We start from the raw sequence: 72,089 nt of genomic DNA, 5'->3' as shown, positions 1-72,089 counted from the left end.
GATTAAATGTCCACTACAGTTCCTGCAACTTGTTAGACTGGATATGTCTATAATGTATAAGCATGCATGTATATATTAGGGGGGGAGCCATGGAAAGAAAACAGGAAAGATGAGGGGGGGGCCATAGATTTTTTCTATAATTTACTAGGGGGGCCATGGAAAAAATCACCGAGAAAATAGAAAATCCTCCACCCTCCCCCTGGAAGTAAATTCTGAATCGTCCCTAAATAAACAAATTTTGTTCTTTTTTTTACAATTCTGCGTCACCACAGGTTATCGTAAAGTTGCTTGGATAGTCGTTCCGAGGCGGGCGGCCGCAGGTCGCCGTTTTCTTTTTTTTCCAAGTAAACGGCGACCTGCGGCCGCCCGCCTCGGAACGACTATCCAAGCAACTTTACGATAACCTCAACATGTGCATCACGGACTCTGAATAAACCTGGCCAAAGCCTTTGCCTCACAGGCGCGTCATAGCTGGGTAATCTCGATCTATCGATCCCGTAGTCGATATGCCCGCCACTGCAACCTAGTGAGTATTTAGGTTACAGTGGCGGGCATATCGACTGCGGGATAGATAGATCGAGCCGAAAATCGATCTACTTAGCAGACTACCCAGCTAGAGCTACGGAGCGCCTGTGCTTTGCCTGTACGAACTTTGACCTAATCAAGTGAGCGACACTCATGTTATCGTTAGTTCATCAGTAGCGGTTTGGAAAGCCTGTGGCGTGTACATGCACCATAGGAGATACACAAAGGACGGAGGAAGTTCACACTGGTCTGTATAGATCTGAATGTGGAAGTTTGCACAGAATAGACGTGTGCTACGATAAATCCTAAACCCTGCAGTGAAAGAGAGTAGGAAAGCAAGTGAGTAGACGAAATCTAAACCACTTCGTAAAGTAAAGTAAAGTAAGCCTTTATTGAAATCGTATCCCAGTTGGGATCTTGATCATAAAGTACAATAAAGGTTTTGCAAAAACAACAATGAAAGAGTATACTCAGCTAGCCGTTAGCGCGATCCGATCGTCGCTTTGTCTAGTCCTCTTGCCCCTATTATACAGCAAGCAAAAGTGGCTTTGCGAAGTCATAATTGAAGCCGAAAGCGATAGTTTTATCATAGAGGTACGAGCGTACTGCCTCCTATCATGGATGATCTTTTTTACCTCCATGCGCTCATTGACAGTGTGTTGTGGAGGTCACCATCCTCCCATGGTGTTTCGTAACTTCTGACCTTCTGTGGGAGGGCATCGCCCTCCCGCACGGGTCGTTAGACTACACATTCTGATTTAGGGTAGCATTCAGCTACCCGGACAAGAGACCTTTGCGAAGATGATGTACCTTTTGAAGTGTAAAGTTTGTTGGATTCCATGGGCCGGGAGGGGTACAATTGCTACAGTTTTTACAATGCCAGTGATTAAGATCTTGGGCCAAATGCTGGTTTATCGGATACATTATCAGTAATAATCTGGCTCGATGACGTCACAAAACTCACTGGTATTGAAAAGCTATAACATAATACCAAATATAGCATTGCACACAACGAGGCCTCCTGATAAATATTAAAGTTAAGGTAGTATGGGCCTCGAAATTGAAAGACAAAAAAAACTTTTGCTCAAACTTTCCTCAAGGACTAATTCAAGCATTCTCTTTCAATCAGGGGTCACAGTGCAAATTTTTGCACTGGAGAAACAAATTACCGAAGATTTACAGATATAAAATTCAAATTGACCACCATCCCAGTGTTAACTCTATGGAGAAAAAATAAATATTAGATTTTCAAAAATCTTAGAGTGTGAAAGATTTTCTTTCTCCTAAGGCTTCAACGTGATTCCCTAGAAGTGGTAGATCGGGAAAGAGTTGGAAAATTTTAAAAGTCAAAATATGTCCCCAAGGCACATTCTACCATAAAGCACTGATAGTTTTGGCCTCGAAAAGAAAGACTACAACTTTTGCTTAAACTTTTCTCTGGGAAACTTTTGACCATTGTCTTTAATTAAAAATCAATAAAAAATATCTAGGGTCACCATGCAAATTTGGTACTAGAAGGACAAATTACCCCATATTTACTGATATTTGAAATTTAAAATCACTGTCAATTTCTAGTGTTATCGCAGATATCTCTATGGGTAAATATATAATTTATGATTGTCACAAAACTGAGCTGGTGAAAACTTTACTTAAAGATTCAAAATGAGCACCCTAAAGGATACTGTAAAAGCCTGAGAGTCAGAATATCTGCTACTTTTGCCTCACATCATGTTGATTGACCTGAACAAAATATGGTTTCTGAACTGGGCAATTGCTGAAGGTCCATTCCGAGGTCCACAGTGATATGTGGTTAGATAAACAAAGGCCCCTGAAACCAATTGGATTCATTTTTTCATGGTTTATACACTGGCTTTGACTGGAGTAATTAAACCACAAGCAGTGCTAGATCCCGTCAAAATTTGGGATAGAGTATATACTCGTATTATTGTAGAATTGAGACGCAATTTACTATCAACCCACTTTCTGAAGTACTTGAGTCATCAACATGGCTGAAAATTAACGGTATACTTCCTGGTTCAAGGAGGAAACCACTGGTCGTTTCGGCACCAAGTCGTTTCGGCCCAAGTCGTTTCGGCCTCGCAATTTCCGGCCCAAAGTCGTTTCGGCACCGCAACCCGAGACGTTTCGGCATCCCTGTTTCGATTTGTTTTCAAACTATTTAGTAATTGACTGACCGTCATATTCGCAAGCGTGACCTTTGCGTTCTGACCAGTACTTTTCTGTGCATTTGTGTGACATTTGCCGTGCTGTTTTGGCACTGCTTTCAAACATTTGCCGTGTCGGCGGCTATTGCTATCGATAAACTTGTGTCACAGATTTGAAAATGATATGAAGTTTTTTTCTACGGTCTCTTACTATTTTCTCACAAAGTGAAGCATGATGTACATGAATGTTATTTGACACTACTTTTTTAGTGCTTGGATGTGCAACATTACGCTCCAGCACTTGTTCCCTCAGATAGCCCTGAGCAGTGCCGAAACGTCTTGGGTCGCAGTACCGAAACGACTTGGGGCCTGAAATCGAGAGGCCGAAACGTCTTGGGCCGAAACGACTTGGTGCCGAAACGTCTAGAAACCGTTCAAGGACAACCAAACCTTGCCTTAGGATCATCAATTTCTGGAAATGGTTGTCCCTTATGGGACTACCACTTTTTAACATTTGTCATGGAATGAAACCTCAGCCTACAACCATGAATGTAAAACTAAAAAGAATGTTTGCTCCAACATATGGTTTGCAGACATTTTATCGTTTCGAAACCTAATGAAATTTTAAAAATAGTGAACAATGGGTAATCAGCTGCAATTTATTCATGCTAAATCTTCTCTTAAGTGCCATTGTGCATGATAAAAAATTGAGGGTATGTAGTGTAGTCAGGGCTCGAAATTAACTTTTTTCTGTGGTAGTCCCATTGGGCTACCATTTTCTATAGTTGATAGCCCAGTGACAAGGTCTGGTAGCCCATGCCTGAATGAAGTTTTTTGTAAAGGATATTTTTATTTATATCTAGACAATGAAAGATTTATTTTGCATGATTCTATCCAGGAAGTGAATTTTGTAGTCATTTGACATCAATACCTGCAGATCATAGCCTTAGGAGAACGGTATAGTGGACAACGGTGATGCCTCATAGTTAGACGACCTATTCACACATTTTGATGTTCGCCATGACGACTTTTCACTCAGCACATGTAAACATAACATGGCTAAAAATAGATGGGCTATGAATTTCATGATGGCAACTTGGTACAGTCATGTTCCAAATTATACTTTCGTGGCAATTGGCTATATTTCTCCACCATAGTACCAGTACACTATCATGCGATGATCTCGTACACTCTGGAAAGCGTAATTTGTGGATGGCCCAACAACTTTTACTTTGCAGTTTGAATAATTTTGTGTTTAATTGTGATTGATACATTGTGATTAAATAACTATGAAAATAAATTTCATTGGCCATCATTTCCCAAGCCTGTCATCTAGGTACATCAGTGAACATAATGACATTTTATTGAAAGTTTGTCCTAACAAATTCGACTGCACTGTCGCCTTTTAATTTTCATAACTGGGTTGACTGTATTAGCGTCAATCATCTCACAGCGATCAACATGTCGCTCACTGAGTAATTTATGTCCCAGACTTTGGTAGTACGTGTGGGCCACCATTTTATTGGTTTTGGTAGCCCCAGGAAAAAGTTGGTAGTCTGTGGACGCGGGACTACTGCTAATTTCGAGCCCTGGTAGTGTACCAATTTGTATCATTTCAATTTCTTTTGCACTGATTATCCAATTTACAAAGAAAATTTAATATTTTGTGGTTCATATTCATTCAAAATTTTGATTTAAAAGTGCTTTCATGCACTGGCACTGTTTCCTGGCTGACTGGATGAACTTTATACAGTGTAGATGCTGTTAGTGTGACACTGTTTATTTTTTGTCAGATTGTCAGAAACAGTAATCATATAATAAATCAATATTAACCCTTTGTCTTTGAGCACTGTAATCTTCCTCCCCCAAAATATCAGGGCAACATTTTACCAATTTTTATGAATTTTTCTGTAATTTTTTCCATGATTTTGGACTTAATGGACATAAATTTTCATGGGCTATACTTTTCGACCAAAATTTTGGGAAAAATCAGAAAAAAAATTGTCTACATCTGAAAGAAATTGTTGGCTTTATATTGTATAACGGCAACAAAAATCGACTTTGGCACTCAAAAGGTTAACCACATGGCTGGAGTGAAAGCGGACTTACAAATGTGTTCCTTGGATTGGTAACAGTTTTTGGAAATGGTTTTCTACTCATTGTGTAAAAAGGTTAATTTTGATACCTGATGTCAGTAGCATATTCTTAATGTGATGTACAATCATGGCATGACCAAATTATATAAAGCGATGATTATTTTCAAATCGTGTGAATATATTTCCATGATAATTTGGACAGTTATTGAATGTAAAGCCATGTTGGCAAAATGATGAGAGTGACCTTCTAGTATTGGAACAATGAGTAGAAAGTTTTGACCAGTACATAATAGTGTAACTACCAATACATCATTAACTATAATTTCAGCAACTTTGGTATTGGAGAAACAAGTGATCTAAAATTTACCTACATTTGAAGTTCAAGTTAACTGTCATACATGTACCTTGAGACCTTGGATAGATGCATAACTTAAACATTATTCAACTCATTATGTGTTCTTTAGGGTTTTTACTGTAACATGAGAAAAATCAGCAAACTTGAGGACAGATATGTCCATGGTAGATGCTTCCATTACACTGAAAGTCAAGGAAAAACTAAATGATACAATTATTTTCATGTGTTTCTGTACATGTATTGTTACTGTAGTTTTTGCAATTTTATTTTCAGTAAGTGATCGACATAAAATGGAGGGAGAAGCAAAGGAAGAACGTGAAGGCAACTATTGGCATAAGAAGTGGAAGGTCAACGACATTGGATTTCACAAAGATACTGTCAATGAGTTAGTATTGTGTGTACTCAGATAAGGTTGTTGTTCTTCAAATATAATGTTTTGAGTGTTCCGTCAAGAGAAGTTAATTTGCAATTCTGCTGGTTGGATGGACTTAGACCTGCAGAGTAGACTAGGACTAGCAAATGACTACAGGACCAACAAACTTATACTACAGGACTAGCTAAGACTTCCAGACTAGCAAACTAGACTGCAGGACTAGCAAACTAGAGTGCAAGACTAGCTAACTAGACTTCAAGACCAGCAAATGACTACAGGACCAGCAAACTTAGGCTAAAGGACTAGCAAACTAGATTGCAAAATCAATCATTTGTTGATAATTAAGTTTAGAATATCAAATATTTGATGAATTTTCTCACTCCGGGGACCATCACATGTTTTGCCATGAATTCATTTCATGTGTTTGAAGAATGTACTGGTATGCATAACAGGCTTACACTTGACATACACATACCCTAAATAAGGAACGTATTGGATGTTGAAGGCATTAAGTTATAGCCTACACACTGTAGATGATACTGACCCAGGGGTCACCAAATTTTTATGGATTTTCTACCCCTTGCATTTGATAGTGCCATGAAAGGGTAAAACTTTTTTCATTTTTCATAGGTGTCTGATCAATAACATGAACTTGCTCACCGGAGGAAGAAACAGGTCAAAATATTTGTGTCGCTGTGCGGGAAGTCTCCAGACCTTAAATGGTGAGTGGCTTTGCTTGCAAATTCATTCCTTGTGTTTTTGTTTGACAGGTGTGAACACGTTCAATGTACCTCAGCAATTAGAATTACTATTTTTTCCATGCTCTGTGATAGTCAGGTGCTTTTCCAAAATTGAATGCAAATTGTAGCATCATTTTCATAAATATTGGCAGAAGCAAATCAATAAAGGGGGCGTTGCACCCAACATGGCGTATTTTGCTCAAAAAAGATTTTTTTGCAAATACTCATTCAATTTTAATTAATTTGTTAACCCAAGATTAAATTATTGGTTGGGTTTAGCTGCTAGCTTGTCATGCAGTCAAAAGTTGTTTGATAAAGAAGTGTTAATTTATGCAAATGTATGCAAATCACCCGATTTCGTGGATTCTTTTTCCTCCCAATTTCAAATTTCCAAAGAATTAAGGTAGCTAAATACCTTTTAGACACTTTCAGATTTTTATTTTTTTCTCAATTGAACACGTCCCAAACCCCAATAAAGTATACATTTCCTGAAAGCCCTGATATAGAGCTATCTGACGAAGTACAGTACATGGTCATTATTTGCATAAGAGTCACGTGACAACGTTTGACCTTTCAAAAACTGGTTTTCCCGCCTTAAGCGAACACGCTGCAAGATTTCCGGTTGGAATTTCTTCATTGACAAGCCTTGACAATATTCTTAAAAACCGTGTCTGCGATTTTTTCTCGGAGGCTCCATTCAAATTATATGGCGTGATAATTAAAATTCTTTGAAAAGCACCTTCGTCCAACACCTTTAAGAGCACGGGCGTGTCCTAAATTCATATGTAAATACGCTTGTTTGTGTTCCCCAGATCACACTCCCCTCACACGCTATATAGACATTGCAGAACCGTAGATGATAGTGTTGATATTGAACTATCGCACTTATTGCAGAGTTAATTCTAGGACGCGCCACTGCGCAATTCGCGCAATAAAATCTCGAATGGCCCTCATTTCTTTGCGCCACTAAGGACGCAACATTATATGAATGGGTCGATCACGCAGAGTTCACGTAGTTCATAGTACATTCGAGTAGCTCCCCCGAAGGTCATTACCTCAGTCATAGTGTGACATGTAAAACGATTCAGTTACCCATGCATCAACCTTTGCAATTAAATACCCACTACAGCATATACGGTGGTACATAGGAAGCTGGGTAGAAAGGACTGATGTAGGGGCAACGGTGTATTGGAGCCGTAAGCATGTACGTGGCATGGCCGATGATATGAATGTATATAACGGCACTAGCCGCTGCGTAATGGTGGAAAGCTAGTCGCCACTCGGATTTTTAACGCCGGTATAGTTGATGAACCCAGGATGATCGGGCAGCGTTTGAGAAAAACGCTTGAAACGTTTGGCTTGAAACGTTTGATTGAAGCGTTTACCGTCTATACAAACGAAACGTTGAACACTGCAAGGAAAACATCCATGATCGTTTTGAAGAGCAACACATTTTAGGTCGGACACATCTCGTTTTCCAGAGTAGCCAGGTCTTTGCATAGAACAACACCGCTGTGTAAAACCCTTTGGCCAGAACCAATGATCGTAAATTTGCTAATAAGCAGGGATAGAAATACTTTTTTATTTCTCGTGGCAAAAGTTTGCCACCGGATATAAAATCAGGTGGCAATTATGAAAAATCTGGTGGCAGTTTAACACGTGATCGGTATAATAAAACATTTTCTCATTGCCACATACTCTATCTAATCTATAAATTCTTGAAAATATGGTGAGTGCACGTCACAAAAAATCAACCCATACTGCAGGCCTCGGAAAATTTTTTTCAAACTTACTAACCGTGGGACACGTGAATTTCATTTTTACTTGCCCAAGAGGAAAAATTACTTGCCCTAAATTTCTAATAACTGTACTAGTAATTTGTAACAGAGAGCAAGAGTTTGGCCATATGAAGTGAATTCAAAGAGGGAAAAAACAGATTCAAACATGAACTACATTCTTGTTAAAATGAAGGACTATTACCAAATCTGAAATGTCGCAGAAGAAATGTGAGAATACTTTAGTTTTTTTCTGAAGATTTGGCCATTTAGAAAACATCTTTGAATTTGGAATTTTTCCACAACCTCGTCCAAATTAAAATCTTTGCATAAGAGTAATAAGATTGTGTGATTTACAATGTGCATGGCTGGCTGCTGCTCTTTATTATCAAGCTGAGATCACAAACAACTGCTCTGCTAGTGTTTATCTGCCAATGCATATGCACATGTACCATGTGTACATCTGCAACCCTTTTACCTGTTTACATGTTTACTCACTGAGCACAGCCGTCTTTCAAAGTTTTATTTTGATAAATGTATTCGTCAAGAGAGCAGATTCAAGTTTCGTTTTCGTTATACTCTTCAGTACAGATTTGTTTTCTGTAAGTGAGAGCCGATCCCTAACAACCAAGGTCACGTAATTTGAAACTGTCTGCATCTCACGCACTACGTAGCTGCAATATGTGGCCTCCTTGGTCGACTGAGCCCGTTTCGACTATGATGTAAACTTGTACTTTTTCAACTGGGGTTGATTTACGTTGAACAGTAAGCATTGCCAAGATCCATGGCTTCGAATAAGTTTACATCCATTTACCAAGCACATGGTGCAATTACACTATCGCGTGAAGCCGATCGACTGTCATACGACTCATACACTAGCACAAAGAGAATGGCAACCACTGTCAAGAGCATACCACTTTACGGCACACATACAAAACAGTGAGTTCACTCCGTGTCGTCGGAGAGAACATGTCGCAAAAATCTATTTTTACGACTTTTTGTGTTTTACAACAGCAAGAACGATTATTTTGCGATGTCGGGCGGATTTTCAAGGGTTTTCAGAAAAAACTTCTGAGAGTTGAAGAACTTACAATGATTCTAGGCGTGTACAGACCTAATGAAATACTTTTTCAAGCTTGAATTGTCCAGAGCTTAGTTAATTCAACCGCTGGTGCACTTGCCCGTCGGACGGGAAGCATATTGATTTTACTTGCCCGAACGCAAAATTCACTAGCCACGGGCGTCGGGCGATAGGAATTTTTGAGCCCTGTACTGGCTAATGAATTGCAAGTATTTATTGTTATTTAATTCATGCAGGCTGCAGTTTGGCTTTGTTTTCAAAATGTCACAACATGCTTTTATCTTGTGCCGTATGACTGCATATGCGGCTATCACAGAGGACAACAGCATGTCAAGTGTACAAAAGCTGCTGTCATCGATATGGAGATTAGCCAATCACAAGTTTGGATTCACGCTGTGTTTTCATTCATGCCAAAATGTCGCAATTAGTTTGGGTTTTTTTTGGCTAATGAGTTTTTCCGCCGTCAGACAATGCGTGTTCCTTCAGTGTTCCTTCATTCAAGCCATAGGATCGATGACATGATGACCCAAAATTTAGTGGCAGAAAAAATACCACCAGAAAAAAATTTTGGTGGCAGATTGACAGTTTTTGGTGGCAAATGCCACCATTGCCACCGATTATTTCGATCACTGCTAATACATACGAGTTATGTTTAAAAGTTGATGTATCGATCACTTATTTAGGTCGTAGCCTACGGGTTACTCTCTCGTGCTGTATCAGTGCAAATCGAGGGCCACGGAGAAATCTTACCGGTGCGCTAAGCTTTGATCACGATCGTTTCCACAGTCAAAATCACAGTCCTTAGCAATTTGTACAGTTGTTCAAGTCCGACATATCAATAATTCATCACATAAGTTACGTAAACAATTGAATCAAACCAAACGGTTTGCTGTTGCCATTGTTGGGCCTGTTGCGTACGTACAAGGGACAACTTAGCAGTAGGCTTGGTTGGTTAACGGGGCGCCAGATCTCCAGTATTCTCCTTTTCTTGACTTGATAGACTATAATATTTTCTGCAGAAAATTCAAGGTTTTTACATGTGTGATGATGATGGCCCCCGATTTTCTAAAATGGCCCCGTTGGGACAGGAGTTGGGGCCCACAGTTTTTAAATCCTAGAATGAACACTGTAATTGTTTATTTAACATTGCGAAAAAGACGTCAACCACCGTAAAGCGGCGTGTGCAGGCTCCGACCAACCCTAAGCAAAGAGTGATAAAACTTCGCACTGCTGAGAAATCGTCGTTGACACGATGTCTTGACCACACTAAGAACCAGATATGAACTGTAAATGCTCACGTGTTTCATTATATATTGAAGTTATGTGTAAATTTGAACCTTTGCCACATGTTTGCAACTTCATTGAAATTATTATGATCAACATAATGAACAATAATCACCGCCGATTAATTCTAAAAGGTCATGAAGTATACAAATATGTAATTAGCTGAAATAAAAATATTAAAGTTATTTGACTGCTCTTATTGTATCACCACTTTATCTAGCAAGTGTAATTACCGTTGGCCAAGTCCTTCAAGCCATATATGCCGAGCTGTGAAAGCTCATTAGATATGCAAATTATAAATAAGCTGACATGAAAATGTGAAATGACTTTCGATATTGTTTTGATCTAGTACCTGGTATAATCATCAATGTACATAGCATGTTTTGCCAACTTTGATCAAGTAAATCCCGGTATATATCCCTAATAAGCAAAGTTAATTAAATATGTAAATTAGGAAGTGGCTTTAGTAAAAATGCTTAGTGATTGTCAGTAATGTTGTATAATGGCCCTTACCGAAATTTTAGGCCTCCCGCAAACTGTTACTGCAAATTTGCCGCAAGCTTTGCAGTAAATTTGCAGCAAACTATTTGCGGCAAATATGCGGGTGGTTCATTTTTCAGATGCAAATTAGGTTTCTTGTGAACTTGCTGCAAATATGCAGCAAACTCCCTGCCGCAACGTTGCTGCAAACTCTTTGCAGCAAATTTGCGGCACAATCCTTGCAGCAAACTTGCGGCAAATTAATTTGAATGTTACTGAAAATTTGCCGCAAACTCCATACAGCAAATTATTTTATTTGCGCTGACCATTGTTTCTCGTGAAACTGGTATTTCAGAGTTTAGTTGGATAAAACACATCTTGTGCTGTCCACAGTCCGCCAATATATAAATATTATTTATCCAACTAAACTCTGAAATACCAGTTTCACAAGAAACAATGGTCAGCGCAAATAAAGTTATTGTAAACAAAAAGATGACAGAGAAAAAAGGTTAAATTCAATTGTGGTACAATTTATTTTATATGCCATGTCCATTTCATGCCACATAAGTGTCATGATCATGTCAAGATTTTCTTTTGACTTGAGAAGTTTCATGTAACATTTACATTACTGTCAAAGGCTGCGATTTGGCTTTCTGTTCTCTGAATTTCTTGTCCCCTTTAGTGTACCAGCAATGGATTCTGAAAAATATAAATCGTTCAGGGAAGAGTGTAAGTCTTTACCGTTTGACCAAACATTGTAAATTTCATGAAAGAAATCGATAATTATTTGAAAATGAGACAAAATCAAGTTGAAAAATTGAAGCAGAAAATGCATAAATATTCATGATCGAAATTAAATTAATAATGATTAAAATGTCCGACAGCGGACAACTCGCCGTATGTTGTTTACATACACGACGGCGACAATCTGCAAAAATCTCAGCACTTACTGTAAGTGTTGTGAAACGAAAGTGAATTCAGTATGAATCAGTACTCAACGAAAATTTATCTTTAGGTAAAGATTGCAATACAACGATTACAGAACATAATTATAGCGATCGATGTACAGACGAACGGTACACTGACTTACATTTCTGAACGGCTCGCAGACGCTGGACGATTCCCGGTCCGGTTGCAGGTCTCACCGTGCTGTGTGTAAATACCGTACTCAGAAAATATAGTCGGCATCTTTACTGCCGCTCGCGTTCACAAATTTAGAACTCCGCCTGTCTCTGGTACTGTATACACGTTTTTGCAACTATGTGATATCATTTGGCTGGCGATTCCATAGAAAGATCACGAAATGTCCACTAGAAAACTCCCTGCTCACAAGTACGCAGCCGACACTGGCCGATCGCCGATCAAGCCTCATGACGATAACGGAAGTGCGATCTATAAATCATTACGCGATTGATAAAGTAGTCCCGTTTTTAAATGCTGGAATTGACTCTACATCTGCACCAATCCGTTATATTTTATACTTAATATAGCATTTAATTTATTAGTTTAATGAAATGGTTATTTTTATCATAGAAAGACTAAAAAGAGAGTAAAAATTCTTTCAGCACGAAGAATCAATATCAATGCGCGAACTGACCCTGATGAACCGTGACCGGAGAGTGTAAACATGTCGGCTGCTCGCAGCTGATACACAGGACGTGTTGGACGTTGGTGAAGCGGCGCTTTGAATTTTCGTACAGCGACTCGGGATGGAGTGTAATCCTAAACCTCAAATTTGTGCTCGGCAATATAACTCCAACGCTGAAAACACGGACAAAAGCCTTTTACCTCGACCCATGTTATCAGAAGGCGAGATTTTGTCAGCGGCATCGATGGGACAGACTGTAAGCTGCAGTGCATTGTACGTACCGTATACATGTACTATATTGATGGGATGAATAGCTTGGAGGTAGTAGCGGAAATATTACTGTACAGATTTGCAGTAACAAAAGTCTACGACGTGTCCTTACAGACCATCATCAAACGCACATTTCGTTCGAAACTGTTTGCATTTTGGTATCATTCGCAGAAAATACAGGGTGTAACTTGCAAGACAGACAAGTCCCTGTTTCAAAAATTTGTTTCCCTAAAAATTCAGTTTTCGATCCAACCATAATTTACCCAACCAGATTGTCAAACTTTCAAAGGGCACTTTTATTACATCATGTCACTACAGTATATACTATACCGGTAGATGCACTCTATATCCATGCAATGCTTTCACCAGCATAACTGAAGCTGTTCATTATCTAGCATTACCAGTTATTATAATTTAAAAAGTGGATTGTCTGTTATGAAATAAATGAACATAAAATATAAATGAAAGATCAATTTTATGTTGCTTACACATGACTGGTCACGAAGTGCAACAGTACTCAGTGTGTAGTGTGTACTCCCTGGTAATGAAATAGTGGGAAATATGTCAATCATGTGTTGCTGCATATTTGCAGCAATAATCTGGTTTGCCGCAAATTTGCAGCAACTTAGTCGTTTACCGCAAATTTGCTGCAAACTGACTTAAGGGTTTGCAGGAGGGTCACATCTACCTGCAAACTTCTGCAACTCCTTCCTGCAAGCTATATGCTTGCTGCATATTTGCAGCAAACTTACGGCAAATTTGCAGTAGAAATAATTTTCGGTAAGGGGGTAATTGCAATATGTGTAGCAAATTTTGTCAACTTTGGTCAAGTCAATTCAGACATATATCTCTAATTAGGAAAGTTCATTAAATATGCAAATTAGGAATTGGCTGAAGAGAAAATGCTTGATGACTTTCAATAATATTGAATTATAGAGTCTTTAATATACACCATAGTAAGTTTCATCAATTTTGATCAAGTCCATTAAGATAAATATACCTAATTATGAAAATTCATTTAATGTTAAAATTAGGTTTTGGCTGAAGTAAAAATGTCTTTTGACTTTCAATAATGTATATCACAGTATCTTTGATGTATATAGTAAGTTTCAACAACTACAATCAAGTTAATTCAGATTTATATCCCTAATTGGGAAGTTCATTAAATATGCAAATTCGGAATTGGCTGAAGTAAAAATGTTTAATGACTTTCAAAATGTTGTATCATAGTGGCTTCAATACATGTAGCAAGTTTCATCAACTTTGGTCCAGTCATTTCAAATATATATTCCTAATTAACAAAGTTCATGAAATATGCAAATTAGGAATTGGCTGAAATTAAAACGCTAAAAGACTTTCAATAATGTTAAATCATAGTATCTTTAATATACATACCAAGTTTGGTTAATTTTGATCAAGTCAAATCAGACATGTATATATCCCTAGTTAGGAAAGTTCATTAAATATGCAATTAGCATTTATCTTTCATGTCACCCTCAATGGTTCCCACTGCTGATATATCTTGGTGTGATCAACATTTGTAGCAAATCTCATCAAATTTTGTGTAGTTGTTTTTAATATATATCCATTTTTTCTAAAATCATTAATTATGCAAATGAGCAAAAAGTATGCAAGCCAGACCCACCAAAAACTAATCAGTTCTTGCCATTTGCTAACTGAATATATGTACCAGATTTGATTCTGATCTGATAAGCCGTTTTTGAGAAAATGGACCAACAGACAGACAGACAGACAGACACACAGACGGACAGACAGACAGACAGACAGACATCGCTGCGACATATGCCCACGTGTGTAAACACGTGAGCAAAAAATGACTTGCTCTCTGGTGTAGACTATGTCTGGAACTGTAAGAATACTTGTTTATTGGACTAGGCTTCGACAAACATTTAATTACGGTTTATTGTTTACAGACGGAAGTAATCCTGGTGTTTGGCGTAGTCACAGCACGTCATTATGTAAATTGGCTCGTGCCATGCACCGTTGCGTTGTGTCACTAAGCGAGATTATGCAAATAGCGATGCAAATATGTCCACAATGTTTACAAAAGCTCCCCGATTTAACCGGGATAGCCACGTGCATTTGTTTTGATTTTTAAAATTTGTGAATTACACGGAAACCATTCCTTATCTTGAACTGGCGACACATCTCAACTCTAGGTCTTACTTCAAGGCGTATTCTCAGAGAATTTTGAAAATTTGACAGAAAAATGAACGATTTGGTCTTTAGCTACCTTAACTCCACTCTGGCTTGGTCAAATTTCTGAAATTTTCACAGTATGTTTTTTAAATGCTATATAAAAAACGAGTATTTTGTTTGGCAATAAAGTTCTTAAATTTTGAATAAGAGGCATTTTAAATGTGCTTATCATGATTTTAATCACTTATTTTTATTGTCAGTCTTCAACCCATGCCATATTAGAATGAGGACAGATAATGCAAAATTAAATAGTTGTTTTTTTTTCTACGTATACTCTTCTTTCAAGTGAAATATTACATTTCACAAAATATTGTCAAGTTTTCTGACTTAAATTAATTTTTATTAATACCAAAATAGTGGGAGAATTTCAAAGTCTGTGGGAACCGGACCTAACTTTCCCTGATGTTCTGCATATTGGTTAATTTGCATAACAATACACTCACTGAGACAGTTTTCGGACGACCTCAGTTTTCAGACATTTAATGACATGCTGTTCGTTATACGCCCTTCGCTCCGTTTTGATAGCGTTTTACAAGTCATGCTACAGAATATTAAGTCAGGTGACGCTGCCGTCCCGTTTTGGATTTTTTTGGGGTAAAAGCTATTTCAGGCGCTACAAACTTGGTGAAGTTAGCCACACCGTACAATACGAGGTGTAACGCAACACACAGGGACAGCCCGTGTCCGATATCTAGAAGCGCTATACACGTTGAAATATACCGGTAGTTGCGTCGTCCATGGATTAACGTAACTAATTATCACAAAATATTTCCACATAGTTTTCTAAACACATCGAAATTGAAAATCGGGGTTCGAAGTTTCAAAATATCAATATTTAGCCCCTTATCACATTCAAAATACGACGTCCGATTGCTGCGATAGCAGTCCGATTACACGCGCTCAACATGGGGCAAAAATTTGGCAACTTTGACCCCCTAAATGCCACTTCTGTCGGTGTTAACAGTTTGAGGATAAACACAATAAAGTTTCGAAGGGTATGGTAATAAGATGTCGTTGTGCTCGTCATTTATGAAACGGCTTTGGGCGAAATTCACTACCCTGTCCGAAAACTGTCATTCTGAGTGTAGTTGTAATCGGAGGCGGTCGAATCCATACTTTCCAGTGCGGGAGTAACGGAAGTACAGTAGTCCAGAATAGTGCATTTCGTTTTTCTTCTTCGTACTGGACATGAATATTCCTTCGAAAGCGCCATTTTGAGCTACGACAACACACTGTACATCAGCAATGAACACTTGCTGTATCGACTCCAATGATTTGTCAATGAACGCAAAACTTCCTGTTGGCAACCAATCACAAACGCTGTTGAAACGGGTAACTCTGCAACAGCTTTTTTTCTCGCGTAATTATAGCGCTCGATCTCTACGGCGACACAATGAGTGGTTCTGTACTGAAAACCGGCCAAATGTTACCAATGAATTTAGATCGCGTAAAGGTATCACGTACGCGCCATTTGAATTATCGGCGCGACTTTTTCGCCCAATTGATTTTTCTGAATGCGATTTTTCTGATTTTTGAGTGTAAATATCGCGTTATCGCGCCCTAAAGTGATCCCTGGACTGTATTGATACCATTGGCAAAAAGACAACGTGACTTTACATATTGTATGCGTTTTACATCCAATGTTTTGAACTCTAAATAAGTGAGCCCTACACAGTGTGTAGAGGGTACGGCGTGAAAACTATTGCCGAGTTTGGTATATAGTCTGAGGGGGTTTTCTTGTCATCTTTGATGAGAAATATTGCTTTGAAAAAAACCGTGTTGGCAACATGCAGCTCCACCTTAAAAAACAATGTTTGGCCGATAAAAAGAAACATTATTTGTTAACAAGGATAGACCACTTAGAGAAAAGGATAAAGGTTACCAGCATGTGTATGTTTGTTTATGTTTATGTTTATGTTTATGTTTGTGTCTCAAAATTATGCACAGTGCTAGCTGGTGTATATTGACGTTGGTAGATAGCATTTTAAAATTTGTTGGGATAAATTCCAGAGGGGATATTAGGCAGAAACTTGCACCTAGGGATAAATTTTGCTTCAGAGCTAAAACTTTGGAAGCATTCAGAAATACAAATGAGGAGGACAAATAATAATGAAACAGGAATTGACATACTACTCTTTTGAACCTGAATTACGGTAAATATATTTGTTGCAAAAGACGGTAAAAATCAGAATATTAATTTCAAAAGATTTTTAATGTTTTTTAGTTATTCAGAGGTTAAAAATAGCAGGCAAGGGTACATGATGGTAGATGTAAGACCTCTCTGTGAAGGATGGTGATTATTTGCTGCCAATACTAGATTTCTTGGAATGTCAAAATCAGCAAGGGTTATGTACATGGTACACTATTGAGGCAGACATCTTTTCCATGGCCAATCGAATGCGTAGATTTTCAGTTTTAGTTTATTATTCATCATCTGGGTCTGAGTCTTGTTGAATCTTGTTTTTCATAATGTAAGCAGTGGTTTTACTAACTTAGCCTATCAGAGAATTAAATTTAGACCAATCTAATTAAAATCCGATGTAGATAATGGTTTGTCTTTTATGCTATCGTACTGTGATATTTATTTTTCTGCAGTGTCCCCTCGCTACAAACAGGGGAGGACCACAGAAAAATAAAGACTGTAATACAATAGCATAAAAGACCAACCCATCTCTACCATCAGATTTTAATCAGATTGGCATTTAGACAATGGGCATATTTGATTTGAAATAATCTTTCATCTCTGGTATGATAACTGTCAAATTAACCCTTTGAGTGCTGTAAATTTTCCCACCAGAATTTAAGTGCAACATTTTACTAATTTTGATGAATTGTTCTGTAATGTTTTGACAATTTTGGATCAAATCGATATCACATTTCATTGGCTACAGTTTTTAGCATAAATTTTGGCACAAATCAGAAACATTTGACTGGGTATATTTTATAAACTTTAGGTGACAAAAATTTACTTTTGCTCTCAAAGGGTTTTAATTGCATATTGTCTCTGTAGGTTAGCTGAACAGGGACATGATGTCATAGGCCTTGAATTTTCTGAATTGGCAACGAAGTCATTTTTTGAAGAGCAGCATTTGAATTATACAGTGTCCCCAGTGGAAACTATACAAGGAGCATCAGTTTTTAAAGTGAGTTTCTGAAAGTAATTTCTTATCAGGTGTAAGCAAAAAAATTGTGCTTTCATTATAAACAAGCCCTCTGGAAACAGGGTAGGTCTGTCGGGGACGTTGGAACATGAGATGCTGTAAACCTAACTGTCACAAATCCTGTAAACATGCTTGGAGTATGGTGGAGCTCAAAGATTTCACAATAGATTGACAGGCTTATGATACTCATAAATAAAGAGGTAAATCAATTTGATTTGGTAAATCAATTTGATTCCATCTTTAGTCCACACTTTTTAACCTCATTTATTGTACACACCAAGATTTGACCCTCCTATTACAGAAAGATAATTCTCATGAAAGCCATGACATTTACTTGCTGATGAAAAAAGTGCAATTTTTTTTGCAGGCCGATGACTGTCAAATTCAGATTTACTGTTGTGACTTCTTTGCTTTCACAAGGTAAGTAAACCACACCTGAAAACTTAGATTTACATCCAGTATTGGATTGTCAACAAAATTTGATCTGACAGTTGGAAGCTCAATCCCTTCAGAGAAAGATGATTTAAAACAATGATAAAATTTGCATTATTTGACAAAGATGTAGACATAAATTTCACAAGAGATATTGATAACCTAAGTTTAGACTTGCCATAATTTCCATTCAACTGCTATTTCTTGAAATTTATCAGGCTCATATTCTCAAAAATTTTCATTGAACTATAAAACACAATTATTTTGGTCAAGTAGAAACTAATTGCACCAAAACCGGATACCTTTGAGGAGACAATACCCATGACCTTTTATAATATTTTATGATGTTTTAAAATATTTTCATTATTTTCGTTCTATAAAAAAAATATGCAATGTTGATGTTGACAAATTAATTTTTGTGTGGACTGAAATTTTTTAAAAGTAACATTTGATACACTGTACACACCAGAGTACACACACAAGCTACTTTGCACTGGGCAGCTTTGACATGATTTTGAAGCAGCATAAGAATTGTATCTTACGGACTGTACAAACATAATACATTACAGGGTATTCAAAAAATACAAGAAACTCATGTCCAAGGACATTGTATAGCAAGGATTGTCTGAGATGTGTAGACTAGTTATACTCAGTTCCAAAGTAGCATATGTAATTTAAGGACATAAATCCCAGCATTTTGTGAATAACCATATTTTACACCTTCTTAAGTTCAATTTTACAAGGAGAATAGAAAGTAGAATGTTATAAGAATGCCTAGTCACATACTGCATTGCTCGATCACAAGAAACATGTTCAGCATGTCTGCTTAAGATATGGAATGAAAATTTGACCCATGCAGGGCAGTGCACATGAAGAAATTACAGTTCATCAAAATTAGTTTGCATGAAATTCATAGGTTTTGGCCTGGCTATTGGTTACTACCTGACTTTATAGTGATTGTCGGCAGTTTATTTTTATCGTGAACTCTTGTCCCGTTTGCGCTGTGTTTACATAAAATATTTGTTAGGTCAATGGTCAAACACTGTCTGAGAAAAATGTCATCAAACATTTGACATATTGCTTTAAATGATAATGTGTGCATTTGGCCAAAAAGGAATGGCTTTTATCTTCTCATTTTTGATCTAGACGAAGCCTCATCAAACCTTTCAAATTGATTTGATTTGAAAAATTTACACATAAAAAATTAACATTATGCTAGATATGGCAGGTAATGTTATGGTCTATGTGATCTCATAAACTTACACGATACAATTCTGATCAGGCCCATCTTAGTTCATGTCAAATACTTACTTAATAGTTGCCATCTTTCTTCAAGTAAGCTGCTAATTATAGCGTGTATCAGATAGCTACGAAAAATTAAAAAGATGAAAAATTTTAAAATAATTTCCCTTTTTCAAATATCATGCAGGCTTTCTATATGACAGTGTCCCTCCAGCATTATTTATATGAACTCATCACAGAAATTTGTGGGACTTTCCCAAGAATTTTGAACAAATTCCTATATTTGTACCATCATCATGTGGAGATCCCATGGCAATTGTACGGACCTCGTTTTGATTATTTGCAGGATTTGGTGATAATCTTTAACATAGACCCATAGGACTTGTCCTATTGTCATGAAGAAAGTCATGTGATTTTGTGATCTGGGAAAACGCAAAATATTAAAAGCCATGGAGCAAATCATTTTTGTGAGAAACTTAGGATGAAAAACAAACTTGTAATGTGTGCGAATTTACATTTTCTTTGGCAGACTGCTGTGTAGATCATGGGGTGAACACTCTAGATCAGCCAGTATCTGCTGCCAAAAAAAGCCCAGAGACTCTGGCCAGTCTAGTAGTCCTTCTACATGTGATGAATAGATTGTCTTAAAGTTTTACTGATAATTGGTCATTCTGTTACAGTGCCATTGCTGGTCAGTTTGATGCTGTTTGGGACAGACATGCATTTGGTGCAATGCTACCCAAGAGACGAACTCAGTAAGGAATTGCTACAATCCATTTTCAATCTTTATTTTACTTGTTGTGTTTGTGTAATGTTTGAAAAACCATATTCTTCATACTTTTCAACCAAAAAGATCAATGTTATCAGCAGAGGATAATTAAATCTTTCCAGCCATGATAAGTGTTTTGGTATCCTCAGTTGTGGAGCAGAACATCCCACCTTGCACTCAGGGCACTAAAATCCTAATCAGGGCCATCAACTTTTTATTGTAAAAGGTACCTTGTGGAACATTGCAGCATGATTGAAATCATATTTTGCACATTTTTGGATGCAACACTGATATTACGATTTCATTTGTTGATTGCGACATGATATCAATCAGTGCAGCTGATGGCTTTAGGATTGATAGTAATATGACATGTGTTTTATATTCAGCCTCGCTGATTTCATATACATGTACATTCAAAAAATACTGTTCCTATTACCATCACTGTGGAACAGTGTGCGACCTGTGTTCATTCCAGCCTGAGTATCAGTGTGAATACTTAGGATATATTCTGAATTGCTGTAATTTGAAATTTTGAAGTGCAAATGACAATATTCTTTTAACTAACACAGGTTTAAAATTTGTAAAACCTCAGATAGATTTATAATTTGTCATCCTTTTCCAAATATTGACATTTTGTCAAGGGATCTGAAATGTACATCATGGGATGTAAGAGTGCTTTCTTTCATGTATTGCATGATGAAGTAAATCAAGATATGTACGCTGAAAAACAGCCCACCAACATGGTTAATGTCAATCTTACAACCCTGTGTCCAGACATGCATCACTGAAGTGGGCAAATCTGGACACAGACACAGACACAGACACATATTTAGCAGTTCACGATTTAGAAAAATACACAAACAAATGCACGACCAATGCAAATAAGGAAGTTGTAAGATTTGTATGTAGTAAAAGAGTTCAGTAAAGAGGACTCTGCAAAATGGATTTTTTTTTTAGTTATTGATAATTTCAATAAAAATATATATTCACTAGCAATGGTTTACTTTCCCTATACATGACTTCGTCTCTTGGCGTGACTGCTGTTAGTCCACCAACATTGCCTAATGCTCTAAATGTTGCCCTAATCAGAGAACGATATCAATATGTCAACATCACGGGACACACATGTAATTAAAGGAAATTATAAATCATATCACATGATGTTGTCAGCTTGAATGATACTCCTCAAGGTCAACATATTTCAAGGTCATTTAGCAATACCGGTATTTTTGAACTCTGATAATGGCATTGTGAGGCCAAGTGAACAAGAATTTGAATTATACTGTGAAAAGGGGCATTTTGGGGGTTCAACTTTGTCTCCTAAGTAATTTATTAAATAGGCGCAACTTTCAAGGCAGGGCAAATGACATCACACTCAATAGTCAAGGTCAACAAGCAATAAGTAAGAACTATATAGGGATTGAGGACTCCTCTGGAGGAGACTGTTGGTACACGTGATTTTACTGGAAATAATTGCGGATCAAAAAGAATTCCTCACAGTCCTTTGTAGTGAACCATATGCCATTTCAGGTGACAATTCTGTTCGTTAACAAACTTGTGTTGAATCTTTGTAATATTATGTACTTCTTTTGAATCTGTTCAAAGGTACAGTCAGAATTTAATGTCTTTGATGAAACCAGATGGAAATTGTCTGATGATGACAGCGCAGTATGATGCCACTGTAATGCAAGGTAGTGTATTCTCTTGACACATTCATCAGGGATCAGTGTTTTCTCTTCAGGTCACTCCTACTTGAAAATGGGGAGGGAGGGGGGATTGTTCTGATTAAGGGGGCAATAATAACATTTTAACACTTTATTACATGACATGACAAGTTGGAAAGTGCATTATAGCAAGAACAAAACTAAACATTGCGTAAAACATTGTTGAGACAAGTCTTTGCCTGCAGCTTCTGGGGGAAAGATAGTGTTTGTACTGTACTATTTTATCTTTTAAGTTTGAACTTATTTTAATATTACATTTTTATTGCCATAAATGTGATGTAAATCCTATATTTACAAGCAAGCAGTAAAATCCTATTTTTATTATATTTTATAGGAGACAGCTGATCATCTGAACCTAAAATGTACAAAAACTTCTCTTTTATTTAAAGTAATAATAATAAATGTAAATAAATTAATAAATAATTATACAAATGTAAGTTATGCAAATGAAGATATTTTCTCAGTATTTGCAAATTCAGGTCATAGCATTAATCAAACATCAAATAAAAGACACTCCTGTTTATTTTTTTTCCATCTTGTAAATATTTGAATAAATTAAAAGCATATGCAAATCAATCACACTTTATTTATTTGTGATCAATAGTTTTGTTTCTTTCCAGCTGGTTTTAACTAGTGTAGTGTTGTTGTTTCTGTCTGATTATTCATAGTTTTAATTCTCTAGTTGATCCGAGAGTATTACAGTTACTTTAGTGTAATTTTAACTAATAATTGTCTCAACAATTGTTTGGCGCCGTAGTGTGAAGTTACTAATAAGTGTATTGGGTAATTTTCTCTCCAGGCCCACCTTTTAATGTTCGGACGGAATTGATCCAAGAGTTCTTTGGTAAGTAATTATCATTTAATGAAGTTATTCCCAAAATTTTTGGATGACTTGGGTGAGCTTTGATGCTCTTTCTTACATTTCAGCAACTAATGGGCAAGAGGTTTTGACTTTCATTGTGGATTATTGACTAGTATGACATTAAAAATGACCTTGGGTAACCTTGGTTGACCTTTGACCACTTTTAGATAAATCAGCAACTTCTACAGTTGTGGTATTTGGTGATAAGCCACCTAGTGGAATTAACCTTCACACATTTTGGACCCAATTCTTTACAGGTGTATGTAATTCTAAACTAACAAATGGGGCTTGAGATTTAGTTCTTGTTGGATATTCACCAGTATTGACTTAAATTTTTCCAAAAGATGTACATGACCTTGGATAATCTTTGATCTACTTTCAAGCATCTAAGCATCTGCTTTAGCCGCAATTGTTTCTCAGAGTGAAGAACGAATGGTATTCATATCTTAGTGGTCTTGTGAAGAGAAGGGCCAGGCAATTATAAAAGGCAGACAAATTGTCTAAACTGAAACCAAGTCATTACAGCTCTGTAGCTGTATTTTGTATATTTGACTTTTTAGTCTGTGATTACAGTCATTTCCAAATTCCTGCATGTGTGTTTATACTTGTTTACATTTTATTTTGCTTTGATCTTGATGTTTCTAAAAATCACGATACTGATGAGTGATACTTGAAATTTGCCATTGGATTTCAGAAGACACTGCTCTTCATATTGCTTTGCAGTTTATTTATTATTGATTGATTGAATGATTGATTGATTGATTGCTTGAATGAAAGATCAGTTTATCAATTTATTTGATAAACCAATTTATCAATTATTTAATGTTTAATGTTCAATTTATTAATCTCTTTGTTTGTTTATGTGTTTTTATCAAGGTTGAGACAGAGGCAATACAGATAAATGTTAAAAACAACTCAGGAATACACACTTTTAAAATATTTTTAAAAAACGTTTAAAATGACTTAAAGAAAAATCTATATCATTGTTGTCACCAGTAAGTGTGTGTTCTGACATTCTGATTTGAACACAGCATACCGTCATTTTACACTGACAGATCCATCACTTGAGGGCGCACTCTACGCTTCCTCCCTCTGGGAGCGCAGAGAGTGCCTTGAGTCATGGATCTTTCAGTCTAACCGTCATTACCATCTCATAATTTTATTTGTATAATGTATCATTCCACACAGGTGACAGATGTGATATACGCAAGATTGAACAAGGCGATGCGATGAGAGACAAGTGGCGGGCCAAAGGTCACAAGTGGTTTGAATGGGTCTTGCATCACCTTTCCTGTAAACAGTAACCAATTTTGACCAGTGAAATAGACAACATATTCCAGAGTATCTAGGAAAACCTGATGTTGATATTTTGTTGTCCATGTAACCATACATTTCATTTTCCCCTCCTGGACTTTTAGCAAATTCTAATATGCCCATTATTGCCCGAAATAATCAACATCCTCACAAACAATTTATAGGGGACCAAGTCAAAATAATTATGATGTATAACTTCTAAAGTACTGTATAAGAAATTATGTCTTTACTGAATGTAAACAGACCTTTGTTTGTCACCTCAGATTGAGTTCTTATGACAAGTAAAGATTGCCACAATTTGAGAGAAAAATGCTGTCTTTATCTATGTGAAAGGCGCTGCCAACCAAGATCTCAGAAAAGTCTGAATGAGATCCAGAGTTTATGTAACAGTGTATATTAAGCCAAGCATCATGAGAATTGTACACTGAACTTGATAGAAAGATCTGAGTGCGAGCAGAGTATAGAAGGTGAATACAATTAATCAGTATTTCACAGGTGCCGCCAACTAAGCTGTTTGTGCAAAAAGGTGTTTGTGCGCAGTTTTCAGCGGGCAGGCAAATTTCATAATTAATCAGCGGGTGGGGAGAAAAAATCTATATTAACTGTCGGCGGGGAAGAAATTTCATTATTTCAGTTTTTGACAGTAGATACCAGAAAATACGTAGAGGGAGGGGAAAGCCGTGGTTGATGATAGAACTTCAGGGCGATTAAGCGCCTAACTTAGAGGGGGCAATGTTCCAAGGTATATTGCTAGCTGCTGGCACAAGTTTGTGCTGATCTTAGTTGCCTAGTGGGTATCTAGTTGGCAATGGGGAATTTCAGTAGTGGGGAGAGGGCAGTGGGGAGCTTGAATTGTTGTGGGGAGAGAGGAGCGGGCAGACCATAGATACTGGAGGGCAGTGGGAGTCAAAATTCAGTGGGAGGGCACATTTTCCGTGTATGCCAGTGGGAGGGCAGTTACGAACAGCTCTACTTTCCCCTCCAAATTTTAGGTCAAGGTCAAAAATAAGTAAAATTGGTATATCAGCCTTCAAAACATGTTTTGTGATGATTTTGCGAAATTAATGAACTTTACTAGTTGGCGGCACCTGATTTCAGCACATTTCAAGTTGTCAAACGGTGCAACTCTTTATATAAAATAAAATTCATGAACAAAGAGTCACTTTTCCCCTTCAGTCTTGAAGGTCACACAGAGAGATGCTCTCATTTTCATTTGAATCAGTACCTTTAGATATACTTTGCTATCAGTGAAGGTGAAATCTTTGTCTGTTTCATGTTACATTTATGTGAGCAGATCTTGCTCAGGTAATTAAAGTAGAATTTAAATTTCACAACTTAATTGATCCTATTTAGATGGGTATATCTTGCTCCAGTAATGTCCTTCAAAAATAGAATTTTAATGTCGAAACTTTTGATGGAAAAACCAACCGTAGAATCTTATGTTAAACTTTACTTTTCTTATTTTTACTGAGTTATTCAGTATTACCAGACATTAACTCTGTACTCATTTTTACTATCAGGTCAGTTTTTATGGTCAAAAGGTTTTAAGTGGTTGCAGAAAATGTGAATACATTCCACTGTGTAAGGCAAGATTTTGAGAATAATATATTACACAAATGGATGATGGTATAATGCTGTATAAGCATACTGTTGTAAATTATATCAGGGTCAGTCACTATTTTGCTCAATACTATCCAGTGAGCTGATGATTTTAAATATTTTTTTAAAGTCTGCAATCACAGAACAAAAGATGGGAGTAAAGGATTAAAAATATATCAAAAACATGTTTTTCCATTTTCAGAGGCTTTGATAGACATTTGTCCAGTTTCCTTTCCCCATAGCAGTATAGCTTTCAATGCCATGGACATTCTGAATGAATGCTGTAAAGTTGGCAAACTTTGGAATTGTTAAATATCACCACAGCAATAAATCTTTTTATTGTAAGGAAATTCACCTACATAGGCAGACTTGAAGTGCCAAATTATATCTTTTGTCGATCTATAAGGTCTGGAAAACTTAATGTTTTTGTCTGTAATCTCTGTAATAGTTATAATGATTACATTCCAAGAAAAGATGTGAAAAGTGTCATCCTTGATTATCATGATAAGGAGTGTATGACCTTGATGGCTCTCTATGTGGAATAATCGTGTTTACCCTTTGAGTGCCAAAGTCAACTTTTGTTGCCTTGATGGAATATATCGCCAACAACGTTTTCAGATGTACGCAATTTTTTTTCAGATTTTTTCCAAAAATTTTGATCAAAAATTGTGGCATATGAAAAGTTGTGGCCATTTAGTCCAAAACTACCGAAATAAAATACAGCAAATTCATAGAAATTGGGAAAATGTTACACTGAAATGTGGTGGGAAAAATTACAGCACTCTAAGGGTTAAGCAAGATGTTCATTATGATCAAGATGATCATTACATCGTTGGTGATTTTCCATTGAAATTCACAAGTTTTCTGTCTAAGAATAATTTGAAGGATAGTGTGTAGCTGTATTCCAATCCCAAACCTGTATGAAACTGTCTAGCATTTTGACAAAATAAATGTCATTGAGTGGGATTGTGGGTTTTATTTAAGTTCCAATAAACATATCTGCATCAACACATAAATTTTAGGAGTTGATTAATTATTTGAATGTTTTTGTGATTTTCTCAGGGCTATTCTGAGTCAATACACTGTTTTGGTAGAGTACAGCAAAGAAACCCTTGAACAAGTACACTGCCTGAGTTTGAACAGGTTATCACCTGAATCCTAAAATACAGTTTGTAGATTTATGAATCTCTTTAGTTCAATACCCAAGTAGGGTGTTGTGCTCTTGAACCAGGCACTTCATTCCCAATTGCTTCATTGTAGTATGATGAGTATTGGATACCTTTAATCAAGCTTAATCCTGTTAGATAACGGGCAGCCAACAAAGCTGGTAGTGCAAAAATTATTCATCGGCAATTCTTGATTGGCAGGTAATTTCATTTGGTGCATTTAGGCAAATTTCACCATCGGCAGGAGGGAAGAGTCAGAGGGGCATGGAGGGGCAGGCACTTTTGTCATATCAGTGGTAGGGAATTTTCATTCTACTGCTGCCCAGTTGGTGACTTAAAAAACACCTAGAGGGTGAGTAGGAAGTGCTTTTAGGTTGTTTCGTGAGCTTGCAGATGAACAGGGTACAATCATGTGGACAAGACATGGCAGTGGTAACTTTTATAGTCAGGTGAGGGTAGGGGTTTTAGATAGGGAAAAGGGAAGCAGGGTGGTAATTTCCCTAGTTGGAGCACAGGGAATAGAGTAATCTTGTTGTTGTCATTGTTGTTGTTGTTGTTGATGGTGATGATGATGATGACGATAATAAAAAATATTAAAAAAACAATGTGTCATTCCTTGCTGTTGTTTGTCGATGTTGTAGATAATTGTAAAAGAAAACCGTAATCGTGACCAAAAAACGACGTAGGTTGCCCAACGTCACTCCCAGAGAAACAAGAGTGACAAAAGTAAATAAGGTCTGAAACTGAAGGTACTGGAGGTCAACTTTAGGAACAGGCTTAGCAGAGGAATGATTCAACACAGTCCTTCATGGTTTCAGCAGGTCTGCCAATATGTATCAGTTCATGAACAATTACAGGAAATGACTCAAGGTCAGTGGAGTAGCCTGTTTCAGTCACTGCCACCACTCCTACACATAATAGGCACACTGCATACAAATAGGTTAGAGATTACAGAAACTCCAACTCAGATGTGTGGGCTGTTTCAGTTAATGCCACCACTCCCGCACATTTGCAGGATTTCCCCTTTTTCTTACCTCATTTGCATATTCTTGACACTGACATGTTCATTTGAACAATGTCACATCTCAACGCCTGGGTCTACCTGTACGCCAAATACTGTGATGGTAGGTGCGGCGGTTTAGGGGCTTTTGCGTGTGACGGACATAAACCGCACATATATACATACAGACATACCGGTACATACATACATACAGACATACAGATGCCACCGACTCACCATATAAGCTCTTTTTGGTATTTATATACGTACCAAATATGGGCTTAAAACATAATAGTTACAATTATCAAAATCAGCAGATTAGCTGTTCCTAATTAAAGGCTTATACCACACTTGCACTATTATTTTTGATACTGACATGTTCATTTGCAACTGTTTGAATTTAGACCGGATAATGAAAGCAGCACAAACCACCTATCCTGATACAATTTCAATGAGCTACCTAGTAATCTTACAACTTACAAACACTGACATTAGATAGATTTCTCATCCATAGGCCGACAGTTCAAGACATGGTCCTCTTTGACTTGGATTTTTTGTTTCTTTGCTCAAATTTCAGAAATTTTATGTGTCCTCTTTAGATGACTGGCAAATATGGACAATGAAAAGCAACAGACTTTAGTCATACTCTGAGGTGACTTAAAACTTGTTAATATGAATTCCTGTTTCATTTTAATCCATTGCAGTATTGTAATGTTGTCTGTCTATCACTTCTTAAGATTCAATTATGGATTATTCAAGAACTTATATTTGAAGAAAACTTTTTTTCCCTAAAATCATCTATCATTATGTTTTTCCTTTATTTTAACATGAGAAATAAATATTAAAGTATTTTAATTCAGTTTCTTATTGTCATTGCATAACTACAGCTCCTTTACACATTAAAATTTGACATTTTTTGTAGTATTGTTTGTGCAATCAGGTAAATTGTTATAGAATGATCATGTAAGCATATTATTGTATGCATACACATTCTTTAGTACACCACTGAGTCATGTGATTGAACAGTCATATCTCCTGGAACCAAATATAACATCAATGTTTCTAATCAACAATGTAGATGCAAACTTACAATTAAATCTGATAACATCTTGATGTAATATACATTCTTAATCATAAAATTATCACCTTCAAACATTAAATTCTTCAGAAAATCAAAAAGTACAGATTTTTGGCTGCAGGTGCCAATAAACAATCAAAGTGAACACATATGTGAATGAGTTTTATCTGATTATGTACAAAACAAACATCAGGCCACAGAGTTTATAATTTGTCAGGTCCCCTACCATTCTAGACTCTACAATCTCTGGTGCTTAATTCATCAGTGTTGTATTCTATATTAGTGACTGCTCTATGTGGTAGACTCTTGCATAGCCTGGAGTTGCAAAGCACTTACTCAAGATGTTGCAGCACTTTTGTGTGAGGTCAAAACCACAAAACTTGACAGCTCAAGCAGATGTTAACAGTCCGGATTGTTTTAGGGGTTTGGTTTCATCCTCAAAATTGACTATAAGAACAATGTAATGCTTGCTTCAAGTCTTGTATAAAGGATTTTGAAAAAAACAAAAACAGCATGAATACCAGTATATTCTTCCTTACTATAACATTGACATCAATGACTTTCACTATCTCTCCACTGGTCAGGTCATCTCAAATTATAACAAAACAAGATGAGAAAATATTCCAAATACATCACTTTATTAGAAAATTTTAAAATATTAAATATGTCACAACCAAGTCTGGTCAAAGACGATGTTTTTCTATTTCTCTTTACAACCCTGATGATATATAGCCTAAATGTTCACTGCTGTACATGTATTGAAGTATTCATGCTGGACAAAACAATTAAACAGAGAGTACACTGATACAGCCATATACCTGTTGGTGAGTGTTCAGAACATTTAACCCTTTGAGTGCCAAAGTCAATTTTTGTTGCCTTTATAAAATGTACCCCAGTCAATTTTTTTCAGATTTTTGCCAAAATTTTGATAAAAAATTGTAGCCAATGAAATGTGATATCCATTTGGTCCAAAATTATTTTAAAAATTATAGAAAAATTCGTAAAAACTGGTAAAATGTTGCACTTAAATTTTGGTGTGAAAAATTACGGCACTCAAAGGGTTAAAACTAAATCAGAAACTCAAGCTCGGAAGTTTATCGCATTTAATGTATGAACGAAAGTAGTTGTAAGAATTCAACGTTTGGGGCGCTATACACCGGAGCCCGGCAGCTCCATATCCAGTCATGTCAACTATCAACGAAGTATCCAGGCCCTATATTTCGCCCTTCAAACGGAATTTAATACGTAAAAACTATCGCAGCTGTGTTTCTGCCACTTATGACAATTTACTATAGTTTAATACAACAATATAAGAACCAAAGAAATGTTTGGACAACAGACTGAGGAATTAAAGATCTGCATCTGTCCGTCAACAATATAGAAGCTTTTGGCATATATGTGGCTGATTTCGATGCTAATTTATTCAATTGTTGGGGTGTCTTTTGGTCTAAAGTACGCAACCACTACTAAAACCAAATATCCATACATTGATTTTAACTTCGCGCAATGAATTTCCCTGCTGCGGGGCATTTCCCTCTAAATCACAGTAGAACTGACAGCGCGTTGACTACAGCTCTCATGATGCTCCTAACTCCAGTGCACGAAGCCTGTTACACAGAGAATTGAGATTAAGATAAAACTAGAATGATTTTGATAAATCGTCACGAATAAAACCTATACACCTTCGGTACTGACTTCTTTGTCTCAAAAGTAATTTTACATTTTACAGGGAAAATTAAATTTAATACAAAATATAGTAAATGTGTGTACTCTGAAACACGGGTGCACTCTGAACTACCCTAACCCCTGAACATTTCGTCACGGGTTAACTTTTAGAACTACCGTGTACATATACCAAATTTTACCATCCTCTTTAAATCACAAAAAGCAGTCGGGGAAAAATATGAAGTGCACATCTTGACAGATCCTCTCGGCGTCATGCCACAGAAAACAGTAAAGTTGAGTTGACTTACGGTCCGGTCCCTCTATCAGAGTTTATTATCATGATACATTTAGAAACACCTAAACGATAAATAATACTGAAAAAATGTCCTTGTTATGATACAAATATCAACATATGGATTAAACAACCATGAAAAGCTGACATTAAAATCGTCCTTACTGCCCACTAATATCTGTTGAAGAGCTGAATAGATCATTCTCCATGTACGTCATGTCTCAGGTGCATGTAGCTGTGTGATAGCGCCCTCTCCAGAACCACTGTCATAGTACTCATACGTTTACGCATCTTGTTGTGTTTCATGTCTGCGTTTTGTCATTCTTGTGTTTTCATCTTTTACCGTTCCTACACGTAACTTCTGTTTCCACCTGGGCTCGTACAGCTTACCTGTCCCCCAGGACCCCCTCTCCCAAGCCGTATCACGTACCACTATGGCGATCCCTTGGGCGCGAGACACCCTGTCTTCATACCATTTTCCACCTGGGCTCGCCAGTTTACCTGTCCCCAGGACCCCCTCCCCCCAAGCCGTATCACCACCGCGGTGATCCTTGGGCGCGAGAACCTTGTCTTCGTTCCATCATGTTTCACCTGGGTTCGTACAGTTTACCTGTCCCCCGGGACCCCCTCCCCCCAAGCCGTATCATCACCGCGGTGATCCCTGGGCGCAAGAACCTTGTCTTCTTTCCATATTATGTTTCCACCCGGGCTCGTACAGTTTACCTGTCCCCCGGGACCCCCTCCCCCAAGCCGTATCACCACCGCGGTGATCCCTTGGGTGCAAGAACCTTGTCTTTCGTTTCATCATGTTTCCACCCAGGCTCGTACATTTTACCTGTCCCCGGGACCCCCTCCCCCAAGCCGTATCATCACTGCGGTGATCCCTTGGGTGCGAGAACCTTGTCTTCGTTCCATCATGTTTCCACCCGGGGTCGTACAGTTTACCTGTCCCCCGGGACCCCCTCCCCCAAGCCATATCACCACCGCGGTGATCCCTTGGGTGCGAGAACCTTGTCTTTATTCCATCATGTTTCCACCCGGGCTCGTACAGTTTACCTGTCCCCCGGGACCCCCTCCCCCCAGGCCGTATCACCACCGCGGCGATCCCCTGGGTGCGAGAAACCCTCTACTAACATCATTCTCAATTCTTTCCCTCCTTTTGGGGGTCACTCAAGTTCAGTCATACTTCCATCGCTTGGGCTTTGGATTCCATCCTGAATCCCATTTCCACTCCTTTCCCACATTTCAACCTCTCAGGATGGATTCATCATCAAGGTCATTCAGACCTTGACCCCAAGGTCACCTATGACCTCTGCTCGGTTGCTTGATTGAAGGGGCCCTCTCATTTTGCTTTTTATTGTAGGTTAGTTTGCTACTTCTATTTTGACTGTTTTGTATTGTAAGTTTTGATAGTACTTAGTTTGAGATCTGCGAGGGCACTAGTTCTATGCCCTTTACTGCTTTATATTTGCCGTTTCATTCTGTGCTTTATTTCTATACTTCGGTGTTTCCGTTCTTCTTTTTGCAATAAACCCTCTTCTCTTTCCCTCAACTTAGCGGTGGTGTATTCATAAATCTCATTGACCTGCATATGTAGACATAGTGTGGTATCCTTGTACTAAGTTAAAAAATAATTGGCACCGGCATCTCTGAGTAGAGATGTCTTGCATTCATCAGCCGCTATGCATGGACATAGCAGTATTCTTTATTATCTCTTATTATATTACCATGCCCTGTCTATTGCGTTTTAATTGGTCGAGCTGAACCACGTGACTGCCCACAAATACACAGTAATGCTTTGTTTTCATGCCCATGAATATGAATAATATCGTTTACACAGTAATTTTAAGGCTAAAACGAAAACTGTGATTTGTACAAGGATCATTATCAACCAGAAAATAAAATGGAGCATTTGTGGGCCAAGTTTAGACGCTTTTTAGTCCCCACGGACGAAGTCCGGGGGTACTTATCGATTGGGTCATATCTGTCCATCCGTCCATCCATTCACGCAGATATCTCAGACATGCCCCAGTCAATTTCTTTCAAACTTTACAAAAGGATAGTACCCTACCGGGGGTATACAAACGAAGACCGAAGATCGAAGACCGAAGACCCCTGAATTTGGATTAAAGGCACAATGCACTCTAACCGGCTAGGACGGCTCGAACGTTATAGTATTTAGTACGCAGTAATTACGCTGTTTCAGACATGATACACGCCAAATTACTATCACATCGGAGTCAAACAGCACTCTCGGCTGCGCGACTTGATGATATAACAATAGCCACTACATTTTTAACCACAATAGGCTACACGAAGTTCAAGTGAAATTAAGCCAATACGGCATAATATGGCCCTTAAATACCGGAGATATCACAGGTCTTTGATTTGTACTTTTGACTTTGACAGATACGGCAAGCCGCCAGTATTGGTTTCGAATTGCAATTCTTAAATAGGCGCAATTATTTTAGGTTTTAATGTTTAATATGGCCATCTGTGATAAAGTAATGGATGTATACCTCCCTCCTTGACCAATTGAATCAATCCCGACGAAATATGGACTATTATTATGCGAGATATGACAGGGTCTTCGTTTTGTACATTTGGACTTGAAAAACGACCAAATTTAGTAGGTTACTTTTAAACTAATCCAAAAATATGCGTCCAAATTTTGTTTTTGGCACGGAATTGACTTCCTCTCACTTTTCATCACAAATAAAACCAATACCGACGAATAATGGTCCTTAATACGGCGATATCAAGGGTCTTCGTTTTGTACTTTTGACTTTGACGGATACGGCAAGCCACTGGCATTAGCTTCGGATTCGAATTCTAAATTAAACGCAACTATATTAGCTTTTAATGTTTCATATGGCCATTTTTGATTAAGTTATGGATGAATTACTCCCTTTTTGACCAATTGAATCAATCCCGACGAAATATGGACGATTATTATGAGAGATATGACAGGGTCTTCGTTTTGTACATTTGGACTTGAAAAACGACCAAAATTAGTAGGTTATTTTTAAACTACTCCAAAAATATACGTCCAAATTTTTGTTTTTGGCACGGAATTGACTTCCTCTCACTATTCTTCACAAATAAAACCAATTACGACGAAATATGGCCCTTAAATACCGGAGATATCAAGGGTCTTCGTTTTGTACTTTTGACTTTGACATATACGGCAAGCCGCTGGCATTAGCTTCGGATTCCGATTCTCAATTAAAAGCAACTATATTAGCTTTTAATGTTTCATATGGCCAGTGTTGATTAAGTTATGGATGAATAACTCCCTCCTTGACCAATTGAATCAATCCCGACGAAATATGGACTATTATTACGAGAGATATGACAGGGTCTTCGTTTTGTACATTTGGACTTGAAAAACGACCAAATTTAGTAGGTTATTTTTAAACTACTCCAAAAATATTCGTCCAAATTTTGTTTTTGGCACGGAATTGACTTCCTCCCACTATTCTTCACAAATTAAACCAATACCGACGAAATATGGCCCTTAAATACCGGAGATATCAAGGGTCTTCGTTTTGTACTTTTGACTTTGACAGATACGGCAAGCCGCTGGCATTAGCTTCGGATTCCGATTCTCAAATAGACGCAACTATTTTAGCTTTTAATGTTGAATATGACCATTTTTGATTAAGTTATTGATGAATTACTCCCTTCTTGACCAATTGAATCAATCCCGACGAAATAAGGACGATTAGTATGAGAGATATGACAGGGTCTTCTTTTTGATACATTTGGACTTGAAAAACGACCAAAATTAGTAGGTTATTTTTAATCTACTCCAAAAATATTCGTCCAAATTTTGTCTTTGGCACGGAATTGACTTCCTCTCACTATTCTTCACAAATAAAACCAATACCGACGAAATATGGCCCCAAAATACCGACGATATCAAGGGTCTTCGTTTTGTACTTTTGACGTTGACAGGTACGAAAGCATGATCTGGCATTGATTTCGGATTAAGATTCCCAAATTGAGTGAATTATTTGTGTTTTATTTGTTATGAGGCAATTTTTGCTACATTTATTATAATTAACGCATGAATGAATATCAAACAGTTCAATAAATAATTTATTAATAATAATTAACATACATACATACATACATACATACATACATACATACATACATACATACATACATACATACATACAGACGACAGACAGACAGACAGACACACAGACAGACGGACAGACAGACAGATGGACTGATAGATAGATAGATAGATAGATAGATAGATAGATAGATAGATAGATAGATAGATAGATAGATAGATAGATACATAGATAGATAGATTGATAGATAGATAGATAGATAGAAGTAATATATATAAAACAATCTTAATGCACTTTGAAAATTTATTTATTTAAAACAATATGATCTGTCATCTTTACGCTGACCTTACATAGTCCTTTGTAATGGTAAAACATCAAATTTGTAGCAATTCGAACTTCAAGATAACTACAGTATTGTGATCGGTATTATCTTACGAAGGAAAACTATTGTTCAGAACAATTAAAGCGAGGGTCATCGGTTTATGATACTGTTGAAACATTTTCAACACAAGGTATATGTGTAAAATCAATATGTAAAGCAATATGAACTGTCAACTTTACGCTGACCTTACATATTCATTTGTGATGGTAAAACATCAAATTTGTAGCAATTCGAACTTCAAGATAACTACAGTATTGTGATCGGTATTATCTTACGAAGGAAAACAATTGCTCAGAACAATTAAAGCGAGGGTCATCGGTTTATGATACTGTTGAAACATTTTCAACACAAGGTATATGTGTAAAATCGCCGTATAAGTAACTGTGATTCCCCGAAGAAGTATCTGAAACGCTACATAAATGCGAAAACTATCCGGAAATACGAACAGTCACTTTATGTTGTTCTTGCTACGCCATTTGCCATCTCCAACTAGAAGCATACGTCATTGCTACAGTGAATCTTGGAACTAAGGTTCTAGTACAAGAAACAGTGCCAATCGAACTAACAATTCTCAAACAAATACTGAGAAAGAAACCACTATAAACTGTATACTGTTGGAAAGCCTATATATTTGAAAACCTAGTGGGGCTAATTTCTTTGTCATTGTTTACACAGGGATCGCGTGACAGGATATTTAACAAAAGCCACAGTAGCTGTAACTTTCGACCATATTTTTCGCCCGATATCGTGACGGAAACCAAGTTAGATTCTATTGAATCCACACTAAATGTCAATTAGAGAGGATATAATTATAGCCACGCACACTAAGTAGACTACATTGAATTTCGTTTGTCAACATTGTTGAATTTCTGTCCGTTCAAAAATTCATTTTGACAACATTCTTCATCACAAGAAATTGACACACGTTGTGCACGGAGTCAGTTAGTAGGTGATTCTCTATGATTCAGTGTGATTTATGTATGTGAAAAGGACGTGATGTGTAACAAAAATAGTTAAAATATTCCCAAAAGGTAGATCTACTGTCTCTTTAAATACGCTGCCAAAAAATAAGTTTTCACTTTTTCCTGTGTTAACACTGTAAGATTTCTCACTGAAATTTACATGATGGAAAGGTGTTATACCGGTATGCTTGAAAATGTGTCTCAGATTTTTATGCGGGCCTTAAATCAATTTTTATGACGGAGTATTTATATGTAAGTTATTAAAATAGTCTCTGTGTAAACTTTAAAACTAAAACAGATGTAACAGAAATCTAAGACGCACCTTTTGTTAAACACAAGAACATTTTTTAAAAAAATTGCTGTTACGTGATTACAACAAAATGATCCTAACTTAGTTGCCAAATATCTATGCTTTCCAACTGTATACAGTTCATAGCAGTTTCTTTCTCAGTATTTGTTAGAGAAATCTTAGTTTGAAAGGGACTGTTTTATGTAGTGGAACCTTCATTTACTGCATGAATTAAAGAATTATTAAAATCGACGAACTCCGTGGTGTGCAATAGTTCCAACGTTGCTTGCGGCAGAGTTTAACGTTTTTGGTAAAGAGGGATTATAACACTGCAGTATGGTCAACATAATGAAAAGTGACCATAGTCAAAACACTACAAAACAACAAGCTGTAACATATCGATGTTTTTGTCTAGAGATTACCAAATTTTCATTTTGCTATGGGAGCGAAATAAATCATTTGACACTATATCGTTGACAATATTAGCATGAAATATAAGTAGGCAACTTCATTAGCCACGCAACTTTAAAAGAACCCACTTTCTCAATGCAAAGAACAACCATCATCGGAGAAAGAGATGAAAGTTGTGTAATAGCCACAACATTGCCAATTAAGGCTAATATTTGTGTATACTACAGCAAAGTGTAATTTGAAAAACAACATTGCACTACTAAAGACGAGTAAATCAAAAGCAATGTCCTTTGATGTCTATCATAACACAAAGCAACGTTTATCATATTGTAAAACTATTCTTTAGGTTTCTATCAATACCAAAAAAGACACAACGAAATGATAACTGCAATCAGACTTTGCGATAGTTAAAGACCACCGTATTTGTTTTCGTAGATTTTGGAGACACCAGCTTTTAAGAGTTAAATTTACTCGACAAATGTTATCAAGCTATTCGAGTACACATTCGGACTGATTTGACCACAGGGTCTCGCGAGCAATATTCGTCTAGAAGTTATGAATATGATCAATAAATGTCTTGTACTAAACATTTTCCATTATACAAGCCTTACCTGTGTCTAGAGTGTGCCTATTACGTTAACGTCCCACCGTCCCTCCACACACGGTGCCCTAGCTATCTGTGTATAGTATTTTAAAGAAAACAGCCTATATCCGTTAATTGCCCCCCCCCTAATCCTCTTCATTAATTTGTTCTGCCGATCACCGACGCGGGGGCTTATCGCCCTGACCAAATACCTCGTTAGCAGCTCATAAGGTAGAAGACGGACTACTACACAGGTAAAGCTTGTATAATAAAACGAAGTTTAATACAAGACATTTATTGATCATATTCATAACTTCTAGACGAATATTGCTCGCGAGACCCTGTGATTTGACCTTCGAAAGTGACAGCTTTTAAAGCCAAATAACAAATATCTCCGCGCGTATAGGTTTATTGTTGCAACAGAAAAGTTCTCGTAGGCAGTGCAATCAAATTTTCAAGAATGTTGAAAGAACTTCTCAATCCGCAAGTTTAAAGCCCCATGAGCTGTCACTTTTAGTATTAAATTTCCCACGATAAAATGTCCCAGTTTTGTCCCTCATCCTTTTAATCATCTCTATCAAGCCATATCAAGTGCATTTGCATCCATTTGTCACCTCTTGGCAATGCATACAACGTACGGTAGTTATATACATTTGGCATGGAGGCTGATTAAACGGGTGCGGCACTCGTAGTTGTTCAAATTTCAAGATCGAGTCACAATCACAGGTTGAAAATACGTACATGCATACCCATCAGTAACACAATGAGATTTATTTTTGAAAATGAGATTCAGTGAAAATTAAGTATTTTTCAATTGAAATTTCATAAATCAGTACAATTTATTTGATTTTCAAATATTTAATGAACAATAATTAAATTGCAAATACGCCCACTTGGTTTTGCAATATACCAATAAACATAAGGCATCGGTTGTAATGTGTGTGAATTGTCAAAGTGATTTCTCCAAACATTGTCAACATATTGGCGAAACCCGAAGTCGAAAGCACCAATGCGCCATGTTATGAACAACCTATGTGAAAAAGACATGTAGAAATATGCATTCTGTGTATGTGCTGATCCACATGTATTTATTTGAACTGCGATCACGTGACTGTTTTCAGTGTCTACTGTCCACAGAACATACTAACAAATTAAGCATTTTTAACGACGATTTTTATTAAACAAAATAAATGCACTATTAAAGCGTTTATGAGATCTCTGATATCATGGAGCTATACCTTCGGAATGAATCGAATTACAGTAAAATCTGAACTTTGGCCAGTCAAGGGACCATCTCACACAGGCTTCGTTGACAGGTCATTCATAGGAAACAATCCCATTCAAACAGACGATGCTCTGACAAATACTGAGATACGAACCCTTTAAACTATAGATTGTTGGAAAACATACTAAGAGCTGATTCAAGATTAGTTCCTACTTGTAATTGTCAGGGAATTACTGGTTTGAAAGGGTCTGTTTTCAAAAGCAAAACGCCACTATATACACGTTTCAATTTAACGCGTTGGCCATTTACACAAGTTTAACTGTAAAAAAGAAAACAACATTTAAATATAGATTTTCCATAAAGATCGAGTAAGCAAATACTAGGCTTATCAAACCCCCTTATATCGCAAAAAGACATATTTATGATTTTGTAATAGAAGGAAATATGTTGTGTAAGTTTCAATCGATGGTAAAGAAAGAATAATGCACGTTCAGGAATGGGCACTTGAAGTGTTATAACTTAGAGGTCCAATTTTTCAAAATTTAACAACTTATGAGTTGTTCTAATGACGTACGTTCAGAATAAATATAGCTTAAACGTTGATTTCTTGTTGTCGCTGATAACAAATGCCAAATTGATACGTGTTGAGACTGAGTAAAATAGTACGTTTTACATTAAAGTGCTAAACAATATACCTTTATCTGTGAGATGATTATCTACGTTCAATATTGAAGCTTACAAACACTTGTTTAGTCACTAAACTTGTGATTTGTACACATAAAATTATAGACACAGACTTGCTACGGGTATTGTTCAAGGCGTGAAACTGTTACGTAACCAATCCATGTTCGCCTCGCCTCAAATTGCTCTCGCCTCTCTTTTTCGAAGAGTGCCGACCATGCATCCTTCGGTAATTTTCGGATTTTCGCCAATTGTTCAGCGAAAGTATGTTCGGCAAAGTTTGTGTTGTTGTTGTAGTGTGGTGTCGAGCGAATTGGCATGCTGGCAAAACGGGAGTATTTTGAGCTTCAGGAAAGTGAGTTTTATACCGTTTTAAAAATTCCTCTCATATTTTAATGAATATATAATGAGTTTGTTTGAACCAAATTTGAAAGTCTTTTATCGATTCTGTCTGGTTTTACTCAATGGTTTACAGTCAGTCATACCGTCTTTTACACGTTCGCCAAGGAAGGACATGTTTATGAAACTGCTGGCGTGTTATGTTTTGATTGGCGTGAAGTAGTGTTTCCGCGCTAAGAGCTCACAAAGTAACTATGGTTGCTACGCGACTGGCAGCACGATGCCATCTTGTCGTATTTTCCGCATAATCTCGTGCAATTATCAACCACAAACAAAGTCTCCAAATAGTTTAACACCTTTGAAGCTGATTTTATATGAATAGGCAATGGTCTACCGAGACGACCATGAAACAAAAGGCATGCCACGTTGCTAGTCTGTGTCTATATTTGTCATTGATTTGTAGCACTACAACCGTTATGAACGATCGTCCAGGTCTTGCACAGCGACTGAAACATTTAGCACCAAAACAAGTGTCAGGATATCAAATTTCCGGTATCACAACTGTCCAAGAAAAACTCGTCAGCCCAAGAACTTTTTTATGAAATTACTGTTATCTATTTATTACAAAGTCAATATACTACATGTATGCAGCAATTTCTTTCGGAAAATTAAGTTGTATCATAGTTAACAAATTATACTTTATAAAATTATGGCATCAAAGTTTACAGTAATACAACCAAGGTATATTTAAATCGCGGAACAAGACATTATATGTTCAAACAAGAAGAAAATGTCAGGCCACGTGCTTCTGGCAATCCCTTAAATCATGAAATATGAACTTTTTCATATACTGACACGACGTCTTATTTTGGGGTAAACCACGATATTCACTCATTAAATCAATCAATTGAATCATCGATTATTGCGACGAAGGGTCCGGCGACATTTACGCCGGCAGATTTTACGAATTTTGGACGACACTAAAATTAAAGTCAGTATAAAGAGAAGCAAAATTAAAGACATTTTAACAATCCCCCTTCGCTACAAAAAGTAAAAGAATAGGGACACTTTAGACAAATGTGGTGGCTCTGTATCTGGTTTTAGTAGAATGTTTTTACTTCTTTTCCTTTTTCTTAGTTCATTTTCGACTTGCAACTGAGGGGACATTATTGTTTATGGCATCTATGATTCAGGTTTAGAATAGATGAATAAAGATAAAGGTTAAAACCTTTGTTTATCGTTAGCGGAAAAACAATTTCTTCAATCGGTCATAAAAACCGCGCATGCCACAATTAGCCTGTAGCAACAAAAAAACACAATTAGCCTGTAGCAATATTGTAACGCAGCGTTTGACATCGCACTCGTATTTGCAATGTTATATTCAACAAAGAGACCGCCGTTTAAGCAGAAGTGTGCCGAACTGGCCAAACTTCAAAACTAATGTTGTTTTCGCGAAAATTGGCACAATTAATTTTTGGGTGGCAAAGGGTGCGGCATAGGGTAAGTAGGTAGGTAGGTACGAAATTTATTTATATATTTTCTTGTTGTTTTTTTTTCTATCTCGGCGAAAAGAAAATGAGAAATTTTCAAAAACGTCAATTAGATTTCTCTTAACGCTGTAAGAATTCTCTGACGAATTAGATTTCTCAACTCGTTTATGTAAACATAAACGAGAAGCATTGACAATTTATACACCATGACGTAACTTTTACGTTTTTGTATTAATTTTACTTTACTTTATACTTTAAGCCTTATACTTTATTAGTCCAATATGAAAATTGAAATGCGTAATGGAGTACACCGCTATAAAAATAGATAACAAAAGTTGTATAAAACACTGACCAATCACATGTACAGAGTTTAAAAAGCACAATCGCTGTAAAACACCAAGCACAACAAACATCAAGTTCAGAAAAATCAATGTCACAATACAGTAACTATGTCCTCAGTTAAGTATTTACCTGATGAGGATTGGTTAAGTCATCTCTCTGCTAAGGGTACAAATGTATTTCTAAATCTATTTTTGCGACACCATATTGATTGGTAATCTATTTCAAGACCTCATGTTAGTGAAATTATTATTCAGTGGATGAGCCTTGCCGGACATATATAGTTGCAGATTTGCTTTTTACAGATTTCATATACAAGTCGTCAAAACTGGGCAATGTGCCTATAGTATATTCCTAGCAGCTTTAGTGACACGGTGGTACTACCACCCCAACAGGAAATGCAATAAAACATAACAGACTCGATCATGGCTCTGTAAAACATATGCGAAATTTTTCCTGATACATCAAATATATGCAATTTAGGCAGAAAATACATTCCTTGTTGGCATTTATAGATTTACATTTTAATACTTTCATCCCAAGAGACCGTATTTGTGAGAATCAACGCAAGATATTTGTAGATGTTCACTCTTTCAACCTCTTCACCCTTGATTTTTAACGGGGGTGGAATTACTGTGTTTTTCCTGAAGTCAATTAACATTGCTTTTGTTTTCTGTACATTCAAAACCAAGTTATGATCGTGAATGTAAAGAAAACAAAACGAATGTTAATTGCCTTCAGGAAAACAAAGTAATGTGAATGACGAAAGGAAATCACGCGTGATTTATAATTTTTGTCCCGATCTCGTGGGGTTTGTTTTTCTGGGTCCTTAAATGCTCAGAATCGGGGGAGGGTAGGTCGAGTCATCAGAAACACACAATTTTTTCATTTGGCTTAATTATTGTCCTTATGGTTGATTAAGTGGATAACAAGTGAGTTATCAATCCATAAACAAAATCAAAACCCAAACATAAAACATTAAAACATAATTGATTACGTCACTTTGAGAATCGCCATCCAAAACTAATATTGGTTGCTTACTCTCGTACATTGTACCCGTCAAAGTACAAAGCGATGACCCTGCGATATCTCTGGTATTTAGGGGCCATATTTCGCCGGTAATCGCTTAATTTGTGGAGAACTGTGAGACATATCTAATGCCACGACAAAAATAAACTTTGGATTGCTGTTTTTGAAGTTTTTGGAAAATAACTTGCTCGTTTTGGCATTTTTCTGGTCAAAATGTACAAAGCAAAGACCCTGTAATATCTCTCGTAATAATCGTCCATATTTCGTCGGGATTGATTCAATTGGTCAAGGAGGGAGTTATTTCATCCATAACTTTATCGAAAATGGCCACATGAAACATTAAAGCTAATATAGTTGCTTTTAATTGAGAATCGGAATCAGAAGCTAATGTCGGCGGCTTGCCGTGTATGTCAAAGTCAAAAGTACAAAACGAAAACCCTTGATATCTCCGGTATTTAAGTACCATATTTCGTCGGTATTGGTTTTATTTGTGAAGAATAGTGTTAAGAAGTCAATTCCGTACCAAAAACAAAATTTGGACGTATATTTTTGGAGTAGTATAAAAATAACCTACTAATTTTGGTCGTTTTTCAAGTCCAAATGTACAAAACGAAGACCCTGTCATATCTTTCTAATAATCGTCCATATTTCGTCGGGATTGATTCAATTGGTCAAGGAGGGAGTTATTCATCCATAACTTAATCAAAAATGGCCACATGAAACATTAAAGCTAATATAGTTGCTTTTAATTGAGAATCGGAATCAGAAGCTAATGCCGGCGGCTTGCCGTGTATGTCAAAGTCAAAAATACAAAACGAAGACCCTTGATATCTCCGGTATTTAAGGACCATATTTCGTCGGTATTGGTTTTATTTGTGAAGAATAGTGTTAGGAAGTCAATTCCGTGCCAAAATCAAAATTTGGACGTATATCTTTGGAGTAGTATAAAAATAACCTACTAAATTTGGTCGTTTTTCAGTCAAAATGTACAAAACGAAGACCCTGTCATATCTCTCATAATAATCGTCCATATTTCGTCGGGATTGATTCAATTGATCAAGAAGGGAGTTATTCATCCATAACTTAATCAAAAATGGCCATATGAAACATTAAAAGCTAATATAGTTGCGTTTAATTTAGAATCAGAATCCGAAGCTAATGCCAGTGGCTTGCCGTATCTGTCAAAGTCAAAAGTACAAAACGAAGACCCTTGATATCTCCGGTATTTAAGGGCCATATTCATCGGTATTGGTTTAAATTTGTGAAGAATAGTGAGATGAAGTCAATTCCGTGCCAAAAACAAAATTTGGACGTATATTTTTGGAGTATTTAAAAATAACCGACTAATTTTTGGTGTTTTTCAAGTCAAAATGTACAAAACGAAGACCCTGTCATATCTCTCGTATAATCGTCCATATTTCGTCGGGATTGATTTAATTGATCAAGAAGGGAGTTATTCATCCATAACTTAATCAAAAATGGCCATATGAAACATTAAAAGCTAATATAGTTGCGTTTAATTTAGAATCAGAATCCGAAGCTAATGCCAGTGGCTTGCCGTATCTTTCAAAGTCAAAGTACAAACGAAGACCCTTGATATCTCCGGTATTTAAGGGCCATATTTCATCGGTATTGGTTAAATTTGTGAAGAATAGTGAGATGAAGTCAATTCCGTGCCAAAAACACAATTTGGACGTATATTTTTGAAGTAGTTTAAAAATAATCTACTAATATTTTGTGTTTTTTAAGTCCAAATGTACAAAACGCAGACCCTGTCATATCTCTCGTAATAATCGTCCACATCTCGTCGGGATTGATTCAATTGGTCGAGGAGGGAATTATTCATCCATTAATTTATCAGAAATGGCCATATTAAACATTAAAAGCTAAAATAGTTGCGCCTATTTGAGAATCGGAATCCGAAGCTAATGCCAGCGGCTTGCCGTATCTGTCAAAGTCAAAAGTACAAAACGAAGACCCTTGATATCTGCGGTATTTAAGGGCCATATTTCGTCGGTATGGGTTTAATTTGTGAAGAATAGTGGGAGGAAGTCAATTCCGTGCCAAAAACAAATTTTGGACGAATATTTTTGGAGTAGTTTAAAAATAACCTACTAAATTTGGTCGTTTTTCAAGTCCAAATGTACAAAACGAAGACCCTGTCATATCTCTCGTAATAATCGTCCATATTTCGTCGCGATTGATTCAATTGGTCAAGGAGGGAGTTGTTTATCCATAACTTAATCAAAAATGACCATATGAAATATTAAAACCTAAAAAAGGTGCGTCTATTTAAAAATCGGAATCCTAAGCTAATGCCAGCGGCTTGCCGTATCTGTCAAAGTCAAAAGTACAAAATGAAGACCCTTGATATCTCCGTTATTTTTGGGTCATATTTCATCGGTATTGGTTTAATTTGTGAAGGATAGTGAGAGGAAGTCAATTCCGTGCCCAAAACAAATTTGGAAGGATATTTTTGGAGTAGATTAAACATAACCGACTAATTTGGGCGTTTTTTAAGTCAAAAGTACAAAACGAAGACCCTTGATATCTCCGTTAATTTTAGGATGATTTTTCGTCGGTATGGGTTGAATTTGTGAAGAACAGTGGGAGGAAGTCAATTCCGTGCCCAAAACAAAATTTGGATGTATATTTTTGGAGTAGTTTAAAATAACCTATTAAATTTGGTCGTTTTTCATGTCCAAATGTACAAAACGAAGACCCTGTCATATCTCTCGTAATAATAGTCCATATTTCGTCGGGATTGATTCAATTGGTCAAGGAGGGAGTTATTCATCCATAACTTAATCAACACTGGCCATATGAAATACTAAAATCTAAAAAAGTTGCGTCTATTTAAGAATCGGAATCCGAAGCTAATGCCAGCGGCTTGCCGTAAACGAAGACCCTTGATATCTCCGAATTTAAGGGCCATATTTCGTCGGTATTGGTTTGTGAAAAATAGTGGGAGGAAGTCAATTCCGTGCCAAAAACAAAATTTGGACCAATATTTTTGGAGTAGTTTAAAAATAACCGACTAATTTTGGTCGTTTTTCAAATCCAAATGTACAAAACGCAGACCCTGTCATATTTCTCGAAATAATCGTCCATATTTCGTAGGGATTGATTCAATTAGTCAAGGAGGGAGTTATTCATCCACAACTTTATCAAAAATGGCCATAGGCCTATGAAACATTAAAAATTAAAATAGTTGCGCCTATTTGAGAATTGCAATCCGAAACCAATACTAGCGGCTTGCCGTATCTGTCAAAGTCAAAAGTACAAATCAAAGACCTGTGATGTCTCCGGTATTTAAGGGCCATATTTCGCCGTATTGGCTTAATTTCACTTGAACTTCGTGTATTGTGGTTGAAATGTTAGCGGCCATTGTTATATCATCAAGTCGCGCAGCCGAGTGTGCTGTTTGACTCCGATGTGATAGTAATTTGGCGTGTATCATGTCTGAAACAGCGTCATTACTGCGTACTAAATACTATAACGTTCGATCCGTCCTTGTCGGTTAGAGTGCCTTTAGTCCAAATTCAGGGGTCTTCGGTCTTCGATCTTCGGTCTTCGGTCTTTGATCTTCGGGGTTCGTTTTGTATACCCCCGTACCCTACCCCATATACAGATGAACGTTGATATGTTTCACAATGTGATCAAATTTGGCCGTGTTAGAGGACTTTTTAGTTTACACCTCCATAGACTCCCATGTATAAGCAGCTAGTTCTCCATAAACTTCCATGTATAAGGCAGTTCTCCATAGACTCCCATGTATAAGTCAGTTCTCCATAGACTCCCATGTATAAGGCCAAGAAAAATAAAAATTTAGTTTCTCATCGTATTAATATTGCAAAAAGGATGCAGTGACACAGTTTTTAGTGCTCACGGATGAAGTCCAGGGGCTTATAGATTGGGTCATGACCATCCATTCGTCCATCCGTGAGTCCATCCGTTCACGCAGATATCTCAGATATTTTGACAAAATATCACGTGACCTTGGTGACCTTTGACCTAAAATATACATATATTTGTCCATAACTCAGTAACCACAAGTGCTACACCCTTCATATGGTATGACGGGACACCTTATGACGCCACATATTGAACCTCATTAATTATGTGCATATCTAATTTTGAGCGAGCCAATAGAGCTAGAGGTCTGATTTTTGGTATATAGGGATAACTTAGCAATACAATTTTTTTGACAAAATGTCACGTGACCTCAGTGACCTTTGACCTCAAATATACATATTTGTCCATAACTCAGTAACCACAAGTGCTACAGCCTTCATATATGGTATGATGGGACACCTTATGACGCCACATATTGTACCTCATTAATTATGTGCATATCTAATTCTGGGCAAGCGAATAGAGCTAGAGGTCTGATTTTTGGCATATAGGGATTAATTAGCAATACAATTTTTTTTCAAAATGTCACGTGACCTCGATGACCTTTGACCTTGATTATACATATATATATGCATAACTCAGTAACCACAAGTTCTATACCGTCCAATTTTGATAGGATATTAGACCTTAAGATGTCACATCTTGTACCTCATTTATTATGTGCATAAGTATTTCTTGGCTGGCAATACAGCGGGGAGAGGAAAGCCATATTAACAGGCTCGGCAAGCCTCGCCCATTAATTTTTGGCTTTCCTCTCGCCCTTGCCGATAAATAAACGTTAATGGTCAGCGAGTCATCCGTTATTTCTATATTTGGCCATCCTTAAGCCCCTGTGGATGAATCATGGAGACCAGGTATATCAAATAGAAAGAAAAATGGCCGCCATGCGGCCATTTTAGACCAGATCAAAACAAAAATCAATGTGCATGTGTATAATATATGGAATAATCCATGTACCAAGTTTGAATGTAATCGCTCCAGGATCCCAGCATCACTGAGAAATTTGCTTGAACATACGCACCTGTCCCTGGTTTAAAACTTGCTATGAATTAACTCTGCCTTTAATCTGGAGCAGCCAATCTGCCGATTTTGATAAATTGTAACTATTATGTTTTTAGCCCATATTGGGTATGTATATAAGGGAGCCGTCATTATTTATGGCCGGGGGGGGTCGGAGGAATCTGGGGGGGGGTCACTCAAAAAATCGAAAGCTACAAGGGGGGTTGCTCAAAAGTGGAGAACAAGAAAGGGGGGCTACTCAATTTTGTTGACATGTATTGAAGCATCTTCAGACGAGAATGATCAGCTATTCGACGTGGCAAGCCTTATGTTAGAGGCTAGTACTGAGTACATTTTTCAGTATTTCCTGACATCTTCCATTTACTAACAAAGGAATTGATGCCATTAATATCAGCAATATACTACACAACAAAAAGGTTACATCAACTATACCTGTATACTTTAAGAACCAGTCTGTACCTATTCTGTCATATCAATACACCAAGACAATCTCCAATAAAATATTCAATTACAATAAGGCATTGCGGCACTTAAAAATTGATGAATTCCTTCAAACACCAGCATCCTGTGACTGCTCTACATCTCCCTTCAAACATACTCCAGTTGGCCATGTCATCACTGGTGATCTGAACTTGGTTGAACATCACCACCTTCGTAAGATATTATCTTGTGGACCCAAGTTCAGAGAACCTCGCAGGATCAACTGGAACCATAATTTTAAGATCATTATGGACTCAGTTGAGGAATATGCCGGAAATGGGCTAAAAGGGAGGATGTAGAGCTGGACACACTGTCAGAATGGGTCAAATCTGTGAGGAAAATAGTGCGTGGCCGTATTGGTCGACTAAGATCACATGTTTGCAGAAGACCCTATTCTGTATTTAAAGATCCTGATGCTGTTAAGTGTTTGAATGATATCCATGACAAATATGTTGTCGTCCCTGCTGATAAAGCTGCCAATAACATTGTATTTGTCTGTAAGAAGTATTATTTTGAATGTCTTATAGACGAACTTGGTGTAACTAAGAGCTCCACCAACTCCACTTACAGACAATGTTCAACAAATCTGAAATTTTGGCAAACCATAAGTCATTCATGGATAATTTTAATATTACAACAAAGGATGACCATAATAAGTTGCCTAGCTTATACTGGATACCAAAGCTCCACAAAACACCTTACAAAGCTAGGTTTATCGCAGGATCTTCAAAATGTTCAACAACAGAGTTATCGAAGATACTGACTTCTGTTCTTTGTACTGTTAAACGGGAACTTCAATCATACTGTGATGTTGTCTTTTCTCGGAGTGGTATAAATCAAATGTGGATATTAAAAAATTCGAAGGAACTCTTGGAAAATTTGAAATCAAGATCTGTTTCAAAAATAACATCTATTAAAACTTTCAATTTTTCCACATTGTATACCACAATACCACATGATAAATTGAAAGAGCGCTTGAAAAACATCATCAACCAAGCATTTTTCTACAAAAACGGTTCACGCCATTACAAATATGTGGTATTAGGGTATAATTCTACATATTTTGTTAAAAATACAACTAACGCTAAAGTGTTTTATACCGAGAAAGACATTATCAGTATGCTTTATTTCCTCATTGACAACATATTTGTTGAATTTGGAGGACACATTTTCCAACAGTGTATAGGAATTCCCATGGGCACTAACTGTGCTGCCCCCTTACTTGCCGACTTATTTCTGTTCTCATACGAGGCAGAATTTATCCAGAACCTTATCAAGCAGAAAAAGGTCTCTGTAGCTCGTACTTTCAACCTTACATTTAGATACATAGACGATGTTATTTCATTGAATAACTCTGAATTCAGTAAATATCTCGCTATGATTTATCCTCCAGAATTGGAGATTAAAGAGACTACAGAAACAGCCTCTTCTGCTTCATATCTGGACATTTTACTTGATTTTGACTCTAATGGTCACCTTTCTACTAGGCTATATGACAAGAGAGATGATTTCAACTTTAGTATAATTAATTTTCCACACCTCATCAGTAATATTCCACTCTCACCTGCTTATGGGGTATACATTTCCCAGCTTATTCGATATGCAAGAGCATGCAGTTCATATGGTGATTTTGTAGAGAGACATGGCCATCTCTCTTTCAAACTGTTAAATCAAGGTTACACCAGAGCAAGACTTGTCTCTACATTCAAACGCTTTTTTGGCAGGTATCGCAAGCTGGTTGATAAATACATATCTCTCTTCGGCAAATGATCACTGATGGCATCGGTGACATGGGGCCTTAGTTAGTGACCACTACCTATCTGACTTACAGATTGATATATGGCGGGTGCCACATGTGGGGCAGGATGCGCTTACTATTTTCGAAACACCTGACATCACTTCTTGGTCTTCTGGCCAGAGGTCCATATATCTTTCTTTCATGAATATGACTTTGTTTGTGTACCGTCTATTTACTGTCTGTTCTGTGCTGTTTTGTGTCTATGTTTACAACTATTGTCTTACAAATTTTGACCTAGTGTTATTGGATTATGGATTGGTATGATTGCGATTATATTGATATACTTGCCTGATCATTAATGAGAAACGTCTATATTCTACATTGTATAGGTTACCGATAGGGGAAAATGTGTAAAGCAAGCTTATTCTGATTCCATAAAGTTTAAAACCAGTGGAATGCCTTGACAACAAACCCATCTTTTATTGCAGGAAAATAATAATAAATAATAAATGTGAATAAATGTATGTCTGTCGCTATTTTTTCGTTTTCAAAAAATGTAATTGAAATCAGTGAACTGGAATATAAGTTTTGGAATACTATCTCAGATTTCTTTTCCTTTGAGTTTTTTATACGAAAAAAATCTGAAAAAATACTCCCCAAGTGCCACCAAATAACACCATTTTAATCTCTATTTTTCAAAAGCTCTGACCTCCCCCCACGACCGCTTTGAAAAAAAATCCTACGGAATAACTGCATGTCACCAGAGCACTGGATACAGACCTGTACATCAGCCCCTGTCACAGCAATGGAACCTCTTTCCGACAAAGACCTGTACCACAGGGTTTAATCAGGGTCTGTACAGGGCCTGTCGCAGCAGCAATCCATTTTGCTGTATAGATATTTAACTTTCCCAACTTTTTTTTTTTTTTGGGGGGGGGGTCACTCAAAATTTCTGTAGCAGAGAGGGGGGTTACTCAAACATGTCATGGTTGGCAGGGGGGGGGGGTACTCGAAATTTTGGAGTTTCGAAAGCAATTCCCCGGACCCCCCCCCAGGGCTGTAAATAATGACGGCTCCCTAAATACCAAACGAGCTTATACGGTGAGTCGGTGGCATCTGTATATCTGTATATATGCGTGTATGTATGTATGTATATGCAGATGTATGTCCGTCACACGCAAAAGCTTCCAAACTGCCGCACCTACCATCACAGTATTTGGTGTACAGGTAGACCCAGGGGTTGAGATGTGACGTTGTTCAAATGAACATGTCAGTGTCAAAAATATGCAAATGAGGTAAGAAAAAGGGGAAATCCTGCAAATGTGCGGGAGTGGTGGCATTAACTGAAACAGCCCACACATCTTAGTTGGAGATTCTGTAATCTCTAACTTATTTGTATGCAGTGTACCTATTATGTGTAGGAGTGGTGGCAGTGACTGAAACAGGCTACTCCACTGACCTTGAGTCATTTCCTGTCATTGTTCATGAACTGATACATATTGGCAGACCTGCTGAAACCATAAAGGACAGTGTTAAAACATTCCTCTGCTAAGCCTGTTCCTAAAGTTGACCTCCACTAGTACCTACAGTTTCAGACCTTATTTACTTTTGTCATTCTTGTTTTTCTGGTTTAAATATTTCTTGATGGACCAATTCAAACCAAATATGAGCACACTGTCCTTGACTGTATTTTTCATGGTAATTTGCTACTGCAAATTAAACCTTTTCCCTCTCTTCCGCTCCCAACAAGGGAAATTACCACCTGCTTTCCCCTCTCCTCATCTAAAACCCTAGCCTCACCTAACTATAAAGTTACCACTGCCATGTCTTGTCCGCATGATTGTACCATGTCCATCTGCAAATTCACGAAAACAACCTAAAAGCACTTCCTACTCGCCCTCTAGAAGTTTTTCAAGTCATTGGGCTGCAGAATGAAATTTCCCTACCACTGATATGACAAAACTGCCTGCATGCCCCTCTGTGCCCCCGACTCTAACCTCCTGCCGATGGTGAAAATTTGCCTAAATGCACCAATGAATTACCTGCTAATCAAGAATTGCAAGTGAATTACTTTTGCACTACCAGCTTTGTTGGCTGCCCGTTAATCCATCATCCAACAGGATTAAGCTTGATTAAAGGAAACCACTACTCATCATACTACAATGAAGCAAGTACGAATGAAGTGCATTGTCCAAAGCACAACACCCTCCTTGAGTATTGAACTAAAGTGATTCATAAATCTACAAATTGTATTTATGGATTCAGGTGATAACCTGTTCAAACTCAGGCAGTGTACTAACTAGTTCAAGGGTTTCTTTGCTGTACTCTACCAATACAGTGTATTGAGTAGCGCTGAGAAAATCACAAAAAGCATTCAAAATAATTTATCAACTCCTTAAGTTTATGTGTTGATGCAGAAATGTTTATTGGAACTTAAATAAAACCCACAATCCCACTCAATGAAATTTATTTTGTCAACATGTTAGACAGTTTCATACAGGTTTGGGATTGAAATTCAGCTACACACTATCATTCAAATTAACCTTGGACAGAATACTTGTGACTTCAATGGAAAATCACCGACGATGTTATGTTCATCTTGATCATTTTATGAACATCTTGCTTAACCCTTTGAGTGCTGTAATTTTTCCCACCAACATTTCAGTGTAACATTTTCCCAATATTTATGAAGTTGCTGCATTTTATTTCAGTTCTTTGGACCAAATGGCCACAACTTTTCATTTGCTACAATTTTTGATCAAATTTTGGGAAAAATCTGAAAAAAATTGTCTACATCTGAAAAAGTTGTTGGTGATATATTCCATCATGGCAACAAAAGTTGACTTTGGCACTCAAAGGTTAAACACAATTATTCCACATAGAGAGTCATCAAGGTCATGCACTCCTTATCATGATAATCAAGGATGACACTTTTTCACATCTTTTCTTGGAATGTAAATCATTGTAACTATTTTGATACTCCTTACAGAGATTATAGACAAAAAACACTAAGTTTTCCAGACCTTGTAGACCGACAAAAAATATAATTTAGCACTTCAAATCTGCCTATGTAGGTGAATTTCCTTATTGCAAAAAAATATATTTCTGTTGTGATATTTAACAATTCTCAAGTTTGCCAACTTTACAGTATTCATTCAGAATGTAGATGGCACTGAAAGCTGTACTGCTATGGGGAAAGGAAAACTGCACAAATGTCTATAAATTTGTAAATGGAAAAACATGTTTTTGAAATATTTTTAATCCTTTACTCCCATCTTTTGACGTTTTGTTCTGTGATTGCAGACTTTGATAAAAATATTTAAAATGCTCACTGGATAGTATTGAGCAAAATTGTGGCTGACCCTAATATAATTTACAACAGTATGCTTATACAGCATTATACCATCATCCATTCGTGCAATATATTATTCTCAAAATCTTGCCTTACAGTGGAATGCACCATTTTCCGCAACCCCTTCAAAACCTTTTGATCATAAAAACTGACCTGATAGTAAAAATGAGTACAGAGTTAGTGATTGGTAATACTGAATAACTCAGTAAAAATTAGAAAGTAAAGTTTAACACAAGATGTCTATGGTTGATTTTTCCATCAATAAAGTTTCGACATTAAAATTCTATTTTTGAAGGACATTACCTGAGCAAGATATACCCGTCTACATAGGATCAATAAAGTTTTGAAATTAAAATTCTACCTTAATTACATGTACCTGAGCAAGATATACCCATATAATGTGACTTGAAACAAAGATATCACCTTCACTGATAGCAAAGGATGTCTAAGGTACTGATTCAAATGAAAATGAGAGCATCTTCGCTGTGTGACCTTCAAGATTGAAGGGAAAAAAGTGACTCTATTTTCATGAATTTTATTTTATATTCAGAGTTGCCCTGTTTGACAACTTGAAACATGCTGAAATACTGATTTACTGTATTTTACCCTCTATACTCTGCTTGCACTTGAATCTCTCTATCAAGTTCAGTGTACAACTCTCATCATGCTTGGTTTAATATACACTGTTACATGATCTGTTTTCTGAAGGAGCATTACCTGAGCAAGATACCGTATACCCATCTAAATAGGATTAATAATTTAAAAGTTTTGAAACTGGAGCATTACCTGAGCGAGATATTTACCCATATATGAAACAGACAAAGGTATCACCTTCACTGATAGCAAAGTATGGTACAGATTTAAATGAAAGTGAGTATGCTCTTCTGTGAATGACCTTCAGGATTGAAGGGGGAAAAGTGATTCATTATTCATGAATTTGGTTTTATTTGAAGAGTTGCGCTGTTTGACAATTTAACTTGAAAACAGCTGAAATACTGATTAACTGTATTCAACCTCTATACTCTACTGCACTTTGATCTCTCTGTAAAATCCAGTTCAGTGTACAATTCTCACCATGCTTGGCTGGAAATACACTATTCCATAAACTCTGGATCTCATTCAGGCTTTTCTGAGATCTTGGTTGGCAGCGCCTTTCACATAGATAAAGACAGCATTTTTCTCTCAAATTGTGGCAATCTTTACTTGTCATAAGAACTCAATCTGAGGTGACAAACAAAGGTCTGTTTACATTCAGTAAAGACGTAATTTCTTATACAGTACTTTACAAGTTATACATCATAATTATTTTGACTTGGTCCCTTAGAAAATGAAATGAAATGTATGGTTAAATGGACAAAAAAATATCAACATCAGGTTTTCCTAGATACCCCGGAATATGTTGCATTTCATTGGTCAAAATTGGTTTACAGTTTACAGGCAAGGTGATGCAAGACCCATTCAAACCACTTGTGACCTTTGGCTCGCCACTTGTCTTTCATCCCATCGCCTTGTTCAATCTTGCGTATATCACATCTGTCACCTGTGTGGAATGATACAAATAAATAACAAGTCATAACCTGAAACAATTGGCGTGCAAAAGTATGATATAGTCAACGTCATTGTACCAACTTTGAATAAAATTGGTTGAGATGTGCCCGAGTTATGGCTCCGTACATGAAAAAATCGTAACAAAATGGCCGCAAGCACAGTGACATTAATCTTTGTACCAAGTTTGAATGAAATCACTCCAGGCATCTCTGAGTTATCTGCGTGAACGGACGCACGCACGCACGCACGCACGCACTCACGGACATGACCAAACCTATAAGTCCCCCGGATGGTGTCCGTGGGGACTAACAACAAATAAACAAACAACCAGATTAATATATTGAACATTAAACATAATAAATTAATATATTGGTTTATCAAATAAATTGAGAAACCAATCTTTCATTCAATCAATAGATCAATCAATGGATCAATAATAAATAAACAGCAAAACAATATGATGAGCAGTGTCTTTTGAGATCTAATGGCAAATTTCAAGTGTCATCATCAGTACAGTGGTTTTCAGGAACATCAATATCAAAGCAAAACTAGAAAGCATTTGCAAGCAAAAGCGAAGTTCCAGAGACCAGAGCAGCGGAAGAAACAAGAGAATGTGTGACAAAGATAGGTGCAGAATGAAAGAGTGTTTGGATTTTAATATTCAAGCACGTACCTATATTAAGGGCTGATAGCAGTAAACACCATAATACAACTAAAAGCAAGGCAGTCCGGGGAATTACAGTACACAGATTACAAATGCCTACATGTACGGTAAAAACGCAACAGATACATACGGGGGCGACGGCACGGAAATGTATATCAGACAACATTCTCGCGAGCCAGAGCAATAATTTTTGCTCCGCTGACCTACGCAAAAATCAATCGCTTGACGGGTAGCGCTGAGTTGTTGCCGTAAAGAGGCGCGTGGTTTACAACGATGATCAGACGAGAGGAAACATCGGACCTAGGCCGTTGAAATTGAAAACCGAGGCCACATGCATTTTCATTTGATTAAAAGCACAGACTAAAACAATTTCCATTGCTATGTCGCTGTTTTCACAAGATACTGACCGTTTGATCTTGGAAAGTTGAGTTGCTTTTACGTGCAGCCAACGCATGCCGGTGCGGTGACAGACAGTTGACTATGAATGCCTAGCTCTGCATGGCAGGGCTGTGTTACTGGCGTTAAACGGCCTCGCAGACTGATATAGGAAAAACCGCTGGTGGCTCCTCAGAAATACGGCGGGCAGTTTCTCCGCCAAAACAGCCGATTTTGAATCCAAATTTTGCATTGATCTTCGTTTTCGAGCACACCCACCTCGCCTAGGTACACGATGTGCCCAGCCGCGCTTGTAAACTTACGGAAAGCCTACTTTTCTCTCTCTATGCGAGCGAAGCGATTGTACAGCCGCCATTGTTATCTCATTAGCATTCGGGCGAAACAGTAAGCACCACGTACGGCGAGTATTTAGAGAAAAATGAAATCAAAAGCAACAAAAAACAAAGCGTAAGAAAGCTAGAATTATTAATAGCTGAACGCAATATGATAGTTGAGCAATGCAAAATAAAAATAAATAAATAAACAAACAAGAAATACCCGTAAAACCCGTCCGAGCTGAGCGATGACGGCATAAGCGTGTCGCAATGCATTCTGGGTAATGAAAGTAAATTTGTGCATAGCATGTTCTATGATAGTATACTGGAAATAGAGAAAGAAAGAAAAAGAAAGAAAGAAAGAAAGAAGGAAGTGAGCAAAAATTAACAGTTCCCGAGCTGGTCTCTGGAACTAAAAAATGAAACAAGTATAACACACAGGGAGTTGGAAATGACTGAATCACAGACTAAAAAGTTAAAATATACAAAAAAAGTTGCAAAAACAGTCACAAAATTTAAAATACAGCTGGCAGAGCAGTGATGACTTGGTTCAATTTAGCAATTTGTCTGCCTTATAATTGCCTATAACCCTTCTTTTCACAGGACCATTAAACGGGAAATTACAGGACCGTGGGTGCACAATAGGGGGATTACTGATGACGCAGCGATTTGCATACACTTGGCAGAAGTTTTTAAATTCTCATAGCATCGCTTTGACCATATGATGAATATGATAATCATGATGGGCACTTGGTAACATATGCAAAATAGGGGTCAAATGGTCGTACAGGGAACACATTCTGAAACATGCGTTCTACGACAAAAAATGGAACTTTTTTCAGTTTGTTTCTGACTCAAATGTAGTCGCTATGTATTCACAGAACATCATATGCAAGATTCGATGGCAATGAACACCTAAAACACGGCAAAATTATGGGATTCTGGGACCAAAGACGGCACGTCCGATCAGTAGTGTCGCTTTTTTACATTTGCATGGATTTACGATAATCCAGCTTTTATAGGGGAAGTGCATGCTTAAGAAATGAGTATAATCATTCCATCTTCATTCTGAGAAACAATAGAGCTATAGCAGATGCTTGAAAGTAGATCAAAGGTTATACAAAGTCATGTAAATCTTTGGGAAAAATTTTAAGTTAATACTGGTGAATATCCAACAAGAACTAAATCTCAAGCCCCGTTTGTTAGTTTAGAATTACATGTACATATGCCTGTAAAGAATTGGGTCCAAATTGTGTGTAGGTGAATGTTTCCATTAAGTGGCTTATCACCAAATACCACAGCTGTAGAAGTTGCTGATTATAAGGAAGAGGTCAAAGGTCAACCAAGGTTACCCAAAGGTCATTAGTGGTATCATATGGGTCCAGTGACCAGGGGTAATAATAATTGTAAAGCGCCTTGAGCACATGTACTTGTGGATATGTGCGCTATATAAGAACCCTATATTATTATATTATTATTATTATTATTTTTAGTCCAATACTTTTTCGCGTCTCAACTAATCAGATCGCTGTATTTGCGCCATCAATATACTGGTATGATATAATAGTCAATATCCCACAAAGTCAAAACCTCTTGCCCATTAGTTGCTGAAATATATGAAAGATCACCCAAGTCATCCAAAAATTTGAGGAATTATCTTCATTAATGGCATTACTTACCAAAGAACTCTCTGATTGATTCCGTCCGAACATTAAAAGGTGGGCCTGGAGAGAAAATTACACATACACTTATTTTTAACTACATACTGTGACGCCAAACATGGTTAAGACAGGTTTATTACTTAAAATTAATCTAAAGTAACTGTAATACTCTCTGATCAACAACTATACTACGCTAATTAATACAAATGTATCAGTCTGCTAGAAAGAAACTAATAGCAGCTAAAAACCGCTAATAGCTTGAATAGCTCAATAGCCAGCCCATTTCTGCATCAGAAGTTTGTAGCTGGTAGCCAGCCAGAGTGGCTATTAGCGGCTAAAAAACGGCTAAATAGCTTGAAAAGCTCTATAAGCAGCCCTACAATATCATTTATTTTTAGCTGAATAACTACCTACTACGTTTATTAGCTGCTAAAAGTGTCCCTGTGGAAATTAATAATAGCTTAAATAGCCACAAACAGCAAATATAAGCTATTCTTATGGCTAACGTAGCTATTAGCTACCTAGCTATTTAGGGGGCTATTCAGCTATCCAGCAATCCCGCACCCCACTCACAGATAGATTATAGCCGGTACCATATTTTATAGAGTTTGATGCAGTGCTTCTGGACATTCACCCTGAAAACAAAAGTTCATCATGTACCAGCAAACGCAAATTAGCAATTAATTTAAATGATACTGCTAAGTATCATTGATTGTATTTACAGAACACTATGAGATCAACATGTACCAAGTTTTCATCAAATTTGATGCAGTATTTCTTGACATATTAGCCTAATTACTGTGCAAGCTGGTTTGGATGCTTCTTACCGCATTTCTTACACTTGCAGCGAGCAGGGCAGTTCTTGATATGTGACCTTTACCCAAGCAACCAAAACAATAGCCGCCTTTCTTGACAAAATCTTGCCTTTCTGTCATTGGCTTTGCTTTGAATGCTTCACATTCTTGGATGGGGTGTCCATCTTTCTTACAGAACTGACATGATTCAGTATCTGTTGTCGGCTTTGATGAAGTGGATAAAGTGTGTCCACCTGGTTTTCGCTTTCTGGTCGTGCCATTTGAAGTTCCTTGTTGATCCTTGTCAGTTGATGGTCTCAGAGATCCGAGTGATGTTAATGGATCACATGCAATATCTGCCTCTTCCTGTATGAACCCAACAAAGTTCTCAAATGGCGGGTACGTATTTGTAAGTTTCTTTACCCTTGCGACCACTCGACTCCATCGAGTAACAACCCAATCGGGTAGCTTTTGGAGCATTTTTCTGTTTTCTCTCACATCATTCAAGACTGCTAGGTCTGGTATATCTTTCATGGCTACTTGACACTGCTTGAGAAAGTCTGAAAATTTTCGCAATGCCATGCTGTCCTTGCCTGAAATTCTTGGCCAGGTTTCTATTTTGTTTCTGAAAGCTTCTGTTACTGTGAATGGGTTTCCATACCTTTCGTTGAGAATAGCCTTAGCTTCTTCGTATGCCTGTTCACTTCTTAGGAGAAAACATCCTCCTACGGCTTCTTTGGCTGGGCCTCCTAGATATTTTTTCAAGTAGTGGATTCTTTCAAGAGGTGGTACGCCGCGTAATTCAACTAAGGTGGTAAAGGATGATAACCAATCTGGATAGGCTAACGGGTCTCCTGTGAATATTGGTGGTTCAGGTGTTGGCAGTCGGCTCAATGATACAGATGAAGCCAAATTCTCAGCCAATACTTGTAGGCTGTCCTTGTTTAGCGTTGTATGTTGTTGTTTCCCTGTTTGATGGAATAAATTATCCTTTCGTTTGTCTGAATCAGCAAATGTTGGTTTGGCTGGTTCTGTCTTTATAACTGGTGGAGGTTCTGTCTTTATAACTGGTGGAGGTGCTGTGTAAGTTTTTGCTGGTGGGCTCATTGGTTCAGTTTTCACAATGAACGTTGGAATTGTAGCTGCTGGCTGTGGTGGTGGTGGTACCGATGAAATTGGTGGGACTGTCTCAATCACTGGGGTGATATCAAGCAATTCTTCTCTCTCACAGGCTGCTACTTTGGCTTGCTCGACACGAAGTTCTCTCGGTATCCTCTGTCACTCTAATTCTCGTGTTTTGCGCTTTATTTCTGCTTCTGCTTCAGCCTGTTATCTTTCCTCTTCGGCCTGTCGTCTTTCCTCTTCGGCCTGATATGTCTTCTCTCTGTCAGTTTCATCTCAGCTTGACGGGCCTTCTCTCTGAGCTCTAGTTGTTGTAACTCTTCTTCTCTGGCAGCTTCCTCTTCTCTCCCTCTCAGTTCTGCTTCAAGAGCAGCTGCTCTGATGGCAGCTGCCTTTTGGATCGATAATGTACTCGATCGGTTTGATGACGTTGAGTGGGAAGACATGTTTGACTCCGTACCGTGACAAAATATTTGGCCGATAGAGAAAACACTCTCAGTTTATGCGCGTTCAAGGAGACGTCTTGCATGAAAGATGACTTTATCAACACTTGAAGTCATGCGGTCAACAGCTTTCAAAATACCTTCGGCTGGTGTTGGTGATATAGCCCGGATCTGATCGTACTTTTCCAGCATTTTAGTGTGACTTGCCTTAATTTCTTTCAAAAATGCATTTAGGGATTCCACAGACTTCTTATTTAATAGCTCTGGATGAGTAACATGTGGTAACAATTGGTCATGTGATTTTCAGAAACCTCTCGTGAGGACGAGCAACTTACCTTGTTTTGCTTTCATTGAAAGTATAGGCACCCGTTTTGATCTACGTAATCCAGGATCGCTTGCCGTATCTAATTTTGCAAGTTTAGAATCCATCTCTGGAACCTCTGATAATAAAGAAGTCTGAATAGTTTCAGTGTGCTTACCTTCATCGCCTGTAGGTGGCGCTGTTCCATTATTCTCTGCCATGATTGTATCCAGTTAGTGAGCAAAGAGCCCGATTAGGATCAATGGCTGGAGTGAAATTTGATATACGTTTGTTGCCAAAAATCCCAGGGTATGTGTAACGCAGGCAGTGATAAATAACTTCGCGCCAATCCAGCCTTATGACCGTTCATGGAAGTGCAATCTATAAATCATTACGTGATTGATAAAGTAGTCCCATTTTTTAAACGCTGAAATTGACTCTACATCTGCGCCTACGCGCTACATTTAATACTAGATATTTCATTTAATTTATGAGTTTTATGAAAATGGTTATTTTTATCATAGAAAGACTTAAAACAGAATAACAATTCTTTCAGCACGAAGAATCAATATCAATGCGCGAAGTGAACTTATGCACTGTGACCTCAGTATGCTAACAGCTGGGCTGTAGACGTGTTTAATGTTGGCGAAGTAACGTACGGGATTTTGTATGGCAGCTCAGAATGGAGTAATCGCAAACCTCAAATAAGCGGTCGGCAATATAGTTCTGCCACTGGAAGCATGGACAAAATCCTTCACTTCAATCCAAGTCATCAGAAGGCGAGATTTTGTCAGCAACATCGATGAGACACAGAATGTATTATGTTTGCGGAAGTTCGCCTACAGCTTGAAGGCAATAGCAAGGCCAAACATTGAATGCATGAACATTTACCTTGTCTGTTTCTACAATCAGACGTTCTCGTCTGTCGACATTTTAAAGGTACGAATTGATCGCAGTAACAGATGTCTGCGACCTGTTCTTGTTGCTCGTTTTTAATGGGTATTCAGACGTCTTTCTCTATACCTCCATGGTCGGCAGACGTACATTAATTGCGTCTAAAAATGCATGCACTTTGGCATTCGCAGAAACTTGCAATCAAAAGACAGACAAATCCTTTTTACAATTTGTTTTCCTAAAAATTCAGCTGTCGATCCATTTACCTTGATTATACGAAACCAGATCATCGAAGGCAATTGCTGTTGTGTTGTCACAAGATGCACTCTCTGCATCCATACCAATGTTGCTGAGTTCTATCCCATTCAACAGCTGATATTGAAGCTGCCCATTCTGAAGCAGCAAGGGCAATGTTATTTATATTTAGTGCAATGCCAATGGTGAAATACCTTATATAAAAAACCTAATGAATGTATGGAATAGATGTGTGAATAAAACCATTCCTTTCATGTAAATAGATCAAATACATTGTTGTGTTTTTATGATTATATGCATTTGGTTCAAAAGTGTGCCCATGTGTGATCCCTTTGACTGTAACATTTGTGAAGTGATGCACTTTTGATGTATTTACATCATATATTATGCACCTCTGTATGACAGCATTGGTCCTGTGATGTACTTTTGATGCATGCATTGTTTGAAAATCTTTTTAACTTTACCATTTTGGCAAGAAAAGGAGTCAATCTGTGCTTTGACGAATACATCATATGTGCATCTTTTAACGAAAACTGAAAGTCAGGATAATGGTTCTGTGATGCACTGTCGATGTATACATCATATGTGCATTCATATAGAAGCCATGTGGTTGATAAATATTTTTAGCTTCCCGAAAAAAAGATTTACCTTTAGTGTATACATCATCTGTGCATCTTTTGATGAATAGATACATCGCCACCCTTTGATGTATACATGATATACTCATTTATACCTTTAGTTTTGGTAAGGGTAGGGTTGAGAGCCAATTCTCAACTTCATCATGCAGCAGCTACATGGAATCAAGCGGTTTTCTTCATTGTAATGACAGCGCATCTTCCATTGCCACCTATATTGCACACCCACCTGATGCCAGAGACTTGGGAGTAATTGTATCCGAACACAATACCAATGATAATCGAAAACCCTCATCTCACACGTTTGAATATCCCGTGTACAGCAATTGCTCAGCGAATACCCACAGTCATGTTAATATGACCTTGGACTCGGCCATTCCATGTCAGCCTCATTTTGCATGGCCACCAGAAAGTACACTTGACACCATACACTTGATAAAAATCCACGATAAGATAGTGATGTCAGGCAAGCCTAATTACTGTGCAGAGCGTATTGCAGTCCCTTCTACATTCGACATTCCCCTTTGGCGAAAGGATCTCGAAGGCTACCATGACAACAGAATTGTGGACTACCTCGAGTTTGGGTGGCCTATCAACTACACAGCCTCCCATCTACCCAGTACAAGGATGCGCAACCACCATTCTGCCATCAAGTTCTTTGAGCATACGGACAAGTACATTTTCAATGAATGTAAGTTGGGTGCGCTAGCCGGCCCTGTCCAGAAAGATTGTTTTTCCACGCCTATGGCCTTTTCACCATTATCGTCTGTTCCAAAGAAAGACACTGCCTCACGACGCACCGTCATGGACCTATCATTTCCAATGGGCACATCTGTCAATGATGGCATTCCTTCCGATGAATTTATGGGCACTCCATACAAGCTTAAATATCCATCGATTGACAATTTAGTAGATATTATAAACCTTCATGGGCCAGGCTGCCATATTTTTAAGTGTGATATTCGGAGATGTTACAGATGGATTCCAGTTGACCCTCATGACTATCACTTGCTTGGATTGCAGTGGCGTGGTTGCATGTTCTTTGACACCAAACTACCATTCGGTCTCAGGTCTGCAGCCATGGCATGTCAGCGTACCACAAACGCTATTCGCTACATCTATGAACGGCAAGGCTACAGAGCCACCAACTATATTGATGACTTTGCTGGTGGGGACAAACCCTTGGAAGCTGAACAAGCCTATAATGTTCTCTGCTCTTCGGGAACACTCGTACTTTTACTCAATTAGTCTTCCTCTGAATTCAAACTCCGCGCATAGACAAAAGTTCAGTGGAACAATCACAATAATGTTCTATGAAAATCTCAGACATCTGACTGAACTCATAAACTGAATAAGGTTCGTAGTTAACACACAATTTAATGATTACAGAACCGATCCCATCACATCTCAACAGTTCGTTACCATTCTAAATTTGGAGGGTCGTTTTCGAACGAACTGCGCATGCCCAGATCTCAACTCGATTACGTCACTGACTTCGAAGTCTTCGTGTTTTGATTTTGACATCGGCTAATTTCGGCCTTTGTTTTAACGCTATGCAAGGCCAAGTTAGGAAAAATTCGGTCGTGGTTAACCTCGTGACTAACCTCACTACAACATCATGGCAGCAAGAGAGCATGATAAGTCGTAATTTGCCAACTTTTCGAGCTTTCTGTTTGACGTAGTGCGATCGTGACCTCAATGTTTTCAGTATCGGCAGTGACAGGTCAAGCACCTGCAGTTCAAAAAGTCTCTTTTTTGCGTACTTATGAGTTTGTGAGCAATGTCATTTCAGTTATTCAATCGATAAATATAGATGAACAAAGGATGGCAGTTTCATTGAGCTACGTTGATGGGGGACGTTGGGGGACATTTTTGAAAATCGGTTACCCTTCCAAATTGTATTCGTTTAGCCTGGTCAAGCCAGCGAAATTGATGATCGCCGAACTATGGATGATTCAAAGGAAGTACAGATTTTTGATAAAGAGCTATGTTTATTGACTGAATGTTTCCAAGTTTTCTTTCCCGGGGTTGAGGCATTTATCAAACTTCATAAGATTATTTCCAAATACCCCACACTAGGGTAGTACGTGGGTAGGGGTTGACATTGACTCCATACTTTCCACTGTCCCTTATAAAGTTAAATCACATCGTAAATATGTTAAGCTTCAGCATGCTCGAGATACAGATTTTAATACAGATACACTGCTGTTAGTCAACACGTTGTATAGACGCCCAGTTCTCCTGTACTTAGCTTGGCTTGGCTTTGAAAGTGATTTGTAGTCTGGCGCCCTCGCACTGTGAAAGTAAAAGATGTAGGATAGAAATAGGCGCATGCGCATTTTGTTTGCTTTTAAAGAATCGAGAGAGTTCTAGACAGGGCGCATGTGGGAGGACTAGTGCAGTTTCGCCTGGAAGAATTTACCAGTTTTTCTACGGAACTTTGTGGAGTTTTGCTATCGTGACGCTACATCCGTGCCAGCATTGCATAGTAGTTGTTCCGGAATAAAGTGAGTAGTTTTATCGCAGTTTACGGGTATATTGGTCGGAGCAGAAGTTGTATGGGCAGTGCTGTGTATGTCACATGTCCGCGCTACGTATGGTGAAGCCCCTAGACTCCAGTTGGGAAATGGTAAATCAAAGAAACTTGTGATCTTCGATGTGAATTTAGGGCGCTATTTTGAAGGCACATCGAGGGTCATAATAGTAGAAAAACTGAGAATATAGTTCGAGGAGGACTATCCAATCGGGTAGGAACTGTTCAGTGGAAGCCTGAACACAAGTCGGGTAGGAAACAGCCCAGGAAATCTGGTAGGACAATATTTTTTTTTAATCGCGGCATGGTCGCGGTTTCCCAGTGGAGAACTGACGCACGTGGACAATAAACACCACTGCGCATGTCCGAATTTACAAGGCCATTGTGTAACACTTTACCGCATGTACTGTCGATCTGGGCATTTTTAGTATTATTCAGCACAGTGACTTTACACTGTATTCGAAGCAAAAATGGCCGCCAATGATGAAACAAGGGTTAAGGTGGAAACAGAATATAAAAACCCGCATCCTGGTAATCCAGAAAATTCGAAGCGTGTCTCCATGAGAACAGACAAGCTCATTGAAGCTGAAAGTGAAAGATTGAAATCCACCAGGTCACATGTCTATGGTAGGGTAACAGCGTTGATGAATCAGATAAAAACTTTGATGAAAGATAAAGTCAATGGTATTTTGGTGAAAAATAAAATGAAAGATTGTGAAGTTGCCTTTGTAAATTTCAAGGAAGCAGATGCAAAATACCATGAATCATTGGATGATGAGAAAAAACAAGAAATGTATACCAGTTGGTCATTACCACGTATGACTGGGTTTGATGAATTCCGACATGTGGTCGATAACTGGCTATTTCACCATGAGCTGCATGATTCTATGCTGGCAGACACTATTAAGCCAGAAGATAGCATGTCTCATGCTGGTAGTAAAAACAGAGATTAAAATCACAAAATCAAGCAGGGTATCATCACGTGTGTCCTCACGTGGTAGCAGTGTTAACAGCAAGGCATCTATAGTAGCAGCTGCTGCAAAAGAGCTGCATTGATGACTCGGTTAGCCGTTTGGAGGAAAACCATAAATTAGACGAATTACAAACAGAAATGGATTTGCAACAGAAGGAAATAAATAAACAAAGGCAGTTGTTGGATATCAAAACAGAAATTGCTGAACAGAATGCAAAAATTGAAGTGTACCGTCGTTTTGAGGATGGTGAAGATGAAAGTAGCTTACATGAGTACAACTTACAAGATTTATTTAAAACACCCGCTACATTTTACAGCAACATCAAGAAGAAAAGTACCAGTGCTAGCAACTTGGGCAGCTTTCACACATGTGATAGTCCAGATGTTTGTAAATCTTATAGTCCTGTTAGCAGTATTGTACACAGTTCAGAAGAAAGAAAACCCAAAAAAACTGAGGTAAACAAGCAGACAAAATGTTCTGATCTTGGGTCGTATACAGGTAGCAATAGTAGCCATAGTTCCTGTAGTGATCATAACCTAGCCGCAGTTACTAAATTGTTGATTGAGCATAACAAACGTGCTGCTTTACCACCACAAGCAATACCCGTATTCGCAGGGGACCCATTGCAGTACAAATCATTCATGCGCGCCTTTCGACATGGCATTGAATCCAACACTGAAGATCCTGATGATCGTTTGTATTACTTGGAGCAATACACACGTGGTGAACCGAGAGAAATAGTGAGCAGTTGCATTCACATGGAAGCAAATGAAGGGTATGATAGAGCCAGGAAATTGCTTGAAACTGAGTTTGGTAATCCGTATGTGATGGCCAGAGCCTACACCAAGCAAGCAGAGGATTGGCCAGAATTGAAATCAGAGGATAAGACTGCCTTGAAAGATTTTGCCCTCTTCCTGACAAAGTGTGAAAACGCGATGAAAGGTGAATCACATTTGAGAGAGCTCACCACTACAAAACTTACAAATGTTGGTATACAAACTGCCTTTCAAGTTACGAGACAGATGGCGCAGTAAAACATACAGCATTACACAAGTTCGGCCAGTGCAGTTTAAAGATCTGGTGGAGTTTGTCAACAGGGAAGCTAAAATCATGTCCCAAGAGGTGTTTGGTAATCTTGCTACCATTCCATCCAAAGACAAGGGAGCAAAGAGTATTAAGAAAGCAACTAGTGGTACACAAAAACGCAACACCTACGCAGTCAGCACAGAGACTGTTTCTCCGTGTTTGTGCTGTGCAGACAGTACACATGAAATTCAAGATTGTCAAGTGTTTGCTGACAAATCCTATGATGACAAAAAACAGCTTATCAAAATGAAAGGGTTATGTTTTGGTTGCCTGAAAAACGGAAAACATCTGGTGAAAGACTGTACAAACAAGCTGACGTGTGGGAAATGTGGCAAGACACATCCGACCGTATTGCACTTCAACAACACCAAAAACCAGTCTGAAAACAAAGTGGTAACAACAGTGGGGATGATTGATGCCTCACATCAGACTGCAGAAAACAAACAGCGTGCATATAGACCAGTGATCATTCCTGTCAAGGTCAAATGCAGATCAAGTGGTATTAGTGTACAAACGTATGCCTTTATTGACAACGGCAGTGACACAGTATTTTGTACTGAACACTCCGTCGACAACTGAACGTTGGTGGCAAGAAAACAAAACTTACGCTGAACACCATTACTGGAAGTAAATCAGTTGATAGTCGTATTGTCAAAAGTCTAGAAGTTTCAGATCTTGATGAGCGTTACACCATTAAACTTCCAGCTATGTATACACAATAAAAAATTCCTGCTTCAAAGGATAACATCATTACACAAGACGAAATCAACAAGTATCCGTATTTGCGAAAGGTACATCTGCCTGAGATAGATGAGGATATTGGCCTACTCATCGGTGGTAACGTTCCTGAAGCGTTTGAGCCGTGGGAAGTGATAAACAGTATTGGAGATGGACCATTTGCCATACGTACCCGTTTAGGCTGGGTCGTGAATGGTTTCCTTATGGGGGCTGGCATGTCAGCAAATGAAGTTGCAGCAACAGTCTGTAGAATACAAGTTGGACCTTCGATTGACCAGCAGTTAATCAACCTCTTCAATCATGAGTTCAGCGAGCGTATCATAGATGACAAACCCGAAGATTCTGTTGAAGATCGAAAATTCATGAAGATCGTGAACGAACAGACACAGTTTGTTAATGGACATTATCAGGTGCCATTACCGTTTCGTGATGACAGTGTTACAATGCCAAACAACAAAGTGGCAGTTGAATATCGGCTTTCTCAGCTGAGGAAGAAATTTAGAAACAACGATGACTATCGTCAAGAATATACTGCCTTCATGGAAGGTATCATTGACAAAGGCTATGCTGAAAGGGTGCCACAGGAAGAATTGGAAGGCAATCCTGGAAAGAAATGGTATCTTCCCCACCATGGAGTGTACCATCCACAAAAACAGAAAATCCGGGTAGTCTTTGATTGTGGCGCAGAATACAAGGGAACTTCTTTGAACAGGGAGTTGATGCAAGGACCGGATCTGACCAGTTCACTTGTAGGAGTGCTCATACGTTTCCGTGAAGAGCAGATAGCACTAATGTCAGATATAGAGGCCATGTTCTCTCAAGTAGGTGTGTCGCAAGAAAACCGGGATTTCCAGCGTTTTCTGTGGTGGCCAAATGGTAGTGTAGAGGAACCTCCTGTCGAGTACCGAATGACAGTGCACATCTTCGGGGCTACATCGTCACCTAGTTGTGCCAATTTCGCGTTGAAGAAATCCTCAGACAATACCTCTGATCTGAGTGTCAAGAACACCATTTCCAGAAACTTCTATGTTGATGACATGTTGAAGCCAGCCTCAACTGTGACAGAAGGGAAGACTTTGGCTGAAGGGCTGATTGACACCTGTAAGAAATCAGGGTTTAAGCTCACGAAGTGGATCAGTAATACGCGTCCAGTTTTGGAAGCAATACCTGAAGAACAAAGGGCGACAGAGGTGAAGAACTTAGACTTGGAACAAGATGACTTGCCCACGGAGCATGCACTCGGTATGCAATGGAATGTGGAATCTGACGTATTTGAATTCAGAAATCGTACTAAAGAGAAACCAGCGACCAGACGAGGAATTCTGGGAGTGGTTAGTTCATTATATGACCCACTGGGCATGGCAGCACCAGCACTACTGCCACCCAAGATGCTTTTGCAGCAGCTGTGTAAAGCAAAACTAGGTTGGGATGATGATATTCCAGGGAAACAATGCAAAGTTTGGGAGAAGTGGTTAAGTGACCTACCAAAATTAGAAGAGAGTTTCACAGTACCTAGATGTATAAAGCCTGAGTACTTTGGTGATGTGGACGTGGCTCAGCTACATCACTTTGCGGATGCTAGTGAAAATGGTTATGGTGCTGTGTCGTATCTCAGGTTGATCGACAAAAGTGGGAACATTCATAGCACATTGATGATGGCCAAAGCAAGAGTGGCCCCATTGAAACAAATATCGATTCCACGATTGGAATTAACTGCAGCTACCGTAGCAGTAAGGCTCGACAAACTTCTCAGAAAGGAGATGGATTTGCCAATCGACGAATCTGTGTTTTGGACCGATAGCAGAACCGTGTTGCGATACATAAACAACGATACCACGAGATTTCATACCTTTGTTGCGAACAGAATAGCGGTGATTCGAGGAGGATCCAATCCAGCGAACTGGCACTACCTTAATACCAGTGAAAACCCAGCAGATGAGTGCTCTAGAGGTCAGAAAATAGATGTTTTTCTGAAGAATGAAAGATGGAGGGGTGGTCCTGATTTCTTGTTGAAGACACAAGACAAATGGCCAAGTGATAGCTACAGTACACAGCTAGATCCAGAAGATGCAGAGGTGAAGAAATCAGCACTAGTGCATAGAGTATCCGTTAGGTCAGAAGAAGAAACTGTGCCCGTTGTTTTTGGAACGGTGCCCGTCGTTTCAGAAGAAAGACAGACATCTGGCAAAGTGACGGTTAGTACAACATCCGTTAATGCAGAGGAAACGGTGCAAAAACTGATACACTATTACTCAAGTTGGTATAAATTGAAGAAAGCAGTGGCTTGGATACGTAAAGTTGGTGATACGTTGTTGAGACGTGCCAAGAACAAAAGTTGTAGTGTGGATGGACCACATGAAATTACAGTGGAAGACATGAAAGCAGCAGAAACTGCGATCATCAAGTTTGTACAAGAGAAAGCGTTTCCCAAAGATATTGAGAGTTTGTCAGCGGATCGCTATACAGACAAGAAGTCACGAAGAAATAGTAACATCTACAGACTGGATCCTGTCATCGGAGCAGATGGTTTGCTGCGTGTAGGAGGACGTCTGAGTTTGTCCATGGTAGCAGAAGAAGCAAAGCACCCTGTGATATTACCAAAGCGTTCACATGTTGCAGAGCTGCTGTTGCGTGAAATACATGAACGAGGGCAACACTTTGGGCGAGCCTACATCCTATCAAAGTTACGCGAGAGGTATTGGATCCCTGGCGCAAACTCTGCAGCTAGAAGTATAGTCAGTAAATGTGTAACTTGTAGACGTCAGCGAGCCAGACTTTGTGAGCAGAAGATGGCAGACTTGCCAGCTGATCGTTTGCAGTCAAATGAACCACCATTTACCAATGTTGGCATAGATTACTTTGGGCCAATTGAGGTGAAGATAAGGAGAAGTACAGTAAAGCGATATGGTGTGATATTTACTTGTTTAGCCATACGCGCTGTTCACATAGAGGTGGCAGAATCTCTTAGTACGGATTCTTTCATCAATGCATTGAGAAGATTCATATCTAGGAGGGGACCAGTGAAGTCAATAAGATCCGACAATGGTACCAATTTTGTTGGAGCGAATAGAGTGTTGAAGGAGGAGCTCGAGAAATGGAATCAGGCTAAGATCAAGGAAAACCTGTTGAGAGAAGGTATAGAATGGAAGTTTAACCCGCCGTATGGATCCCATTTTGGTGGAGTATGGGAAAGGCAAATTCGCACCATCAGACAGTTGCTGAATGTCATTGTTGGGCAACAACAACTTACAGATGATAGTCTTCATACTTTCCTGTGTGAAGTGGAGCACACCATTAATAGCCGCCCGATTACAGTATTGTCGGACGACGCTAGAGACTTGGAAGCATTGACACCCAACATGTTGCTTACTATGAAGGGAGCAACAATGCCTCCTGGCGTGACGGAGAAGAGTGACTTGTATGCTGCACAAAGATGGAAGCAAGTGCAGTATCTGTCAGATTTGTTTTGGAAAAGATGGACAAAGGAATACTTACCTTCCCTGCAAGAAAGGCAGAAATGGTTGAAAGTCAAGAAAAACTTACGAGATGGAGATGTCGTATTGGTAAAGGATGAGAGCACCTCCAGAAATGCATGGCCTTTGGGTGTAATCGTCAAAGTTATGCCTGACCAGAAAGGTGTGGTGCGACGTGTATTGGTAAAGACTAGATGTAATATTTTGGAGAGACCATATGATAAGTTGTGCACACTGCTGGAAGCACATACTTAGTGGTATTGGTGTGGTTGCAGTTACCAGCAGCTATAATAACAACGATCTCAAGTAGTGGCAAGTCTACCCACTACGTTCAGCATTTGATTATCTATGAAGTTATAGATGTATTGGATATCATGCTTGGCAGCATGATTTGACCGACGAGGTCTCTGGCATGGTCCAGGATGTTAGGATATCATGCTTGGCAGCATGATTTGACCGGACGAGGTCTGGGCATGGTCCAGGATGTTAGGATATCATGCTTGGCAGCATGATTTGACCGGACGAGGTCTGGGCATGGTCCAGGATGTTAGGATATCATGCTTGGCAGCATGATTTGACCGGACGAGGTCTGGGCATGGTCCAGGATGTTAGGATATCATGCTTGGCAGCATGATTTGACCGGACGAGGTCTGGGCATGGTCCAGGATGTTAGGATATCATG

At 38.1% G+C, this 72,089-nt stretch overlaps 3 protein-coding genes and 1 long non-coding RNA gene across 4 annotated transcripts; 2 read left to right on the top strand and 2 right to left on the bottom strand.

Annotated features, from left to right (window-relative positions):
* Positions 1-11,383: 11,383 nt before the first annotated feature.
* On the bottom strand, positions 11,384-12,287 carry LOC139134129 (uncharacterized). The gene is made up of 2 exons (XR_011552735.1): positions 11,965-12,287; positions 11,384-11,573 (listed from the first exon to the last, which is right to left on the bottom strand). It is a non-coding gene; the product is annotated as an uncharacterized lncRNA (long non-coding RNA).
* A 170-nt stretch (positions 12,288-12,457) lies between these two features.
* LOC139134128 (probable thiopurine S-methyltransferase) lies at positions 12,458-27,071 on the top strand. The gene is made up of 7 exons (XM_070701046.1): positions 12,458-12,735; positions 17,963-18,095; positions 18,481-18,533; positions 20,468-20,542; positions 22,162-22,247; positions 23,080-23,124; positions 24,331-27,071. Exons 1-7 carry the CDS (start codon positions 12,584-12,586, stop codon positions 24,444-24,446), a joined length of 660 nt encoding a protein of 219 aa, XP_070557147.1. The 5' UTR covers positions 12,458-12,583; the 3' UTR covers positions 24,447-27,071.
* A 31,879-nt stretch (positions 27,072-58,950) lies between these two features.
* LOC139133779 (uncharacterized) lies at positions 58,951-60,060 on the bottom strand. Its single transcript, XM_070700545.1, has one exon. The coding sequence runs from the start codon at positions 60,058-60,060 to the stop codon at positions 58,951-58,953; it is 1,110 nt and encodes a 369-aa protein (XP_070556646.1).
* An 8,077-nt stretch (positions 60,061-68,137) lies between these two features.
* LOC139133778 (uncharacterized) lies at positions 68,138-71,662 on the top strand. Its single transcript, XM_070700544.1, has one exon. It carries the CDS (start codon positions 68,138-68,140, stop codon positions 71,660-71,662), a length of 3,525 nt encoding a protein of 1,174 aa, XP_070556645.1.
* The last annotated feature ends 427 nt before the right edge of the window (positions 71,663-72,089 follow it).

The sequence above is a fragment of the Ptychodera flava genome, chromosome 5, assembly GCF_041260155.1.
Source record: "Ptychodera flava strain L36383 chromosome 5, AS_Pfla_20210202, whole genome shotgun sequence".
Classification (NCBI taxonomy): domain Eukaryota; kingdom Metazoa; phylum Hemichordata; class Enteropneusta; family Ptychoderidae; genus Ptychodera; species Ptychodera flava.
Note: the sequence above shows the minus strand (reverse complement) of the source record. Positions and strands in the feature narration are given on the sequence as shown.

What these genes read in the sequence shown, in the direction of transcription:
- LOC139133779 (XM_070700545.1), bottom strand. Translation starts at nt 60,060, where the DNA reads ATGAGCCCACCAGCAAAAACTTACACAGCACCTCCACCAGTTATAAAG.
- LOC139134128 (XM_070701046.1), top strand. Translation starts at nt 12,584, where the DNA reads ATGGAGTGTAATCCTAAACCTCAAATTTGTGCTCGGCAATATAACTCC. An exon ending in AAGGAGCATCAGTTTTTAAA is followed by an intron (nt 18,096 to 18,480) that starts GTGAGTTTCTGA and finishes TTTTTTTTGCAG; the next exon opens with GCCGATGACTGTCAAATTCA. An exon ending in GACTTCTTTGCTTTCACAAG is followed by an intron (nt 18,534 to 20,467) that starts GTAAGTAAACCA and finishes ATTCTGTTACAG; the next exon opens with TGCCATTGCTGGTCAGTTTG.
- LOC139133778 (XM_070700544.1), top strand. Translation starts at nt 68,138, where the DNA reads ATGGGGGCTGGCATGTCAGCAAATGAAGTTGCAGCAACAGTCTGTAGA.